This window comes from Ascaphus truei, chromosome 12 (genome assembly GCF_040206685.1).
Source record: "Ascaphus truei isolate aAscTru1 chromosome 12, aAscTru1.hap1, whole genome shotgun sequence".
Lineage (NCBI taxonomy): Eukaryota > Metazoa > Chordata > Amphibia > Anura > Ascaphidae > Ascaphus > Ascaphus truei.
In genome coordinates, this window is record NC_134494.1 from 26,644,730 (window position 1) to 26,708,503 (window position 63,774).

Consider the following 63,774-nt stretch of genomic DNA (forward strand, 5'->3'; position numbering starts at 1 on the left):
ACAAAGAACTATGGATATATGTATGCTGGGTATTACCCTAAGAGACAGGGAAAAGAACGAATCGGTTCGAAACCACTAGCTTCACTGGGGTTATAGAAACAGCTCTCACACTTGTGCTCCCTATACATGGATGCTATGAGTAATACTTCAAAGTATTATGAAAGAATTGTGCTGGGCTGTAAACTGGGTTTAAACATCCTGAGCTCTGGCTGATTCACAGGTTATTATTATTGCAGCACTTCATTTGTGATGAAAAACAAAGAACACAGTCACGAGCCTGTATTGTATGAAATAAACAAATCCATAATTTTCTACGAACAAGAGACAAGAACAAGAAACAAACTCCCACCATGAAATAGCTCTGGCTTTAGACAGCCGAAAAACCCGTTGGCAAATATACCTGTCAGAGACATAAGAAAGTACATGTCTTTACAGTTGAAATGGCCAAAAAAAAAACAGCCGATAAATCAATGGGACATTTTTGTTTTGATAAACTTTCTGCTGTTTATTGTAATTAAGTAAGAGGTTTTGAGAAGTGGCTGTGAAGTATCGAATGTAGTTTAATTTTACAACACAGAACTCATAAATAGATGCTTTTCATCAAAAAATACCTATAATGTCTTCTTGATCACTTATAACATTGACCAACACCGTAAACCTTACAATTAATTTTAACGTGCATGTGATTCTATTATGACACTGATTTTTTTTCTGTGACCTTTATGTATTGCCATATAACTCTCCTCGTGTACCTTTATGTTTTCACTCTCCCTTGTCTATAGATTGTAAGCTCATTGGGGCAGGGCCCTCCTTACCTACTGTACAATGTATGTTAAAGAGGAAATCCTACCGGCACTTAAAAAAAAACAATTAAAGTATATATTTTGTTTTAATATATGCAGCCATTGATTACCTTTATTGAAAACTAATTACCTAAGCTGCCGATCGAAAGGTTCTCCCGTGATCGAGCAGCAAAGATCCTGCTTGCCAGGGTTCGCTAAATGGCTGTCTTTCAGTTTCAATCAATCCTTTAGTTAGTGTAACTCAGCAGCTACAATGTATTCTTCTATTACTAAGGTAAACATTTCCTATTGTTACAGTTTGCAAGTTAAACTGCTGGGAATAATGGCAACAAATGATCACAAACAGGAAAGTGTTGCAAACATCTTGCACTACTGAGGAGGTGGACAAAAAGCTGCTATAGAAATCAAAAGATGCTCAGTATATTAAAACTAATTAAAAATAGCATTGAGTTGAATTTAAAAATAAAGTAGTAAGTATCATCTAATACTACAGAACAGATTTATTTTTTTTAACACGTAGAATATTGCATGGATTTCTCCATTAATGTTTGATATTTGATTGTTATCGTCTTCTGACCCCATCGTACGACTCTATGAAATAAGTTGGCGCGTTATAAATAAATTATAATAATAATAATAAAGCTAAGTGCTGCTAAGCCGTTCATTTGGAACGCTGAGCACGTATGAGCCTTAGGCCACGTCCATAGCAGGGGAAGCCGCGCTGAGCCGTGCGGACGCTCCGCGCTGAGCCCCGGCATCCTCAATGAGGATGTCTTTAGAGGGGGCTCACGCGAGCGTCCGCAGGCGTGCTGAGGAGTTGGATTTTTCAGCCGACAGCCAAGCTGTTTTTCAGAGCGCTCTCGGCTGAAAACATCCAATCAGCGCGGAGCAGCGTCAACGTGACGGCGCTGTGACGTCGGCACCGCTAAGTTGACGTCAGTGCATCGCGGGCGATTGGCCCAGCGACGTCACTGCCCCGCCTCCCTCAGCCTCCCCCCTCCTCCCGATCGCGCCCGCTGGCTCGCCTGCATGTACATGAAATCGCACAGAGCCTCAGCGTCAGCGCGGTTCAGCACTGCTCCCATCTCTATGGACGCAGCCTTAATGAGAACTATATTTGTCTTTGCTTTTGGCAAATGTAACCCTACAGCGCCTCCTAGTGTCTCATTGCGTTCAGTCATAACGAAGACTTTGCCAGCTGCAAAATGAATCAACAATTTGTGCGGAGGAAGCAAACTAGTATGTTCAGTGCTGGAGGCGTGTGTGGTGAAGGATACAGAGTGATGCTGAGCATGTTTAACCTTGAGTCATGTACTTCTGTGATCATTGAAAAGAAAAATAGAGAAACGGCTCAAAATTCACTTAGATCAAGGGTGGCAAACTCCAGTCAGGTATTAGGGAAATCCCTGCTTCAGCACAGGCGGCTCAGGCAACGAGTGAGACACTGATTGAGCCACCTGTGCTGAAGCAGGGATATCCTGAAAACCTGACCTGTTGGTGGCCCTTGAGGACTGCAGTTGGCCACTCCTGATTTAGATTCTACCATGTGGGAAAATCTACATATGTTACCAGGTGTGGTGCAATACCTAATAGGCTCACAGGAGGCCTGAACCTCCGCCACTGGGAGCCTGGGGTGTATCCTGGAACGTACTGCTTACAGCGCCTCCACCTGTGCAGGGATTCTAGTGTGTAGAATAACCCCTTACACAGGAACCACATACAGTAAGTACTTACACCAGGGTATGGATAAAACAGTTTACTATATGCACAATAACCTTATAACAATAACCATATGACATCAATAGCATCACAATATATGTCACCCTGTAACCGGCCTCAAGGGGCCTCATCCCCACCACCATCCACCCAAGTGTCTCAAAAGTCCCACAACCCCACCCAAGTGTGGAACAGCGCTGTCCACTAATATGAGGTGTGTAGTTGGTGCACTTGGTGACTTGATGGTACCTGCCGGGTGTGTCCACACCCGGACGCGCAGATGCTGTACTTGGCTGATGGATCCGAAAGCGTGATCCACGATACTTCCACTCTTGGTGCATGGGGTGGCGTCCTGCCAGACAATCCCACCAGGAAGATAGTCTATCTTGAGCGATGGTCTGCGTCCAGACACGATTATCAGGGCTATACAGCAGGTGAACGGTGTCCCTGAACTCAGCAAATAACTAAAGGGGCAGGGTCCCTACCTAGGGCCTGTCCCTGTCGCAACCACAATCTGGGTTATGTCTTAGGGCCTATCTGGGGCCTAGGGGGTAACTAGGCCTAGTGCCAGGGGCTACTGCTCCCTACACACACCCTTCCCTAACCTGCTCCCAGCTCTGACTCCTCCTGTTTCTCTGCACACAATAATGTATCTAACTTCAGCAGGAGAATCTGTAAGGCTAAGGCCCCGCTGCCTCAGACCACGCGCCCGCACTGCAGACAGGCGGCGCGTGGAGAGGCACTTGACCGCTATCTGTGGTCTGTAGGGAGCGGGAGCGGTGGGCTGGAGGGGCGTGGTTTGAGCGGCGGGCTGCAGCGGTGTTCTCCCGGGCTGCAGGAGGGACCCCCCCACATGCCCTCTGCTGCTCTCCGTGCTACTCCCCCCCTCCACAGCTCCCGTCCGATACACCCCCCTCCACAGCTCCCGTCCGATACACCCCCCTCCACAGCTCCCGTTCAATACACCCCCCTTCCGATACATACCCCCCCCCACCCCATCGGATGGCTGCAGCGGGGGTCGGTCTCCCGGACTGCAGGAGGGTGCTGCTGCTGGCACATGCCCTCATAGCTGATCCCTCCGTCGACACACACACACATTACCTTTTGGAGGCTGACAGCTCCAGCTCCCGCCCCTGCAATTCTCTTGCATCCCCTGGCGGCTGACACGTCACAGCGCGTAGTGAGCCGTGCAGCGAGGGGGGACTGAGACCGGCTCGGGAGGAAACCCCTGCAGGTGAGTAACGCGCGCGCGGTAGCGCGTGCCGCCGGACGCAGCAGGACCAAAGCCTAATCCCTATTAGCTGTCTGGCTGCATGTGATAGGGATCATAGGGCAATCCCCAGAGGCTGCTGGGTGTTGTAGTCCATTGCAGAGCTCATTATCATTGGGGCCGAGTGCGCGATCGTAACTGCACCTGCGCAAGTCTGTAATGTAATGTAGGCTCTGTCTGCGCATGCACCGACTGGGGATGTCCCTTCCCATCTGCAATCGTTAATGGCCACCGCAACACTGCTGCACATGCGCCAACGCTTTAAAGATGGCAGCGCCTGGCTGTAGATGCCGCTGGAGCCCCTGGCAATGTGCTCGCCTACGCAGCTCCCAGGCACAGCGCTGTGTGTAGAAAACAAAAGGGGACAGCGCGGGCTCCATGGTGTAAATAGTAAAAGGTTTATTACCGCAATGCTAAAATCAGGTCACTCACAACAAATCAGTGGAATATGCGCTTTGGACATGAACTCTGGTCTCCTGTAGTTCTTTTGCCGGTGCGGAGCGACAATCTTGCAGCATGTGATAGTCTTCCGCATACACAGCCGGGTAACTTCAATACTGTGCGTCCACACAGCGCCCCCCCAGCACCGCGGTATACGCTCTCTCAGTTCCGCAGCTCACTTCCGTAGTAGCAGACAGAAGGTAGAAACAGGGTCCAGGCTCAGCCAAATAAGCGTTTTAACCCTTACGCGTTTCATCGCTAGGGTAGCGGCGACTTCATCAGAGGATAGGGAATGGGGCAGTACTCATAGCTTACATAGTCCAAATAGATTGATTCATTGGTAATCCTATCTCCACCCATATTAAACAAATGGGAGTGACTGTGAGTAAATAGGCTTTAAAGTGATAGGCTACATGAATAAAAAAAACAACAACAAAAAAACAACTGGCACATAAAATAAGAATGGAATGAGACAGGGGGAACAATGCTCCAATAATGTAATATAAACACAAAGAATATAAATTGACATGTAAGATATACAATTGTTTTCTAGACGTATCGAGGAAGGTGGTTGATCCTGCGGATAGCTGTCTGGGAGTTCCAGTGGTTTTTCTATTTTATTTTTAAAGTTTTATTATCATTTTTGGCTTTCCCTTCCCCTCCCCCTCCTTTTCCATTCCCCATTTTCCTTGTCATATATGTTGTTTGTCTGACCGAATCGTTCAGACAGACAGAAGGGATACAAGCCAAAGACTATTGCCAGAACCATTACATCTGCACTAAAAGCCCCATGAGAACACCTGCTACAATACAGACAGAAAGAACCTAACACATGCATACCACTAGTGGCCACATACAACCCTACCCTAGAGGATATATGAAAAATAATCAAAGATCTGGAACCCATTCTGGCAGAGGATGTGACATTAAAAGAAATCTTCCCCAAACCCCCTATCCTTGCTTTCCGGCAACCACCAAACAGGAATTAGTCAACAGAAAACTCCATAATGATCTTAAGGACATTGATAATGGCACAAAATCGTGCAACAACACACATTGCAAACTCTGCAAACATATGTCAAGATCCCACAGCCAGTCACAACCAGGGAACATTCAATGTTAAAGGTTCATACTGCTGCACATCCAGGAATGTAGTATATATGATTCAATGCAACAAATGTGAGCAAGGATGCTATATTGGGGAAACCAGCCAAAAACTTCACGGTAGAATGAGCATGTACAGGCACTCAATACAACACCATGAAGAAGGAAGATACTGCTCACCTGTGGGACATAATTTCTCACAACCAGATCATTCCATAAATTATTTAAAAATCAAAATCCTCAATGGAATGTTCAAACGCACAACAGAAAACATTTGAGCTCAGAATGATAAGACTCTTTGACACTAAAATAAGAGGACTTAGTATGGATATGGGGGTTCTCACACTATCACAATTGTTTGTAATGATCCTCCCTGCCTCCTAATGTTCCTATCCAAAAACTCCCCTCCCCCCGTGCTGCTGTTAGATGTACAGCCCCCCCCCATCCCTGGTTCTCACATTCCTTGTCACCATTTTATTACCCTTCATGTGTCTTCAAACATCCCTTTCTCACCCCACCTTATCGTCATCTGGTTTATTTATTTATTTTTTGCCTTTTCCAATCTCTGTTTAAGTCATAGAATTCTCTGTATATCAGTATTGCTGACCTGAGGAAGAGAGCAAAACTCTCGAAAGCTTGCCCTATGATATCAATTGTTAGTCCAAATAAAAAATGTATCACCTAATACTGAAGAACTCATTTATTCTGCACTATCGCAACTGGACTAACACGACTATTTCCATTTAATTAAATTTATATATCTGTAATTGATATTTATATCCAGGGCTTGACAAATGCACTCGCCCGCAGCAAGTTGATTTTAGCAGCTGGCGAGGTGGCGGCAGCGGCGGGAGAAGAGAACAGAGGACCACCATGTCAGTGGAGCAGGGCAGCACTGGCTTTTCTGCCGCTGCTACAGCGCAGCTCCTCCCCGGCTGTTCTCCTCTGCTGCTCACATGGTGCCAATACTCTTCCCCTGCTGCTGCTGCCTGCAGTGTAACGCCTCTGCTGCCCTGCTCCGCTGACATGGTGGCTCTCTGGTCCTCTTCTCCCGCCGTCAGCTGTCTTCCTCTGGTGCCGCTCCTGTGGTCTTTAGTCCTCCTACTCTGCCACCCACTGTCTTCCTCCTCTGCTGCGCTGCTCCATCGAAGCCAGGTAAGTGAGAGCAAGGGGGGTGGTGAGAGCAGGAGGGGGGTGAGAGAGGAAGAGAAGGAGGTTTGTGAGAGAGAGGGAGGTGAGAGAGAAAGAGGAGGGGTGGGAGAGAAAGAGGAGAAGGAGGGTGGTGAGAGAGGAAGAGGAGAAGGGTGAGAGGATGAGAAGGAGGGGGATGAGAGAGGCAGTGCACACTCAGTTGTACAGTGCAGTGTGTGTGTGTGTGTGTGTGTGTATGTTTTAAGTTATGGTGGGTTAAAAAGGCAACAAGAAACCTCCACTGTATTGCGTTTAGCAAATAAAAAGATCACTTGTGAGCACATTCACATGTCTTAGGCAGGTCTGCAACCCTGCCTTTCACCAGTATCCCTAGCATACAATGCTTCCACTGCAGCAAGGGATTTTGGGAAATTACATGCAAATGAGCACACAATGTGTCACCTTTTGTCTGAAAAACCATTGTTACATGATGCAGACATCCCAGGGGTGAATAATACCACAATCCCACTGTGATAGTAATAAATGCGTTCTCCTCTGACTGTGGGAAGCTCAGGAGCGGGATAGGATGGTGCAGACCTAGTAATAGAAGTAAAAGAACAGGACCACATGGGAGAGATGAATCCGTGAGCAAGACATAGGGAGATGCAATTCCAAGAAAGATAAAATACCCCCCCCCCCTACCCAGGCGTGTTCCTTATTTGTTATTTGATTGTATTTGTTGTTACCAGAATTATGAGATGTAATGTTATTGGTATACTGTCCCATTTCCAAGTGACAAAGGCGCTTCAGCATTGCATCCAGATGTATATATTCATATATTCATAACACAGGACTGGATAAGGATATAGACAGTGTTCGACAAACCTATACATTTTCTCGCCCCGGGCGAGTGGATTTAACCCCCGGGCGAGTAAATATTGGCCCAAGCAGCACACGTTTGGTACTAGGTGGCGAGTAGATTTTTTTGTGTGGCGAGTAGATTTTTTGGTGATTTGTCAACCACTGGATATAGATAACTGCTTGAAGGTAGTAAAGTCCCCAGATGGGCCAAAATACCCTGAAGGGTAAGGTGTGAGGCTAAAAAACTCCCATCAAACCCTCATTGGGATGGTCCCTGGACTCACATTGAGCAATCATGAATAAGAAAGTATTCACTGAAATCTCTTAATCCTGATGTCCTGGTAGGCGTGCAGCCTGGAGTGAAGAGGTAAACATGAAGAACAAGATGATTCTGGCGCAGAAAAGTGATCCATCTAAAAAAGTGGAGGCACTAACCCTCCTACGTGTTTCGTGTTCCAAAAAAACACTTTATCAAGGAGTATATATTGTACTAATAGTGCTTACTTATATACACATTCAAATGCCCCGTTTTCGCGCCAAAATGACGACGTAGGACCGCCCACAAGGCGTGACGACATCACGCTCTCATCGGAAACGCCCCCCAGCCGCTCCGAGGCTAAACAGAGCACTAAAACCCACTCCCTCACAGAAAACATGCCCGAGAGTACTGCAGAGGTATATTGTTTGAGACCCACTCTTTGTATGCTGCAACAGAATCATCTTGTTCTTATTGGTATACTGTACTGAAACTCAATAAAAGTTAAGTTAAATATAAGTTAAGATAAGTTAAAAAGTTTTTTACCGGCAGCCCTGTCTCAGAGGCAATGATGTCACCAGGGCATTGATGTCACATAGGCAAAAATTTCACACAAGGTCATAATGCCAATGAGTATATAAACCTGGCTGTTGGTGCCCTCAAGTCAGAAGTCACCTGCTTCTTGACTGGTAACATCAAGAAAATGGCCTAAATTAGCAGGAGGCGAGGGCCCACGGCGCAGAAGCAGATCAGCCGCAGGAGCCACAGAAGAAGGATACATGTCGGCAAAATAGGTACCAATCTATTTAATACCATTATCTTTTACTAAAACCAACATAGTTCCCCTGTAAGCTTGGGCGTAAATAGTAGCTATTTTGCCAGTGTTTTGGCCCAAAAGTTTATTTTCCCAAAGCCTTGTTGATTTGTTAGAAGACTCCTCTTTAGGTCTCACTAATTCTCAGTGAGTCTCACTTAGTGAAAGCCAGCCTTCACTCACCGTGCTCTCTTACATCAATGGAGTCTCAATCATTGAAGGCAACACTTTCATTGACATGTCATTTTTAGTGGTCAGAACCCCCAAATATTTATTGCTTGTGATGATTATAACCAAAGAGAATATAAGCTCTGCTCAGCTCCTGCCTATAATAAATCTGTGCTTTTCTTATCTATCTCCCTAGGAAGTGTTGGAATGGACCTTAACAGCTCGTCCCTGCTGCCACGTTGCTTGGTGTCCCGGTCCTGCTGCCACGTTGCTTGGTGTCCCGGTCCTGCTGCCACGTTGCTTGGTGTGCTTTGACACTGCGGCTACGCTGATGGGCATCAGTGGAACACTGAACAGCTAGATAAAGAACTTGGAATGAAACCCAAAAAATCAAAAGGAAGAAGCAAAAATCGTGCTTAGGGGCATCCACGCCCTTGATGCCATTCCTATGGGGCATGCCACCCCCTTGGTGCCATGGGCTTGCCAATGAGTATATAACCTGGCTGTCCGTGCCCTCTAGTCAGAATTTAAACTGTTCCTGCTTCCAGACTGGTAACATGAAGACAAGTGCCGCAGATCAGCTGCTGGAGCCATAGAAGAAGAAGGATACATATCGGCAGAATAGGTACCAATCTATTTAATACCATTATCTCTTACAAATACCAACATAGTTCTCCTGTAAGCTTGGGCGTAAATAGTAGCTATTTTGCCAGCCTTTTGGCCCAAAAGTTTATTTTCCCATAGCCTTGTTGATTTGTTAGAAGACTCCTCTTTAGGTCTCACTAATTCTCAGTGAGTCTCACTTAGTGAAAGCCAGCCTTCACTCAATGTGCTCTCATACTTCAATGGAGTCTCTCAATCATCGAAGGCAAAACTTCCATTGACATATAATTTTCGTGTTCAGAACCCCCAATATTTATTGCTTGTGATGATTATAACCAAAGAGAATATAAGCTCTGCTCAGCTCTTGCCTATAATAAATCGGTGGTTTTCTCATTTATCTCCGTAGGATCTAGGCGCATGCACCATTAATTCAGTGTTGGAATGGACCTTAACAGCCCGTTCCTGCTGCCACGTTGCGGGTGTGTTCCTGCTGCCACGTTGCTGGTGTGTTCCTGCTGCCACGTTGCTGGTGTGCTTTGACACTGCTGCTATGCTGATGGGCCTCAGTGGAAACCTGAACAACTAGATAAAGAACTTGGAATGAAACGCGCAAAAATCAAAAGGAAGAGGAGGCCCAGAGGCATCGTGCCCGAACTTCAGGGAGGCATTGTACCTGAACTTCAGGGAGGCAGGAGGAGGCATCGTGCCTGAACTTCAGGGAGGCAGGAGGAGGCATCGTGTCTGAACTTCAGGGAGGCAGGAGGAGGCATTGTGTCTGAACTTCAGGGAGGCAGGAGGAGGCATTGTGTCTGAACTTCAGGGAGGCAGGAGGAGGCATTGTGTCTGAACTTCAGGGAGGCAGGAGGAGGCATTGTGCCTGAACTTTAGGTGGAACCCAAAAAGCAAGAAAAGCAACCCCCTGAAAGACAGGGTTTCCATTTGGTATGCAGACAGGGCTGGCATAGGGGTCCAGGCGGCTAGTATGTGTGGTCTGTGTGTATATATACATATATATATACATATACATACATATACTTATATATACATTATACATGTATACCACACCACACACACACCACATACAGACACCACACACACCACATATACACCCCACATACAGACACCACACACACTACATATACACCCCACATACAGACACCACATACAGACACCAAACACACACACCACATACACACACACCACATACCACACACACACACCACACACGCACCACACACACACACCACACACGCACCACACACACACACCACACACGAACATCCTGCTCTCTCTTGCGTGCCTGCTCTCTGGCCCTCTCTCCTGCGTGCCTGCTCTCTGGCCCTCTCTCCTGCGTGCCTGCTCTCTCTTGCTCCATCTTACCCTCTCTCCTGCGTGCCTGCTCTCTGGCCCTCTCTCCTGCGTGCCTGCTCTCTCTTGCTCCATCTTACCCTCTCTCCTGCGTGCCTGCTCTCTGGCCCTCTCTCCTGTGTGCCTGCTCTCTGGCCCTCTCTCCTGCGTGCCTGCTCTCTGGCCCTCTCTCCTGCGTGCCTGCTCTCTGGCCCTCTCTCCTGCGTGCCTGCTCTCTGGCCCTCTCTCCTGCCTGCCTGCTCTCTGACCCTCTCTCCTGCGTGCCTGCTCTCTGGCCCTCTCTCCTGCGTGCCTGCTGTCTGACCCTCTCTCCTGCGTGCCTGCTCTCTGGCCCTCTCTCCTGCCTGCCTGCTCTCTGGCCCTCTCTCCTGCCTGCCTGCTCTCTGACCCTCTCTCTTGCGTGCCTGCTCTCTGGCCCTCTCTCTTGCGTGCCTGCTCTCTGGCCCTCTCTCGTGCCTGCTCTCTGGCCCTCTCTCTTGCGTGCCTGCTCTCTGGCCCTCTCTCTTGCCTGCTCTCTGGCCCTCTCTCTTGCCTGCTCTCTGGCCCTCTCTCCTGCCTGCTCTCTGGCCCTCTCTCCTGCGTGCCTGCTCTCTGGCCCTCTCTCCTGCGTGCCTGCTCTCAGGCCCTCTCTCCTGCGTGCCTGCTCTCTGGCCCTCTCTCCTGCGTGCCTGCTCTCTGGCCCTCTCTCCTGCGTGCCTGCTCTCAGGCCCTCTCTCCTGCGTGCCTACTCTCAGGCCCTCTCTCCTGCGTGCCTGCTCTCAGGCCCTCTCCCTTGCCCGCTCTCACTTGCCCCCTTTCTCTCTTGTGATCTATATATATATATCTATATATTTATATGTATATCTATCTATATGCATATATATTTATATATATGTGTATATACGCACAACCCACCACATATACTTGCCCCCTTGCAGGGGGGGGGGGGTTTGCTTTCTCATCTTATTACCTCAAATTAAACTGAAAATAAACGATCCATGTTTGAAAATACAGATTCTTTGTACTGAATGTAGTTTACAATTCATTATTTATTCTAATACTATGCTTCAGGTATTACAGCCTGTCACGGGAGACCAAAAAGAAGGGTATAATTATGCCATTCACACCTTCAGGGTGTTATAGAGCCCTAAAATAGGTCTAAGGACTGTTATTGTTATCACTGGCTTATGGATCATTGTCCCCATTTATTGTCATCCTTTTGATTATTGAGAATTGTTATTCGTGTGGGACCAAGCACTTGAGCATCAACCCATTTCCCACATGCATTCCTTGTCACGGGAGACCAGTACTTTTAACACCTTTACCTTCACTAGGCAGGACAAGGTAGTGGAATCAAATGAGGTTTATTCTGCTAAAACCAGCAGGCATACAATGTAATACAAAACTGGGAAATACACACCTAACTGGGGCCTAGGGGAGTGTGACAGGGTGAAGTCAACCCCTATCAGTTATGCCTGGGAAACATATGTCTGAGTGCTTCATCCAGCACTCATAAGGGTTAACTCAGGTGGAAGCTAGCTAATCAGGATGTAAGCTGACACCTGAGAGCCAGCAAGGTAGATAAGGATCTTGTTACCAGCAGTAGCTGGCTGTCTGAGATGAGAGCACATGGATAGATGTGCTGCTAGACAGAAGGATACAGCACACTACTTACTGCAGCCAAAGTAAGATTTCTTTCATTTGTTTGCATGACTGCTTAAAAAGACTCTTACGGTTTGGGTATGGTTTAGCCAGCCAGCCTGCTAGCTAGGACTGCTGTGTTAGTCAGTTTTCTCCCAACGTGGAGCAGGATTTATTTGTTTAAAGGGACAGTGTACCTGCATGTTATGTTGCTGTGGAGAAATAAAGCCACTGAACGTTTTCATTTATCCTGAAACTACACGTGTGGACTGTTCCCTGACCTCGGCTACAGGCCGTCCTGCCACAGGGAGACATTACCCTCAACTAGCTACAGGGCGCTGGCTTCAGGAAGGCTGGCCGGTTACCTGCCTTTCCCCGCTGGTCCGGTCTTCGTTTGTTTGTAGAACTTGGCCACATTGTCATGGCAACAGGCGTCAAGTGACGCCACCTTGCGTTCTCGTTGGCATGGCAACGCAACACCATTTGACAACGCGCGGCCATATTGAGTAGAGTTGCAGGGGGAAGATGCCCGGAGCATGCCGTCCACCCACCTGGGGTTGCCGCCACCCGGAGGTTTACCAGGTACACCTATAGCCCGGAGATATGAGGCCAAAACTTGTAGTCTCTGGAGGTGGCAACCCTGCGTATAATGTCAGTATCTCACTCCATGAGCATGTCTTTAAAAACAGGATACAGGCAGTCCTCGGTTATCCAACGGAATCCGTTCTGGAAGTAGCGTTGGATAGTGACACCGTTGTAAAGTGAGTCCCATGTTAATCGGTGGCGGTGAGTGTTGGATAACGCATTCAGGCATCGAATAAATGGCCCATTGGGTTGCATTGTAAAGCGTTGGATATGCCATTTTTGTAAAGTGAAACGTTGGATAGCGAGGACTACCTGTATTGTTCATCTCTAGCTTGGTAACCTTCAGACTCCAATTGGCTCCATTTTTGCTCCTGAATACTTAATATTTCAAATGTTTCTATCTCCTCAACGGGGCGATAGATTTATACAAATAAATATAGCTCTCGATTACCACATAGTTACATAGTTACATAGTAGATGAGGTTGAAAAAAGACATGCGTCCATCAAGTTCAAACTATGCTAAATTTAGACGACAGATACTTTATCCTATATCTATACTTCCTTATTGATCCAGAGGAAGGCAAACAAAAAACCCTGGTGTTATATCCGATGAAATCACATAAGGGGAAAAATAAATTTTTTCCTGACTCCAAGAATTGGCAATCAGATTACAGATTACTCCCTGGATCAGCATCCTTCCCATGTTTACTTATTTGGTATATACCGACTGCTGCTTCAATAAGTACAGGATATATTTATATTTTTATCACACATGCTAAAAAGGTACAGTTGGGGGGAATGCTATTGCAACCCTTATACAATGACGTAGTAATCCTTCCAAATTAAAATGTGAAACTAAAAGCTTAGTCCTGTGTATTGCATCATTAATATGCAAAGGGACTTTTCCCTGCTAACAACACAGCGGATTCTCCGGGAAATTCTCCGTCTGTATATTGCGACTCGCTGCGGGTTTCCGTGACAATGTTCCATCTTCTGGTTTCGATATCTTTACCCAATAGTGTTTCCTGCACATTCAATTCCTGCGCATTGTTTACTGAATGCAGTTGCCCTTCACTTCTCTGCCTGCGTTGTGTTTTCACACGCGCCGCGCCGAAGCTTTTTTAAAGAACGGCCGCGCTCTTGACAAGATCCTGCACTGGAAGATTTCCATATTAGGCGTCAGTGTTTGTGACGCTATTTAAAATGTTACGTGCTTCAAATGAAAGAACACAACCTTTTATTACCACCCTTTTTTTTATTTTTTAGGATATTATATTCTTTTGTGGGTTAATTAGCAAATAAAAATCCCCCGTGTGAGCACATTCACGCCTGAGACAGGTCTGCGGCCTGCCCTTCCCCGTTATCTCTTTGCATACAGTGCTTCCACTGCAGCGAGGGATTCTGGGAAATGATATGCAAATCACTGAGCTTGCGTGTACTGATTGATCTGTGTGGTTGATTGAAGTGCTGGTTGGTTAAAGTGTATGCAGTCAGAAGCAGTTTGAACAAGGAAGCGGTTAAACAAGGTATAGTTAATTGAAGTACAGTTTACTGTTAGTACTTCTAAACTTCATAGTTGCTAGAATGAGCAGGATTGAAAATGCGACTCAATGCACATCTTGCCACATGTATGTGCACTTGGAGCAGCTGTTCCAAGGAGCATACCGCTGTGAAAAGTGTGAGCAGGTGGTCTCTTTAGAGTCAGAGATTGCTGATCTTAAGAGGCAACTTGCAATATTGAGGGACATTGGCAATCTTGAAAGGGAATTAGAGCTCACTGAGCAGGCCCTTGCTTCGACTAGTGGTGCAGATGGTGGCGCTGTTAGTGAGGAGCAGGTAGGTAGCTTAGTTGCTGTTAGTGAAGAGCAAGTAGGTAGCTGGGTGACAGTTAGCAGGGGAAGCAGGGGCAATAGGGAGAGAGGCAGGTCGTTTCTGAGCTGACACATCCCAATAGATTTGCCATGTTGAGTGAAGATATTGGGAATGTTGGGGCAGAAATGGCAAGGCTGGGGGAGACTAATTCCTCTAGCAGCCAGGGGAATAGTTCCTCCAGCACAGTGGGGACTCAGGATGCTCAGATGCAAAGGAAGATTGTGGTGGTAGGGGACTCCATTATTAGGAAGGTAGATATGGCAATCTGTTGCCGGGACCGCATGAACCGAACAGTTTGTTGTCTCCCGGGTTCTCGGGTTTGGCACATTGCGGATCAGGTAGACAGATTGTTGGGGGGGGGGGGGGCTGGGATTGACCCGGCGGTCTTGGTACATGTTGGCATCCAAGGACAAAGTTAGAGAAAGATGGAGGGTCCTAAAAAATGATTACAGGGATCTAGGCCAAAAGCTTAAGGCAAGGACCTCCAAGGTAGTATTTTCTGAAATACTACCAGTGTCATGCGCTACCGCACGGAGACAGAGATCAGGGAGGTTAATGCATGGCTAAGAAAGTGGTGTAGGAAGGAGGGGTTTGGGTTTTTAGAGCACTGGGACTCCTTTTCTGAGAGGTGCCATCTATATTCTAGGGACGGATTGCACCTCAATGAAGAGGGATCTTCTGTGCTAGGGGGGAGAATGCTAAAAAGGTTGGAGGAGAATTTAAACTAGGATGGAGGGGGAGGGGAATGAAACAGATAATTAACTAAATGGAATAGATGAGGATACAAGGTGGTATGGAGGTAGAATGGGGGCAAGTGCAAGTTTGACAAGCAGTGAGATACCCATAGTAAATAGAGATAATACTAGAAAACTTCTAAAGACTAAACCAAGTGGGATCAGAAAGGAAGGAGCAGATAAGATAATAGTACAGGCTGTAAAAAAAACTTAAATGCATGCTTGCTAATGCAAGAAGCCTGACAGATAAAATGGGGGAGCTTGAATTAATAGCTGCAAGCGAGCAGTATTATATCATAGGCATTACTGAAACATGGTGGGATGAAACTCATGACTGGACAGTTAATTTAGAGGGTTATTCTCTTTTTCGGAAGGATCGAACAAATAGAAGGGGAGGTGGAGTATGTCTATATGTTAAACCAGATCTAAAACCTATTATAAGGGATGATGTCTATGAAGGGAATGATGAAAATGTAGAGACCTTGTGGATAGAAATTAGCAGTGGAGGTAAAAGTATAAAGAAAATGTTTGTGGGAATATGCTATAAACCACCAAATATCTGTGAGATTGAGGAAGCTAAAATACTTTTGCAAATGGAGAAGGCATCAAAACTGGGTCATGTTTGCATAATGGGGGATTTTAATTATCCAGACATAAACTGGGGCAATGAGATTAGCGTTACAACAAAAGGAAACAGGTTTTTGGGGGTGCTTAAAGATAATTATATGACCCAAATTATTGAGGAATCAACCAGGAGAGGGGCAGTTCTGGATTTGGTCATATCAAACAATGTAGAAGTAATAACAAATATTCAAGTCCTGGAACATTTGGGTAACAGTGATCATAACATGGTCTCATTTGAAATAAATTATCAAAAAACAGATTACTTGGGTTCAACAAAGACTTTAAACTTTAGAAAGGCAGATTTTAATAAACTGAGGTCTAATCTAGTAGTAATACACTGGGATGATGTTTTTGCAGGGAAAATGTAGAAGATAAATGGGCAGTCTTTAAAACATTGTTAGAAAAGCACACTTATCAGTGTATACCCTTGGGTAATAAGTATAAAAGAAATAAGTCAAAACCAATGTGGCTAAATAAACAGGTAGGGGAGGAAATGGACAAGAAGAGGAAGGCGTTTAGATTCTTTAAGTCAGAAGGGACAGAGACATCGTATCAGAATTATAAGAAATGTAACAAAAATTGCAAAAGGGCAATTAAATTAGCAAAAATGGATAATGAAAAAAGGATTGCAATAGAAAGTAAGGTCAACCCTAAAAAGTTCTTTAAGTACCTTAATAACAAAAAAATGAGAAAAGAAAATATAGGACCCTTTCAGTGTGAGATGGGTAGGCAGATTATTGGAGATAAGGATAAAGCAGAGGTATTAAACAAATTCTTTGCCTCTGTGTTTACCAGGGAAGAATCAAGTTCAATAGTAGCGCCACAGGTGGAAGCCACAACCTCCATATTAATGACCAATTGGTTAACTGAGGAAGAAGTTCATAATTTGAAAAAATTAAAGTAAATAAGGCACCTGGCCCCGATGGCATACATCCAAGAGTTCTCAAGGAGTTAAGCTCAGTAATAGCAAAACCATTATATTCAATATTCAAGGACTCCATTTCCACAGGCTCAGTACCACAAGATTGGCGTAAAGCAGATGTGGTGCCTATATTTAAAAAGGGAGCTAGATCACAAGCGGGGAATTACAGACCTGTAAGCCTGACTTCAATAGTAGGGAAACTACTTGAAGGTTTAATACGGGATAATATTCAGGAATACCTAATGGAAAATAAAATTATTAGTAATAGTCAGCATGGATTTATGAAGGATAGATCTTGCCAAACTAACCTTATTTGTTTCTTTGAGGAGGTAAGTAGGAATTTAGACCAGGGTAATGCAGTTGAAGTGGTCTACTTAGATTTTGCAAAGGCTTTAGATACGGTTTCACACAAGAGGTTGGTGTACAAAATAAAGAAAATTGGACTCAGTAATAATATATGCACCTGGATTGAAAACTGGTTAAAGGACAGACAACAGAGGGTTGTCATAAATGGAACTTTTTCAGGTTGGGCTAAAGTCGTGAGTGGAGTACCTCAAGGATCGGTACTGGGACCCCTGCTTTTTAACTTGTTTATTAATGACCTTGAGGTTGGGAACGAGAGCAAAGTCTCCATCTTTGCTGATGATACTAAATTGTGTAAGGTAATAGAATCAGAGCAGGATGTAATTTCTCTTCAGAAGGACTTGGAGAGACTGGAAACATGGGCAGGTAAATGGCAAATGAGGTTTAATACAGATAAATGTAAGGTTATGCATTTGCAATGCAAGAATAAAAAGGTGACTTACAAATTAAATGGAGATATATTGGGGGAATCCTTGATGGAGAAGGATTTAGGAGTGCTTGTAGACAGTAGCTGCAAAGGCAAACAAGATCTTATCTTGCATCAAACGGGCAATGGATGGAAGGGAAGTAAACATAATTATGCCCCTTTACAAAGCATTAGTAAGACCACACCTTGAATATGGAGTACAATTTCGGGCACCAATCCTAAGAAAACACATTATGGAACTAGAGAGAGTGCAGAGAAGAGCCACCAAATTAATAAAGAGGATGGACATTCTAACTTATGAGGAGAGGCTAGCTAAATTAGATTTATTTACATTAGAAAAGAGGCGTCTAAGAGGGGATATGATAACTATATACAAATATATTCAGGGACAATACAAGGAGCTTTCAAAATAACTATTCATCCCACAGGCAGTACAAAGGACTCGGGGCCATCCCTTAAGGTTGGAGGAAAGGAAATTTCACCAGCAACAAAGGAAAGGGTTCTTTACAGTAAGGGCAGTTAAAATGTGGAATTCATTACCCATGGAGATTGCAGATACAATAGATTTGTTCAAAAAAAGGTTGGACATCTTTTTAGATGGGAAAGTTATACAGGGATATACCAAATAAGTATACATGGGAAGGATGTTGATCCAGGGATTAATCCGATTGCCAATTCTTGGAGTCAGGAAGGAATTAATTTTTCCCCTTAATGGGGTTTTTTGTTTGCCTTCCTCTGGATCAATAAGTATAGATATAGGATAAAGTATCTGTTGTCTAAATTTAGCATAGGTTGAACTTGATGGACGTACGTCTTTTTTCAACCTCATCTACTATGTAACTATGTAACTGTGTCACCTTTTACTTCTTATCCATTGTAACATGGATCCCCATAAGGGTACGCCTGCCGCATACACAGCGTTTCAGCACTGCCTGAGTTACAGAAGTGTAGAGCCAGTAACCTGCTCACAGACAGCTTTTTCAACCTTTTTGGGTCTCATCAGTGTGTGTGTGTATGTGTGTGTGTGTCTGTATGTATGTGTCTGTCTGTATGTGTGTGTATGTTGTAATGTATGTGTGTGTGTGTGTGTGTGTGTGTGTGTGTGTGTATATTTATATATATATATATATAAAAATACTTGTGTAATGTATTTACATATATTTGTACCTGTGTGCGTATATGTAGCGATATATATATATATTTTTTTTCTTCCTGTACAGTATACACACACAACACTACACATTCATAGCACTGCATTCTGCTTCCTGCTCTGGAGCTTTGTGTTCTGCGCTCTGAGTCGGCGTGCACGTGACGTCACTAGGTCACTTCCGCCTGGGATTGTCCCTCCAGGCCTGCCGTACCGCTCGGTTTCCTCCGCTGTGTGGGCCAGGCAGACGCGGCCGGTGCCCGGTGTCAGACGGTCATCATGTCGCGCGGCTCCATAGAGATCCCGCTCCGGGACACTGACGAGGTGAGCGGGCTGTGATCCGGGTGATGGGGTGTGAGCCGACGGGGGGGGGGTCTCTGTCCGGGATGTGCTGAGTGAGCAGCACTGCGGTGCCCGCCTGATCTGCTTCTGTGTGAGAGATCTGTGCAAAGATCCGACCTGAAATCAACTGATCTCTGACCCCACCGCTAAGCAATCCCTAAACCAACTTCACTCGGACCCTAATCTAACCCCTAAACCAACTTAACTCTGGTCCTGATCCAACCCCTATTCCAATTTAACTCTGATCCAACCCCAAAAGCAACTGACCTCTCTGACCCTGATCCAACCCCAAAAGCAACTCTGGTCCTGATCCAATCCCTAAACCAACTTAACTCTGGGCCCCAAAACAATTTGCCTCTCACTCCCATCTAAACCCTAAACTAACTCATACAACTGGTGGAATAATTGGGAATGTGCACAAATTACATGTATGTTAAGCCCCAGGGGGGCCCCCCGCAAACACATTGGTTAAAGCACCAGTCCCTCCCAATGTTTTGACCAAACATGTAGTGTGTATGTTGGTGTTGTGATGAATTCTAGTGTCGAAGTGACGCAGGATCTGAATTCTCCAATGCAATAATAATAATGCAGCATTGACATTTGAACTAATCTTTCCTTTTGCAGGTCATCGAGCTTGACTTTGATCAGTTACCGGAGGGGGATGAAGTGATAAGTATTCTCAAACAGGAACACACTCAACTGCACATATGGATTGCTTTGGCGGTTAGTATTCCTGATATATTAATGTTGTCTAACCCAGCGGTGCGCAAAAACTGGGGGGCGCGAGAATTTCTAGGGGGGGCGGCGGCGCGGGCGGTTACAGAGGCCCCGTGCTCATCCCCACGGCATTTAAATTAAATGCCGGGGGAGGTGTGAGGCCTCTGTAACTCACTTACCTGCTCTCTGCCGGGTCTTCGGCATGACGCGGGGGGGTCACGTGTCGTCACATGACCCGCGATGTCATTTGACACCGAGTCATTTGGGGGGGCGCGAACGCTGTGGGTCCCGGGCAGGGGGGCACAGCTCAAGAAGTTTGCGCACCCCTGGAATGTACTGCATTCCCCCAGTTCCCTGTTTTACTTGTGTAGCTGGCAATGCTTTGATATGCAATTCTGTTAATGTTATTTTTGAATGGGTATTTAGTAACATATCATATAACGTCGGCTGTGAAAACGCTACGGTCACAGTTATCTACAGTATCTTTTTTGTAAAGTTTATTTGTCTTGTATGTAGTTTTTTTTTCCTAGTCAGTGTTAAATGTGACAGATGTCACATCTTTTAGGCTTACTCTCTTATGTACTGGCTTCGTTAATTCATGAACTTTGGCAATATGATTCAAGAAGCTTCTTTTGTCCACAGCTGCTGGCAGAGTTAGCATCCTATGTTGAACAATATTCTAATATTGAATGGAAAGTTGTTCCTCTGTTATTTCGCCCTCTTTATCACTGGAGTCCTGTGTGTCTGACATGAGCATTGTTTGGCTGGCTCAGCCTTCTAGCCTCTGCTGGTCACTTGTTTGGTAACCTAAGGCTGTGCTTATAGTGCCTGGCGACGTCGCGCCAAAACAAATGCATTGAATCCGTCGCATGCGCTTATAGTAGGCGCGACATGGCGACCAAAAATTTTGTTGTCGGTGTTATTTGATTTTTTTTGGAGAGACAGTCGCCACATGTGACTGCCTCTAAACCAATCCCAGAGCGCCTGTTGCACTCTGCCCTCCCCCTTGGTGACGTCACTGGCCTTGTCTCCAGCGACGTCGCTCAAACTTTAAATATAACTTTTGGCGACAGGTGACGTCATCGGTCGCGTCGCCGGCACTATAAACGCGGCCTAAAGGTTCCAGAATCTATTGCTAATGAGCACATGGAAAGAGTCTACTGTGAACTTAAACATGAACACACCATTATACAGTCTTTCAAGGTGCTACAATATATTTTCATGTCAGAATGGGTGCCTCCTGGCAGTGGGGATTATGGCCACGAAATGCTTTTATTTGTCTTATTTTACAGATTCTCTTAAGAATGACATCAAATAATTTACTGTTTTGACCAAGATCTCATATTGGTTAGAAACTCCAGCTACATTTTACCTTACAGCTGGTGACATGTGAACCAATATTAATTAATGCTGGACATCCATTCATAAGTACGTTTCATGAACAGGACCTGAGCGAATTTGTCTTCCGGTATATTCTATGTAGCATGTGTAAATATTTTCTTTTGAATTTTGGTTCTGACACGAATGTGCAGTTTGAGGTTTCCTTTTGTGCGCGTGTTGCCAACTGTTGCAATCGCACATGTCGCCCCTTTCCAGCTGGAGTATTACAAGCAGGGCAAGACGGAGGATTTCGTGAAGCTGCTGGAGGCGGCGCGCGTCGACGGCAACTTAGACTACCGGGACCACGAGAAAGACCAAATGACATGTCTGGATACGCTGGCCGCCTACTACGTGCAGCAGGCTCGCAAGGAGAAGAACAAGGACAACAAGAAGGAACTCATCACCCAGGCCACCCTGCTCTATACCATGGCGGATAAAATCATCATGTATGATCAGGTAAAGGGCGCTTTCTCTACCTTTTGTGTCTTGGTTCCTCCAAGCAAGCGTTTCTCTTCTTGATCTTCTGGCATTTAATGGTTTATTGCAATGTGCAGCATGCTGAGTTGATGATGCTGCTGCTGCTCTTTCCAAAATAAGTTTACTTGAAAGGAATCATGGTTCATTTAGTAACCAACTGTGCCTTCAGCTCAGATTGGGTTAGTCTATTTTTTTTAGCAATCCAAGCGGCCTTTTTTTTTTTTTTAAGCAGGGGGACTCCGTAGCTGAAACCCATTAATTTCCGCTCCGAGACCGCCGGCTTCCAGAGATAATAATAACTTTATTTCATTTAGCACTTTTCTTCCATTGGGTGCATCACAATTGCACTAGAGTGCACAGTATGTAGCACATAGGATTATTACCGACACAGCCCCTTTACAGTCTGATTGTTGGTGCCGTGAGGTACAGGGAGATAGTGACTTGCCCACGGTCACAAGGAGCTGACACCGGGAATTGAACCAGGTTCCCCTGCTTCACGCTCAGTGTCATTGTTGTCAGAGTCGGTGTCTTCACTCTCTGAGCCACTTCTAAGATGCTTACCTCCGCAAGGGTATCTCTGCAAAGTTTAAAGCTCCCTCGTCACGTGGGCCAATAGGAAGCCAAACCAGATGATGTCACGGCTTCCTATTGGCCCGCAGGAGCTTAGATAAGCGGCCATTGTGAACCCCAGCGAGCGAACCAGAGCGGCTACCGGCACCCCCCTACGGAGATAAGTATCTCGGGAAGCAGGGGGTTTCCAGGAGCTGAAATGAATGGGGGTCAGCTCCGGAGACCCCCTGCTTCAATCCTAGGTAAAGTTGCCGCTTTAAAATGACCCAACCTAATGGTAAGATACTCTGTGGGCTGTGAAACTTTTTATTGGCCCATCATATCTATCGTACAAGGTTGACGTGTGCATAAGATTTTGAGCCTGCGGAGATCCCTTCATCACGGTGACAACCTAATAGTCCAATAATTTGATCTGTCCAGAACCACTTGTTGGGGAGAGCCTGTTTCTGTCTGCTGGAGGGTGACAAAATGGACCAGGCGGACGCTCAGTTCCACTTCGTGCTGAACCAGTCTCCAAATAATATCCCAGCTCTTCTTGGTAAGATGTGTGTGCAGATTAAAGAGAGAGATTCATCCCTGGTAAAGGGACTGGCTGTGCGGTGAAGTTGTCAAATGTCTTGTCAACTTTTCTGTACTGTATAGGGATTGACGTCCTGTGCGCGTCGTTGCCTCGGCTTGAACATTACTATTTATATTTTCATAGGCAAAGCCTGCATCTCCTTTAACAAGAAGGATTACAGAGGTGCTCTCGCCTACTATAAGAAAGCCTTGCGAACTAACCCAGGCTGCCCTGGTAAGTCTCATCACTTCTACTTGTGACAATGTGGAGAGGATGTGTGACCAGGTCAAGGCATTGGGTTGACTGAAGCTCACTCTTGCTTACTTTAGAGCCGCTGACAAATTAACAGGTCTCGCTTTGCAGTAACATAATTGGGTTGCGAGTCAGGGTCATTTTGATCTTGTATTGTTCTATACAGTAAGTGTGTATGGCTTTATATACCAAAGGATATGGTTCTCCACTTGTGTTTGGTGAGTCATCTACAGAAGAGCAGGGAGTCCTGATATGAGTTGGACTAGAGGGCAGTTCATGTTGCCTTTTTCGTAGTTATGGATCATACTTTGGGCAGCTTAGGCAACAGCTTTCCATCAGCATTATTGTAATTACATAATGGTAATAACTATTTGCTTTCCAGCGTTTGTTTTTGTAATTTAGATGTCTGATTGGCCCCTGAAGCTTTACGTTGGTTTGTAATAGTTTTCTAGTCAGCCTAGAGAACAACCATGGTTGCCCCATGTACAAGCTTTGATTGGACAACATATTCTTGAGAACAATGTAAAGGATAACATCGCCCTGCTGTTGATATTCGTGTCTTGCAGCTGGTGTGCGGTTGGGTATGGGTCATTGCTTCGTAAAGCTGAACAAGCTCGATAAAGCCCGTCTGGCATTTGGCCGGGCACTTGAGTTGAACCCGATGTGCGTTGGTGCCTTGGTTGGTTTGGCTGTCCTGGAACTCAACAACAAAGAGGTTGGTGGCAACTTACAGTAATAAACACATTTATTTTTATATATTTATTATTTATAACATAACACAGATAATTGACATCTTGCCCTTACAAAAAGTCTCTTGCTTTACCTGCTCTGCACCACTTTCAGTGAATTACTCCAAGCCGGTTTCCAGGGCTGTTTGTTATAAGATGAGTTTTTCTGCTTCTAGGCCAACCTTCTCTATCCCACCCAGCTCATACTTTGTGGGTAACCAACCACTCGCATGTAAGTGCACACGTGTGCTTAATAACTGGTTATTTCTAAAATCTGGTCTGTCTGGGGTTTCCCAAGGAGATGGATGGCAAACGCTCTTCCAGTTATGACACATTATTGCTACCCTATCTATCCACCTTTTAAGACCCATCTTAAAACACACCTCCTTAATGAAACGTATGAGTAGCTCCGTGACTGATACTATACACCTCATACAGCGACCTTGGCCCCTTGCAGACGCACTTACCAGAACGCCCTCCTGCTGTCTCTGTACGTTCTTCCTACCTACCAATTACATTGTAAGCTCTTCGGGGCAGGGACTCCTTTTCCTAATTATCACTTATGTCTGAAGCACTTCTTCCCATTATTATTGTTATTCGTATTATTTGTTATTTATATTATGTCACATGTATTACTACTGTGAAGCGCTATGTACATTAATGGTGCTTAATAAAGACATGCATACATACATACTCGTTAGCCACCTCTAACCTCCATTCACTTGGATATTACCATCATTGATGACTGCTGCAGTTCTGTAAATATTTCCATATATCGTGTCTACACTGTTCTGCTATAGTTTAAGCTCATTGAAGTACGGATCCTGTTATCTCGTGTATCTCTGCTAAATCTTGTGCGGTTGTGTTCCATGGTACGTGCCACGCAATGCGTCCGCACTGTATAAATGATGGTGACAACTAACTAAATTGTTTCCACAGGCGGACTCCATTAAAAACGGCGTACAACTCCTCTCCAAAGCTTACACAATTGATCCCAGTAACCCTATGGTGCTGAATCACTTGGCCAACCACTTCTTCTTCAAAAAGGTGAGATAAGATGGACCGGTTATTATCTTCATTATGTTTCTTTTAAATCATCCCTCTTCAATGTAATTCTAGGCTGTGACGTTAGATCTGACTTTCAGAACCTCTTGCAGGCGATTGCCAATGTAAAAGCTATGTGAATTAGCTTTGCATTTGTTCCATGTTCACTTTGGTAGCTGTTGAAATAAAGTTGTAAACGAGCGTCTCCAATTTTCATTGATTTAGTCTTAGATTCCAATCTGTCGTTGGTGAAGGGAAGGATCACCGCTTGCCAAAAATCCTGCTGTTTTTATCTTGCATTGGCCGGGAGTCACCCAACGCGTTCTGCGCCCGAATCAGCGATATCTGCCATTGACTTGAATGGCAGGTATCGCCGTTTCAGCCACGATAAAGCGCGAACCGCGCTGGCTCCTGACCATTTTAACCCAGGTAATTGCACTGTTATAAATACTTTTTGCAAATGGAGAAGTCATCAAAAGTAGGTCATGTTTGCATAATGGGTGATTTTAATTATCCAGCCATAGACTGGGGCAATGAGATTAGCATTACAACCAAAGGAAACAGGTTTTTGGGGGTGCTTAAAGACAATTACATGACTCAAATTATTGAGGAACCAACAAGGAGAGGGGCAATACTGGATTTGGTAATAGCAAACAATGTAGAAGTAATAACAAATATTCAAGTCCGGAAACATTTGGGTAACAGTGATCATAACATGGTCTCATTTGAAAGAAATTGTCAAAAACCATATGACTTGGGTTCAACAAAGACTTTAAAGTTTAGGAAGGCAGATTTTAATAAACTGAGGTCTAATCTAATAGTAATACATTGGGATGATGTTTTTGCAGGGAAAATGTGGAAGATAAATGGGCAGTCTTTAAAACATTGTTAGAAAAGCACACTTATCAGTGTATACCCTTGGGTAATAAGTACAAAAGAAATAAGTCTAAACCAATGTGGCTAAATAAACAGGTAGGGGAGGAAATGGACACGAAGAGGAAGGCGTTTAGATTCTTAAAATGAGAAGGGACAGAGACATCGTATCAGAATTCTAAGGAATGTTACAAAAGTTGCAAAAGGGCAATCAAATTAGCAAAAATGGATAATGAGAAAAGGATTGCAATAAAAAGTAAGATCAACACTAAAAAGTTCTTTAAATATCTTTTGATTAACAAAAAATAGAAAAGAAAATATAGGACCCTTTCAGTGTGAGATGGGCAGGCAGATTATTGGAGATAAGGAAAAAGCAGAGGTATTAAACAAATTATTTGCCTTTGTGTTTATTAGGGAACAATCAAGTGCAATAGTAGTGCCGCAGGAGGGAGCCACAACCGCTATATTAACGAATAATTGGTTGACTGAGGAAGAAGTTCATAGGCGGCTTGACGAAATTAAAGTAAATAAGGCACATGGACCTGATGGCATACATCCAAGAGTTCTTAAGGAGTTGAGTTCAGCCAAACATTACATTTGATATTCAAGAACTCAATTTCCACAGGCTCAGTACCACAAGATTGGTGTAAAGTAGACCTAGTGCCTATATTTAAAAAGGGAGCTAGATCACAGCCATGGAATTACAGACCTGTAAGCCTGACATCAATACTGGGGAAGCTACAGTACTTGAAGGTTTAGTACAGGATAATATTCAAGAATCCCTAATGGAAAACAAAATTAACAGTAATAGTCAGCATGGATTTATGAAGGTTAGGTTATGCGAAACTAACCGTATTAGTTTCTTTGAGGGGGTAAGTAGGAATTTAGACCAAGATAAGGCAGTTGATGTGGTCTACTTAGATTTTGCAAAGGCTTTTGATACGGTTCCACACGAGGTTAGTGCAGGGGTGCACAAACTGGGGGGCGCGAGATTTTTCTGGGGGGGGCGCAGGCGGTTGCAGAGGCCCCTGTAAGCTCAACTTACCTTGCTTCAGACAGCGTCTGGAAGCGTCTCCATGGCAAGGCGGCGTCACAAATGATGCTGAGGGGTCATGTGGCGTGATGTCACGCGTGCGTTGCCATAGCAAGGTGGCATAATTTGCCGTGGCGTCACATGACCCCGCACGTCATTTGACGCCGCACTGAGCGAAGAGGGGGGCGCGAGCACCGGGGGACAAGAGGCAGGGGGGCACAGGAGTAAAAGTTTGCGCAACCCTGGGTTAATGTACAAAATAAAGCAAATTGGACTCCGTAAAAGTATTTGCACCTGGATTGAAAATTAGTTGAAGGATGGACAACAGAAAGTTGCAATAAATGGAACCTTTTCAGGTTGGGCTAAAGTTGTGAGTGGAGTACCTCACGGATCGGTACTGGGACCCTTGCTTTATCTTGTTTATTAATGACCTTGAGGTTGGCATAGAGAGCAAAGTCTCCATCTTTGCTGATGACACTAAATTGTGTAAGGTAGTCGAATCAGAGCCGGATGTAATTTCTCTCCAGAAGGATTTGGAGAGGCTGGACACTTGGGCAGGTAAATGGCAGTTAAAACAGATTAATGCCTTTTGGGCAACAAGAATAAACAGGCTACATTAAATGAGGGTCAATGAGGAGAATCCTTAATGGAGAAGTATTAATTGCTTGTAGCAGCAGGCTTTGCAATAGTACCGAATGCCATGCAGTAGCTGCAAAGGGAAACAAGCTCTTATCTTGCATTTAAACGGCGATGGATGTAAGGAAGGTGAACATAATTAAGCCCCTTTACAAAGCATTAGTAAGACCACACCTTGAATATGGAGTACAGTTTTGGGCACCAATCCTAAGAAAGGACATTATGGAATTAGAGAGAGTGCAGAGAAGAGCCACCAAATTAATAAAGGGGATGGACATTCTAACTTATGAGGAGAGGCTAGCTAAATTAGATTTATTTACATTAGAAAAGAGGCGTCTAAGAGGGGATATGATAACTATATACAAATATATTCGGGGACAATACAAGGAGCTTTCAAAAGAACTATTCATCCCACGGGCCTTAAGGTTGGAGGAAAGGAAATTTCACCAGCAACAAAGGAAAGGGTTCTTTACAGTAAGGGCAGTTAAAATGTGGAATGGGGACTGTGATGGCAGATACAATAGATATCGTTAAAAAAAAATTGTTGGGCATCTTTTTGGGAAGGTATACAGGGATATACCAAATAAGTAAACATGGGAAGGATGTTGATCCAGGCAGTAATCTGATTGCCAATTTTTGGAGTCAGGAAGGCATTTATTTTCTTTTTTTTCAACCTCATCTACTATGTAACGTGTGTGTGTGTGTGTGTGTGTGTGTGTGTGTGTGTGTGTGTGTGTGTGTGTGTGTGTGTGTGTGTGTGTGTGTGTGTGTGTGTGTGTGTGTGTGTGTGTGTGTGTGTGTGTGTGTGTGTGTGTGTGTGTGTGTGTGTGTGTGTGTGTGTGTAAGTAAATGATCGTTTGTCCACTGAAACCTTTGTATGACCTTGATTCCTCTCCCGGGGTTAAGCTTGCATATGTATGTCGTCTGAACATGGTTGGTGCTGCTAAAAGAACTCTTTCACAATTCCTCTTCTTTTGCAGGATTACAGCAAAGTGCAGCACTTGGCCCTTCACGCTTTCCATAACACAGAGGTAGAAGCCATGCAGGCAGAGAGCTGCTACCAGCTGGCCAGATCTTTCCACGTACAGGTAAAACATGACAGTCTAACAGCTGCCGGGTTGTTGCGAATCCCATGTGCTGTTCAAGGCCTGTTCCTGAGTTTCAGAGCCTTGGAGACGCCTGGGTCCGGGATTAAGTAGACTCTTGCATACCATCATTCTGCTAATGGTAATAAATAATAGAATCAGAGTAGGCTGTTGTACCAGATACGCGTTAAATACTACACCAGCAGACTGGTCTGCAGTGTCTTCCCAATCTGTCCTTTGAAAGCCCCCATGCCATAGAAGAAGTTGGACACTGGACCATCACAAAGTTTCCAGAACATAGACATAACCTCAAGGTCAGTTATTTTTTTATATATTTTGCCCTATAATTGGAGTTCTTTGTTCTTACTCTTTTTGCCGCGCGTGTGCTCTGGCGTGCGTGTGCTCTGGCGTGCATTTCAGGTTATTCTTGCACCAAAGGGCTGATATATAACATAGTGATCTGTTGCATACAGATTTAGAAATCTCTGCTGGTTTGTGTCCTTGGGATGTGTTGCAGGTCCTGTTTTTTGGAGTGAAAGGGTTAAGGTATATTGGGCTGCAGAGTGAGCAGGCAGACCCTAGCCCCATGTAGTTGGAATGGTACGTTTGGCTGCGACCAAAACGCCGCCACCTTGGGCCTAACTGTTAATGTTAGGGGGCCTTCAGGTGTGCACGGGCCAGGTACCATGGAGAAACAATGGGCCTGGTACCATGGAGAAACACTGGCCCTGGAACCATGGAGAACACTGGGCCTGTTACCATGGAGAAACACTGGGCCTAATCGTGTTTGTTTCTCAATCCCAGGAGGATTACGACCAGGCCTTCCAGTACTACTACCAAGCCACCCAGTTTGCTTCTGCATCGTTCGTGTTGCCCTTTTTTGGCTTGGGCCAGATGTACATTTACCGAGGGGACAAGGAGAACGCAGCACAGTGCTTCGAAAAGGTGCTCAAGGCCTATCCCAACAACTACGAGACCATGAAAATCCTCGGATCGCTTTACGCCGCTTCTGATGATCAAGAGAAACGGGACATCGCAAAGGTAACAAAGCGGTGTTTTTACTTGGAACGACAACTTGCAAAGTATGCGTGAGTTTCTATTGGCTTTAAAGCAGTGTGTCGCCATCCCGATGGCGCTACGGAAGAAGTGACTGTTGCTGTTATAGGACAGACAACTGTTAAGCAGCAGTACAAATTTAATTTTTGTATTATTATTACAGGATTGAAGCAGGGGGTCTCTGGAGCTGAACCCACCTTAATTTCAGCTCCGAGGACCCCCTGCTTCCTGAGATACTTACCTCTGTAGGAGGTGCAGTTTAAATATCCCAGTCACGAGGCCCAATAGGAAGCCGCACCGGATGACGTCACGGTTTCCAATTGGCCAGCGTGACGCAGGACATTTAAACGCCGCCATTTTGTTGGGCCCATAGTTCCCTGCCTGCATAGATACCGGCACTGCTCCGGAGGCAAGTATCTCTGGAATTAGGGGGGCCCCGGAGCTGAAATGAACGCAGTTCATCTCCGGAGACCCCCTGCTTCAATCCTGTAATAAAAAAAAACAAATAAATGAAACCTGTGTTGCCGCTTTAAGCACTTGAAAAACTGTAGTTGACAACCGTAATAATTTAAATGTTAAAAAATATATAGATCGTTTTCTAAAAATTGCCCTTTAGTGAGGGATACACTCTTTTTTATATAATCTCCATCTATCTCGTTTCATTCAAGTACAGTTTTTTCCTGGCATGGGGTGAGTTCCTAACTAGGGCTCTTGTTGCATTCCTCAGAGCCACCTGAAGAAGGTGACGGAGCAGTATCCAGATGACGTGGAGGCCTGGATTGAATTGGCACAAATCTTGGAACAGACGGACATTCAGGTACTTGCCCTGTCGGTGACGCATGGCGCGATTTTGACCTTTTGCCTCTTTGGCGCCATGTTTTCTGTACAAACGTCACTGTATATAACGTTGTGTTCCGCTTGTAGAACGCCCTCTCCGCCTATGGCACCGCCACGCGCATCCTGCAGGAGAAGGTCCAAGCCGACGTCCCGCCCGAGATCCTTAATAATGTGGGCGCCCTTCATTTCCGACTGGGAAACCTGGGAGAAGCAAAGGTGCGGGGGGGGCTTGGTGTATTCACATCCTGTGTAGTAACCGTAAGCGGAGACGCGCGTGGCAGAATTTACAGGCGCACAGTCCTGAGTGGGAGAGCTTTTCATGTCGGAGCCTCTGATCGGGATCTGGTCCATAGTGATTGGAAGGTGTCCCTTCCTCTCTCTCTTCCCCCCCCCCAGTATCTCTAAAACCCCTTCCTCTCCCCCAGTGTCGGTTTTAACCCCTTTCTCCCCCAAATGTCACTTAACCCTTTCCTCCCCCTCCCAAATGTCTCTCTTAACCTCCTTCCTCTGCCATAATGTCTCTTGGGGGAGAGGAAGGGGTTAAGAGACATTTTGATAACTTGATTTTTTTTTTTTAAACTGGTAGTTTATCGCGATAAGTATTGTAACCGTGGGCATTCTTTTATTATCGCCCAACCCTAGTACAGAGCGGCCTGTGAGCTATGATAAAGATGCCTCTGGCATTGACTGTTGATCTAGTGCTGTGCCAAAGGCTGCTAATAGCATTGTCTCCATAATAATAGATCCCATCACGGGCTTACGAGTAACAAGGCCTTTTATTTGCCTGCGTGGGCTTGACTGTCCCAAGGATGCTTATTATGGAAACATTCTGTTCTTCAGTAGCTTACATGACGTTGTATTGTATCATTTTTCTACTGAAACATTGACGTGGTGTAAATGTCTGATTCACCCGTTGCTGCCAGAAAGAACCTTTTGATAACACATTTAACAGGGTAATTGGCTTCCCTAAACTGCTCTCGCCGTGCTAATGGCAAACATGTTTTTGCTTTGGAGGGGGGGGTTAAATAGAAATTGCATTTCTTGGGGGGAAGCCTCCGAATGGGGAAGTGTTTCAGTCAAGGGTTTTCTTTCCCCTTATTGCACCCTCCCTTACCCCACCCTGTTCTTATCAGAGAGACAATAAAATAAAGTGGGGGTGGGGGAGAGCCTGTTCACCACGTTTACAAATTATGCCTGATTTTGGTTTAAAAAAAATATAAAAAAGGCCTCAATCACCCAGATGTCACCTCCACTAGGCGGAGTCCGTAGAAGGACAGTCCGCGCTGAGCAGTGCGGACGCTCCGCGATGAGCCCCGTCATCCTCTGAGGATTTTCAGCCGACAGCAGAACCTGTTTCTGAGCGCGCTGTCGGCTGAAAACCTCCAATCAGAGCGAAGCAACGTCAACGTCACGGCGCCATGACGTCGGCGCTTCTCGGGCTATTGGCCCAGTGACGTCGGTGCCCCGCCTCCCGATCGCGCACGCTGGCTCGTCTGCTAGTTCATGCAATCGCTCTTGATTGCGCAGACGACCTCAGCGTGGAGGAGCGCGGCCCCCCCCTCTGTGGACGCAGCCTTAGTCATTTTTTGGTCCTAGGGAGGGATAACTAGAACCCTGGGAATAATGTCTGTAGCTTTTCAGAAATCCATGAACGATCACTTTCGGATCAGAGGGGCTGCAATGCATTGTATGTATAGCGTTATATAGCGCTCGCAGTGTACTCTGTGCTTTACAACAGAGACAATGCATTACAGGTAATTATAATGCAATAAGCGCAACAAGCAAAATCAGACAATAGGAAAGGAAATCTCTGCCCCGGAGAGCTGGCAATCTATTGGGCTGGGCCATTTGCCAATGGTGACAGTTCTGTGGTGCTCTGCAATACATTGCAGGCCTCTCTTTCACCGTCTACATTCAATGCCTACATTTGAGGTCTATGTTTTGTTAAAGGCAGGGGCTTTGATGCCTTGAGGTTTGGTGAGGTACCCCGGATCACTATATAGTGTCGCATGTACCATATATTCCCCCCCCCCCCCCCGGCTTCTTTCAATACCTGAAACTTGATTGCATGTTTGAGTGAGACACTCCGGTTCTGTTGTTGATTTTTTGTAGAAGTATTTCTTGGCTTCGCTGGACCGGGCCAAGGCAGAAGCTGAACACGATGAGCATTACTACAACGCCATCTCGGTCACCACTACCTATAACCTGGCCAGGCTGTACGAGGCTCTGTGTGATTTCCACGAGTCCGAGAAGCTCTACAAGAACATTTTGCGAGAGCATCCCAACTACGTTGATTGTGAGTCCCTCTGGCGTCGCTCCGCGTTCTGCTCTTGTGAACTGGATCCTTCGCGTTCGTTCAGATTAACAGCACAGGTGCAGGGGCGGCCCTCTTACTGACATCACATACACCGCGTACTCCAGCCTTTTACTCAGCCTATTATTAAAAGCAGCAGTACTCCGAGGCACCTTTTGTTATATGCAGCCTTTGATTACCTTTTAATGAAAAACTAATTACCTATGCTGCCGATAGATCCGTTCTCCTGTGATCGGTCAGCGAAATAGCCTGCTCCCTGGGTTCATGTAATGGCCGACACTGAATCAATCCTTCGGTCTGCGCAATGCCTCAAATACAATGTAACCTTATTTTACCCAAGGTAACAATTGTCTATTGTTGCAGCTTGCAACTCGGACGAAGTGTGCCTCTGGGAACACTGCAACACTTGCTTCTTTAATACTTTATATCATGCAAAGATGTGAGGGGCGATAATAACGATGTGACCCACTTTCCTGTGTCCTTATTTCTATGCTTTTAAAAGACCTTTTCGGATATGTCTGAGAGTAACTACACGTAGGAATTAGAGGAGAGGTATCTTCAAGTATGTATGGAGGAAATTGAGCTGGAAAAGTCATAATTGCAGATTCTTGTCACAGGCTCTTGGTACTTTTTAACACATGTCTATTAGTGTTGGACCGGGGTCCTCAATTTAAAAAAACACGGGTAACGGGTACCCGGCCAAAATTAAAGGTTCTACCCGGTCGGGTACCTGGTTACCTGGTTTGGCACTTACCTGCAGGGTGGCGACGACATCTAGGATCAGCAGTCCTGTGACGGTGGCAGCATCGGAGGTGTCTTCAGCCGGCGGGGGAGCTGCAGGAATCACATGGACAGCCGCCTGTCCAATAGGAACGCTCCGTCTCCTGCTCCCGTCACGTGGTTCCCCGGCGGCTCACACAGACACTGCTTACCTGCTCCGGTGCTGTGGAAGTGATTGCTGCAGCTCCCCCGCCGGCTGAAGACACCTCCGATGCTGCCACCGTCACAGGACTGCTGCTGCTGATCCTAGATGCCTTTGGAAAGGTAAGTATTAAAGATTATTTCCAGCTGCCCTGACATTACCCGACGCCGGTTCCGGGTAATGTCCAGGTAGCTGGAAATGTGCCGGGTAATGCCGGGATCCGGGTATTCGGTACACCACTAATTTCTATAGAAGCAGCAATATCCCCTCTTCTCTCCCTCCACTCCCCAGAAGCCTGTATGATTTTAGTTCTCATAGTGTTAGTACAGTGGTGGCCAACTCTAGTCCTCAAGGGCCGCCAACATCACTCTTCCATTGAGCCCCCTGTGCTGAAGCAGGGATAGCCTTAAACCCTGACCTGTTGGTGGCCTCTTGAGGACTGGAGTTGGCCACTCCTGGTGTAAGCCATTGAACCAATGACTGTCGTCGTTGTACTATTCTGCAGAATACATTGGCGCCATACAAATACTAATCATTTAATGTGGAGGGGCGTTCAGGGATCTAAGGATACTCGGCATTGATTTTCAGGACAGCGGCAGCGACATGTCCCAGAGAGTTTGCCTCTTTATGTTTTTCGTGTCGGGTCCTTTTTCAGGCTATTTGCGTCTAGGAGCCATGGCAAGAGACAAAGGGAATTTCTACGAGGCCTCCGATTGGTTTAAAGAAGCTCTTCAGATTAATCAGGTGAGAGATAATCGTGGATATCTCAAAATGTGTCTTTCTTTAGCGCAGTGGTTCTCATCTTCAGTCCCTAAAGCGGCATCAGGAGCCGTGGCTGGCGCGCCAGCAGCAGGACACGGAGACCACACACGCACCGACACTGGCGCGCACACTGGCGCGCATGCTCACGCTGGCACACACACGCACGCGCGCACACGGAATTCACAGTTACTATAAATATAGAAGTGCAAATAGCTAAAATGCGTTATAAGTCCAACTTCTTTGTGTTTTGGCACTGAAATTGTGTTTTTGGTTTTTAATTAAAAACATCACCATCACAAATACAATTTCTGTGGCAAAACAGTGACAAAGGACAAAGAAGCTTCACTTAAAATGCGCGTGACCGGCGCACACGCACACACGTTATTATTTTTACACCGGATTGAAGCAGGGTGGTCTCCATAGCCGAACCCTGTTAATTTCAGCTCCAGGGACCCCCTGCGCTTCCAGAGACACAAACCTATCTGTGGTGCTGCTAGCCACTCTGGTTGGGTAGGTTTGTTCACAATGTGGCCGATTTTTCAAAGCTCCACGCCTTGAGGGCCAATAGGAGGCTGTGATGTCATTCGGTGCGGCTTCCTATTGGCCCGTGTGATGCGGGGCTTTAAAAAGCCGAGAGATACCGTCACCCCCTTTGGCGGTAAGTGTGTCTTGAAGCAGCGGGTCCCTGGAGCTGATATTAATGGGGTTCAGCTTCAATCCGGTGTTAAAAATGTTAAATGTAAAAAAAATTTAAAAAAAAAAGCTCCCTGATTGCGCCTTAGGAACCCCAAAACAGGTCAGGTTTTAAAGCTATGCCTGGCATTGGCACAGGTGGTTCAGTCAATATAAGTGAGCCAGCTGTGCTGAAGCAGGGATATCCTTAAAACCTAACCTGTTGGGGGTACTTGAGGACTGGTGTTGGGAACCATTAATTTAGAGGGTTGTGATCACTGCCATCAGGCTATCGAAACGCCGCCCCGCAGTTGAAAGCTGGCATTGTGCTGTGTTTCAGGATCACCCCGATGCCTGGTCCTTGATTGGTAACCTTCATTTGGCAAAACAAGAATGGGGACCCGGGCAGAAGAAGTTTGAGCGCATTTTGAAGCAGCCGTCCACCCAAAACGACACCTATTCTATGCTGGCGCTGGGCAACGTGTGGCTGCAAACTCTCCACCAGCCCACCCGGGACAGGGAGAAGGTACCTTTCACTTGGCAATAGTTTCCTCTTCTATGTTCATAGGAGGCTCCAGGGATCAACAAACGGAGAACATGCTTCAGCTCTAAATTTCCCGACTGACCCCAGTGAGCATGGAGTTTTACTATAGCGTTCATTCAAGTGGATTTAATATGTTCAAAAGAAACCTTCAGAATACTTTGTTAGCCCTCTCGGGGGGAAGGGGAGGAAGAGGGGGGTGAGGCTTTCCCAAGTGTTGTTGTGCAGTGTACCATAGAAAACTATGTACCATAGAAAACATGCTAAGGAGCAAGTCATTGGGTTTAGATTAATACATGAATCAGTAGAGAAAGATCCTGTTTTTCTCCAATTTGTGCTGTTAAACTCTTATTTACGACGCAACGACATGGGCTGAGCGAGGGGATGTCATTATTTCTGATTTAAAGGAATAGTTCTGGACCAGTTGAAATTTCAAGGTGCTTATTTAGGGTAAACTGGTCAACCCTGTGTTTCCATCTAGGTTTATTTTCCATTTACTGACAGCACTGCTAGTGAGGAATCTTTAGCAACGTAGTATTTTCACACCCTAATAACCACTCGGGGTTAAAGATTGTGTGAAGGTTGTTGGTATCACGCTTATTTCTGAATCCAGCTTACAGTCGGCGTGCACCACTTCTAAATATTTTGCATCTGACTAATCGGACATTAAACAAGTTATGGTGGGTAAAAAAAGAAAGTGACAAACCCTCCAGCGTACAGTACATACAAATACCCCCGGCGGTGCATTTGCATGTCTCAGACAGGTCTGCATCCCTGTCTTTCTCCATTATCTCTTCGCATACGGTGCTTCCACTGCAGCCAGGGATTCTGGGTAATGACATGCAACTGAGCAGGCACAGTGAGTCACTCTTTACTTCGCATCCATTTTAACATGGAGCCCTGTAGCTTATGCCTGCCCTATTACACATCTCACTGATGTAACGCACACGAAGCAATGTGGATCCATCAGGTATGCTAAGGCGCTTTGTTTCCCTGCAGGAAAAGCGTCACCAAGACAGAGCCCTGGCCATCTACAAGCAAGTACTGAGGAACGACTCTAAGAACCTGTATGCCGCAAATGGCATAGGTAATGACATTGCTAACGCCCTGTGTCTATGTATTGCATGAAGAGAAAGATTTGCTTAGCACTCCTAGTACTCGCTGTACCGGAACGAATAACGGCGGTGCGCCAAATACTGTCGGAGGTCGAATCCTGCAGTAGATCCCGTATTGTAACAGATTCAAACGTAGAATTGAATAGAAATGCCTTTATTGAGGTTATATATTTCTCCTACGCGTTTCGAGCCCTGTCGTCAGGGCTTGAAGCTGGGAACGAAACGCATAGGAGAAATGTGAAACCTCAATAAAAGCACCTCTGTTCTTCAATTCCCGAGCGGCCGCAGGCCTTTCTACTTTTGGATCTATTAAATAGCATTTAACATGCACAAATTCTGTATGTTTATCCTTCTTTTAAAAGCAAGCTGTTGCCAGGCTGATTGCAGTCTAGTGACTTGAAGCACAATTAAAGTTGCATTAGGTCTTCGTGCTAAATCAGTTTTGATAACTATTACATATGAAGATGGCTAGCTCACGGCGTTGGGGAAAGCAGGACAAAGGCGTGGGGTTGTTAACTGTTCATTGCCAAGTGCCCGTTTGCTTAAAGGAGCAGTCAAGCGACATGTATTTATTAAAAAAAAAAAAAAAAAAAAATAGGCTTGAAGCAGGGGGTCTCTGGAGCTGATACTTACCTTTATTGGGGATGCCGGTATCTCTGCATTTTAAAGGTCCTGGTTACACCCGGGCAATAGGAAGACACACGGGATGACATCACGGCTATATATATATATATATATATATATATATATATATATATATATATATATATATATAAATAACCAAAAAATCTACTCGCCACACAAAAAAAATCTACTCGCCACCTAGTACCAAACGTGTGCTGCTTGGGCCAATATTTACTCGCCCGGGGGTTAAATCCACTCGGCCCGGGGCGAGCAAATGTATAGGTTTGTCGAACACTGTATATATATATATATATATATATCTGGTGTTAGAGCTTGCTGGGATTGTGTTCATTTCTATACGCAACATCTGGTCCCTCATCTGGAAAAATTCCATCGTACAAGACCGCGCTAGATGTGATTTCCGCATTTGTAACAGACTATATCATTTATTCGAGTGCAGGCCTGCTCTTCTGTCCTTCCTCATCAGGCCGTTAACACACCGGGTGCAGCCAGTCAGGCACATGTGCAAGTAAAGAAATCCTGAACCGCTTATCGTTATTCTTTTCTTTTTTTTTTTACTTCATGTAAAGGGGCGGTGTTGGCGCACAAAGGGTACGTCAGAGAAGCACGTGACGTGTTTGCCCAAGTCCGAGAAGCAACTGCTGATATCAGTGACGTTTGGTTGAACCTGGCCCATATCTACGTGGAGCAGAAACAGTACATCAGCGCTGTTCAGATGGTAATGTTATTATTGGGCGGAGAGGGTGGGGGTTCTTAACCGGACAAAATTCATCCTATACTAATCAACACAATAATTGTGTTATACAAACCTTGTATTAAGAAAATTGCGTTCTGCAATGTGTATTGACACTTTTTTCATACCATGCTATAATATTAAGCATACATGGCAAGTTATCACTGCTTCGGCTCGTGTTAGTTGCCATCTAATACATGAAAGCTCGATTTGATTGACTTATGGTTAATCAGGTTGAGTTCTTTGGAAAAAGCTGGGAACGCACCCTGAGAGAAGCAGCCTTCATAGTCTTCAACTTTTTATAGTGGTTCCAGCAATTAAGCCGTGAAGTGGAGGAAAAAACTATAAACATTATATCGGAGGGGTCTATAAGGTTTTTAAAAGGTTCTCTTTTAATCCAGGGCCAGTTGGAGGCATTTGGAAACAACGAAAAAAACGACTGATGCCGATTTTTATAAACCTAGAGTCAGAAACCTTAGGCATTGCTGTCTCTCTCTCACACACACACACACACACACACACACATACATACACACACACACACACACACCTTATTCTCTATTGGCCATTCAAGCATGGATAACAATTCATAACATCAGTTCAGCAATCTTACATATTGACAAACAACATAGCTAACTATACATATATTGTTTTCCTGGACGTTGTCAAAGGATTAGGAAGAGATGCTGGTGATGATATAGTATAGATTCACATCAAGTTTAAGTCTGCTTTGTTCACGTATTATACAAGCCTCATTTATAAATTGTTCCTTGAGCACCGAGGCCATTATTTACAGCAGAACAAATACATTTGCTACCTGTGTTGAACCAGGGCATTGGTACTATTTTCTCTATGATTGCATTTTTGTTTTTGTGCTGTGCCGGCGTTTATTTACCTTATATGCAATAGTTCTGAAAATAATAAGGCAGATACTCCCAAGTGCATACAAGTCCACAAAATGCTGATGAAATAGCTATAAAGTAGTCAGTCTCTGGATGGATTCTACCTCCTGTTGGAAGTTGGCACATGGCGACTGTCCCAAGACTGGCAATTCCTTGACGTGACTGATACACGATAACTTTCCTTTCTGTACAGTATGAAAACTGCCTCCGAAAGTTCTACAAGTACCAGAACACTGAGGTTCTCCTGTACTTGGCACGTGCTCTCTTCAAATGTGGGAAGCTGCAGGAGTGTAAGCAGATTTTGCTTAAGGTAATAACCAATCTCTGCTTTGTCTCAAGATATATTTAACATGTAGGCATGCACAATTAAACAAATGTGTATCACCCTGTGAATAATACAATAATTAAATCGGGTGACAGGGAAAATAACAAGTTATCACAATTGCAAATATAATTTGTGCCCTGATAACCCGAGAAATTTCTCAAGGGTATATATTCCACGTGTTGGTCAACACGGTGAAATTGGAGAGCCAATTTTGTTGCGTTTATGTCTCAAGAGACTTACTTGTCTTTCATGTTCATATAGAAAGGATGACTTCAGATGGGTACATGCATAATATGCACATTCACATGCAAGCAGACAGAGTGGAAATGCTTGGATACGTTTCGTACACGATGTATATAAGGCGTCGACCACTATATGCAATAAATGTATGACGTGAGAATATTTTCCCTCGCAGGCCAGGCACGTAGCACCCAATGATACTGTCCTTATGTTCAACGTGGCTTTAGTGCTTCAGCGTCTCGCGACCTCTGTCTTGAAAGAGGAAAAGAGCAACCTGAAGGAAGTACTGAATGCTGTGAAAGAGCTGGAACTGGCCCACAGGTGAAACATTTTCTCCTGGTCGCCACATAAATGGGATCATTAGAGCAACTTTTGCAATGGGACATGTGCAGCTGTAATTGTGCTGTTAACCAGGGGGCTCAACTCCAGTCCTCAAGCCCCCAAACAGGTCTGGTTTTCAGGATATCCCAGCTTCAGCACAGGTGGCTCAATCAGAGGCCTGATTGAGCCACCTGTGCTGAAGCTGGGACTAATTGTCACCTGTTCTGAAGCTGGGATATCCTGAAAACCTGACCTGCTTGGGGGAGGGAGGGGCATGCGGACTAGAGCTGACCAAACCTGCTGTACCCCACGGAGCACATTGAATGAGAGTTGTAATAGATGCACGCTTGTTTGGGGCGAATAGTTTCCCAAAAGTAACAGAGTATAAATGCATAAGGACCTAAAAAGATACCTGGAGCTGTTCCTCTCTGTGCCCGGCACTGTATACTAACCTCTCCAAAAATCTAAGGGGATATGTGTCCGTCTCCTGACGGCACAAAAATGGAACCTAAAAAACTGCACCCAGTTTTATCAAAGCAAAAAATCCTATTGATTTTAATGGGATTCCTTTTTTTATTGTTAATCTGGTGTAGGTTTCTGCTCCACGTTTAAAGGGGGGTGGACGGGGGGAGGGCAGTAAATGCATCAAATCAGGGTACGTGATGCTGTGCAGATTTTTACAGACATTGCACCATGTTAATTTTTCCTAAAGTACCTATAACACTCCTAAAGCGTAAAAGTTATTGTAATGAAAACATCAGGTAGGCGACGTATTTTTGTTTTGGATAAACGTAGTGGGGGTTTTATTTCTTTTTTTCCCCATTTAATTTTTCACATTGTGAATTCAGCATAAAAGGAGCACTCGTTGACCTTGAAACACACATTACCCATCTCATTTGTAGGTATTTCAGTTACTTGAGCAAAGTAGGAGACAAGATGAGGTTCGACTTGGCTTTGGCTGCTACAGAAGCCAGGTGAGTTCTCCCTGTGTGCGTTCTCGTTCTGCTTCTCGTGCTCCGCTTGTGTCTCCCCTGCTTCTCTGTTGTAGTTTTTTTTGTTCTTCCTTTCCATGGAATCTCTACATTTCTTGTACCGTTCCAGGCAATGCTCGGATCTGCTGAGTCAGGCTCAGTACCACGTGGCACGGGCACGCAAGCAGGACGAGGAGGAGAAGGAAATCCGGACAAAGCAAGAACAGGAGAAGGAGCTGTTACGCCAGAAACTCCTCAAGGAACAGGTTTGTGTGAATGACCCCATCATTATTATATTACAAGGAGCTATTAAAAGAACTTCATCCCAAGGGCAGTACAAAGAACACAGGGTCATCTCTTAAGGTTGGAGGAAAGGAGACTTCACCAGCAACAAAGGAAAGGGTTCTTTACAGTAAGGGCAGTTACAATGTGGAATTCATTACCCATGGAGACTGTGATGGCAGATACAGTAGATATGTTCCAAAAAAAGGTTGGACATCCTTTTAGAAAGGAAAGGTATACAGGGATATACCAAATAAGTAAACATGGGAAGGATGTTGACCCAGGGAGTAATCTGATTGCCAATTATTGAAGTCAGGAGGGAATTTATTTTTCCCCTTATGAGATATCATTGGAAGATATTTCACTGGGGTTTTTGTTTGCCTTCCTCTAGATAAATATACTGTAAGTACGGATATAGGATAAAGTATCTGTCGTCTAAATTTGGCATAGGGTGAACTTGACGGACGCATGTCTATCTACTATGTAACTATACATGAAGTGTACTCTGATGACCTTGCCATGTCATTTACATGAGAAGCAAAAGGCACATATACGTCGTTGATGCAATAAAATGAAGGCACACCGCTATGCGACACGTTCTCTATAATTAAATGATATAATGGCGGTTAAAGATTTGTTTAATGCCTCCTGAAACGGTGTCCACAAGCCAACAGCAAAAACACAAACTCCAGACTTGCAGTTAATTGGCCTGAGTTACTAAGTCTTCCTTGGTAATTTCCATGTCGGCCATTTTCAATGGGGCGCAGAAAATATTATTTTCATTGAGAATTCTCCAAAAGGGTAAAATACTGAAGTGTCCGCCATAAAAGTGGTCCTCACGAACAAAGGCAGATTGTACTGAAGGAATATAGGATATGCACCTGGGGCGATATCACAAATGCACAGAGAGAGAGAACCTTTTCCATGGTCTGTCCGGCATCTAGAACTGGAAAGACGTAATTTTTTTTTCTTTTAGGAAGTGAAACGTCTCCGAGAAATCGAAGGGCAGAAGAAACTTCTGGAACAGAGAGCTCAATATGTGGAGAAAACAAAGGGCCTCCTGTCGTTCACCGGAGGAATGGACGGACCAAAGGAGAAGAGGCGAGGAGGCGGTGGAAGGGTATGCATTTCCTGGAAGCGTTTGGATGATGATAAGCAAATTGATGTTGTGTATGACTAGAAAGTATGATAGGCTATTGTTCACTGCCCATGGTGGCTTGTTCTTTAAACTCCAATAATGCTTCAAATGCTAGTTCAAGACTGCCATTCGCTGCTAGGTTGCTGTAGGAAGGGATAATCCCAAAGGTATGTATGTTTGTATGTATGTCAAACAAATGTATGTATGTCTTATATATATATATATATATATATCTGTAACGCGCTAGGTACATGGATGGTGATATATATATATATATATATATATAGATATATATATATATATATATATATCACCATCCATGTACCTAGCGCGTTACAATACACGTGACATAATATTATAACGCATAGTGGGAATAAGCGCTTCTGGCATAAAACAATAGGAAAAGGAGTCCCTGCCCTGAAGAGCTTACAATCTAAGTATCTCTAAAATATTCCTTACTAGTGTGTGCACACTAGTCATAATCGTTTATTCAGTAATAAAAAGTGTTCATGGCCATAGTTAAAACCATAACATTTAATAGATAATATCCTAAAATATATATTAACGCTAATAACTCAAACCAAATAAAACTGGAGGGGGGAGGTGAGTATCTTTGGGACTATTCCTTCTGTGTTGTATTTAATATTGTGTAGCACAGGGTTGGGCAACTCCCAGTCCTCCAGGGCCACCAACAGGTCAGGCTTTTGGGATATCCCTGCCTCAGCACCGGTGGTTCAATCAGTGGCTCAGTTGAAGACTGAGCCACCTGTGCTGAAGCAGGGATATCCTGAAAACCTGACCTGTTGGGTGTCCATTGAGGACTGGAGTTGCCCACCCCGGGTGTAGCTCCGACTCGCTTACACTTCACTATTGGTCTTGAGCAGTCTATTCCTAAAGTTTCATTTAGCTGTAAGCAGAGCATGCACAGAATAATCTCCACATTGGCTCCATGGTCGCTCTCCATCTCCCATTGCTTGGCGCGAGTGAGTGATTAGAATGTTGACGCCATTAGCTTCTTTGCCGTCTATGAATTCCAACCCCCCTCCCCGCTCACTGGAATGCACCGGTAAAAAGCATCTCTGGTAATTCTCTCATTGTTCTGTAAATGAGACATGCGCCACAGCCGTTTAGATTTCCACACCGTGTATCATTCTGTATCTGTGCTCCTTAGTCTGGTTCCAATACACCCACAGTCCTTTTTGCCAAACTGGGCTTTTGCATGTTAAATATATATATATATTATATTATATATATTATATATTATATATAAAATCTATCTATCCAAGAGGTCTTTGAGAAGAACTTGGACTGGCTTCAGACTTTTCAGGAGCCCGTCGGTGGACGCCTCGGTACTGGTCCACGGCGCTGTTGGAAATTCTATCTTTTTTTGTGTTGTTTTTTTAGAGATCCAAAAAATCAGGGGAATTTGAGGAGTTTGTAAATGACGATTCTGATATGGACCTGGCTCCCAGAAAGAGAAGGAGGAAGAAGGCTAGTAGCAGCGAAGAAGGCGGAGATGACGCCGATGGCGACAAGAGAAAGAAAAAGAGGAGGAGGTAACACTTGGGTTATGTTCAGTACTTCCTGACCGCCCCGTTATTTAGCATAGTGAGCCTGATTTCTCTATTCTTTATGGGCATGGCACAGTAAGGTGGGGAAGTTCTTTTATTTGCCAATATGTTACTGGATTCAAACGAGACCAGTTATTCAGCTGTGTATTTGCGATCACTCGGCGGCTGGAATTCATCGTTCTGACGCGTGGTATCATGCCCTGATCTGGCAGCAATTGCCATTCAAGTCAATGGCCGTTACCGCCACATCCCGGCCAGTGAGAGTTCCAGCGCTTTAGTGGATGACCCCCAGAATTGCACTGAGGCTATGTGTTACTAAAACACATCTCATATACTGTGTGTGATGCGAACAAACGCTATCTTTCTTTGGTAGATTTATTCTTCCTTTTCTGGTGATAAACGGTTACAATTCGGTGCAGTGTAGAGTAACAGACGAGTTCTGGGAATGTTCTGTATGCGGCACGTATACAGCAGTTAATACGGGCTTCTTGGATGTGTTTCAGCAGCACAGCGCTGCCATGCGATAATGTGACCTTATCCACTGCTCACGTGTATCCCTGGGGCTGTAAAGCAGAGTGCTGCAAATGACACTTCCATTGTAGATACTAAGCTGCTGCAAGTTTTCAAATTGTCTTTCTGTATGCGTGTAGACCACAAAAAGGCGGAGGGTCGGACGATGATGATCCCCGAGCTAAGAAGCGTCTGCCTAACAAGAGAGCGAAGGTGCTGTTTTTTTCTTTATCCGTTGAAGTTTGTTACTTACAAGAAATGTAGCCTATTACTGTTGCTTTCAAATGTCCAGCGATCCTGGGGTTCCGTGCTGGGTATCAATTGCTTTTCACAAACATTTGGATAATCGGTGACGTTAACTATTTAAAAGTTGGTCTGGTGCAGCAAATGGCTTCACGATATTTGCAGAGACACTATACAGAGCAATAATATAGTAATAATACCTGTTAGGAGGGTGAGGCAAGAGGGAGAACAGTGTTTTAAAGCAGGTGTGCATTCAAACGTATTTTTCGGTTCAAAACAGATGTTGTGCCCACCTGCATGCTGCCACTCGCGCCCCACACCCCCCACCCCCCTCACCTTGGCTCCAGTGTCAAATGACGGCACGTGACCCTACACCGTCATTTGATGCTGCGTTGCCATGACGACATGTCGCTGGAAGCCACGGTGAGTTACAGAGGCCTTGCGCGGTCCCCCGGCACATGACCATACAGTATCCAGCCCATCTTAAAGAATTAACATTAATTTATTTCATAGAGCACTTTTCTCCCAATGGGACTCAAAGCGTGTCACAATTACAGTATAGTGTGCGGTACGCAGCATGGTACATTGGATTTTGCCGCACAGGGAGATAAAGTGACTTGCCCAAGGAGCTGACATCGGGATGGGAACCAGACTCCCCTGCTTCAAACTCAGTGTATCATTATCAGTCGACGCTTTTACTCACTGAGCTGCTCCTTCGGCCCTTTAGCAACTTTACTGTGGTGTCAATTTAACCAGATCGGTGTGAATCATTTGCTGTCCATTTTATTTTTTTTAGCCGGCCAGAAATGAGCATATTCCACCTTCCATGAGGGGAAAAATCAAATCTAAAGCCATTATTTCCTCCAGCGATGATTCCTCCGATGAAGATAAGCTCAAAATTGCCGATGAAGGGTAAGGCTAAAGATTCAGCTATTTATACTGTGGCAATATATATAATGTCTTCTTGTTCTCTGCTTTACGTTGACTGACCCTATACTGGTCATTAATGATTCCTCCTAAAAGCGTTAAAAAGCTTTTCTCATTGGTGATGAGATGATGGTTCAAAACTTCTAAGGCTGGGCCATGGTACCGCAGACCGTGACGAACAGACTGCCTTAAGGCAGTGTTTGCGTCCGTGTGGGCGCGGGAGGGGGCGCGCATTGCGCAAGTAATCAGTTCAAACTGATTTCTTGGCGCGACAGGCTGGTCACGTGAGCGGTTCGTCCAATGAGGGCGAACCAGCTCCGTTACGTCACAGGCGCGCGCCCTAGACACGCCCACCGACGGCGCGCGTACCATTGCCAAAAAAAGCACCCGCTTCAAGCGGGGACGTCATGGCCGCGCACACCTCCGCACGGGCGAAGGCACTATGGATCTGGCCTAAAGCATATCCAACGCTTTAATCTCCCAAAGAGGCTTCACTTTGGGGCAGGAGATTCTTACATTCTCCTTTCTATTGTGGACTTGCACATCCACACATTTGTTGTTGATAGGATAACTATCTACCCTTCAGCAACTTATCACTTACGATCCTAAACATTTAATATAGTGTTTTTATATAGGATCAAGTTTGCGTTTAATTCTCATTTTAACCACCATTATTTTATCTCTAATTGGATATCAAATAAAGTTTATTTTAATTATCTTCATCAATCATCCAGTTCTTTGGCTGCGTGCCCAAACCAGGTTACATTTTCTTTTGTGTTGTTGTCTATATGCCTACCTAGAGAGCACCACCGATACTAATATATCTTAGCTGATGCGGGGGTATCTTGCAAGTATTCATTGCCGTTTGTGACCAGCTTTTTCTAAATTTTGCGCAAAATGTGACACGATTTATAATCTCACTTCCAATGTTATCCAAAAATGATGGTGAAAATCAGAGCACTAACAAAAGCAAACATCACGAGGTGGTACCATTAAAAAAGTTTTTATTGACGTCTCATAGACTAAAGGACAAACAAATGAGCACCACCTACGCGTTTCGCGTTACAGGAGCGGTTTATCAAGGTGTATGACTTTTACACTTCCAATATTTTCAGCACATCACGTTTTCTGAATAGAAATATCCTTTGTACACTAGGGATTTCCTCATCTTCGCTTCTGCATGTAACAATGTTTTATACTCCAAAGTAAAAATAATGTGACAGGAGTGTAAGACGTAAGTATCTATTCTAATAGTGGTCCCTCCTATCCTCAGAAACGTCCGGCACAGCGATTCCGATAACAATGCAAAGAAACCCCAGAAGCAAATCGTGTCTGAAAGCGATTCTGACAAAGTCAACAAATCGGACAGCGAGGGCGGAAGCCCCAGGAGATCCAGACAGTCCGATGGTGATTCTGATAACAACACCACCTGGCCAAGGAAGAGGCAGAGGTCCTATTCCGGTTCCGACAACGGTTCCGTGCAGTCCAGAAGAAGCCGTTCCGGCGGTTCAGACAATGAGTCCCGAGCTGCCTCGCGCAGCGCAGAGTCAGATAGAGAATCAGAGAGGGGTTCTGGGAACGAGGGGTCGCCCAGGGGCTCTGGGAACGAGGGGTCGCCCAGGGGCTCTGGGAACGAGGGGTCGCGCAGGGGCTCTGGGAACGAATCGGAGCAAGAAGCATCTAATAACGAGAGGTCGGACCGCGGCTCCGACGATAGTGATTAAATGTGAAATACCTGTTACATCTTTACTTATTGTAAATATTTATTTTTCACCCATATACAGAAGTGCAGAATTTTATAAGACTTAATGCTGTGACACAGCCTCGTGTAAGACACCCACATTTTTCTAGCAGTACCCTTTATTTCCTAGTAAAAAAAAAAAGAAAAGCTTAAATACCTTGTTGCAGCTTCATCTATCGAGCTCCAAACAGAACATGGCGATGAGGGTGTACTTCAATTCAAAGCTGAACGTTTCTATTTTCCCTTATAAATTTTTTTTTTGTGTCTGCGTTTAAAATAAGCTGTACTAAAGTCAAAAAGAGGAGTGCTTAATGTTTAGTACTATACAAAATGGATTAATTTACATACATGATTTAGAAATGCATGGGCCCCTTCCTCTGATTTTTATGTTCTTGTATGAAAATAAATGCATACAAAACAGCTGCTGTATGTGTAAGTCAGAAGTATGCGACTGTAAAAAGATCTGCCTATCATTTAATAAATGCTGCATTACAATTTGTTGTCTATTATTTAAGTTACTGGCACAAAAGGCAGTTTTGAATTTAAAGGTGCAATTCAAGCTGTCATTTAAAAAAAGAAAGGAATTCAATATGTGAATCAATACAATCTGCACACTGCCAAGTGATTAGCCAAGTTGCTGATCGATCCGTTCTCCTGTAATCGATCGCTGAAGATTTGGCTGGGGGTTCACTAAATGTCTCCTGGGTCCTCTTCTGCTGCACTGACAGCCAAAGTTCTGTGGGGAAGATCATGTGACCAGGCAGGCACTAGATTCAATTGGTTCACTGCTAGAGAGAGGGCAGGGCTCAAAAAGGTGATGCTGTTTCAGAAGGGGAAGGGAATGTGACTTTGTAAATGGTTGCTATAGGAACAAAAATGCCTGTTACATTAGAATGCATTAAACATGTCTTTAAAAAGGGGTTTTTTTATTTTTTTTTCAAATGCTACAAGTATTTTCTCATAGTACAGAACTGATTTATTAAAAAAAAAAAAAAAACATGTAGGATATTGCTTGAACTGCAGCTTTAAGATCCAATGGCAATTGGAATGTTACCATAGCGACATATGACACAACCTGTGAGGTTTCAATAGCTCTGTACGCCAATGTTCTCTTCTGCAAGGGCAGTGATTCTTCGGACCTGGATGTGCAAGTATTTTGCTTTTCATTGTTTCCGTGGTAACATGCTTTGCAGACTCGGCCATTTTGAATCTCCTTTGTGATTATGATCTGTAGTGGTTACGGTCTAGGAAAGGTGTCAATACCGGTGAGGAATTCTTTTAACAGACCGTGGCACTACAAATATAATTTAAAAAGCCTTATTTATTTTTTTTACAGGGAACTATATTTAATTGTTTTTTGTTTTACTTGCAATGTAGACTTCTACTTTAAAGTGGCCGTCCCTTCTAGAACCGAAGTGAAATCATGGCATGAAAGAGATTTGACTTTTAAAATCAAATCAGTGTTTTAAATATTTTAAACTTCATTTCCATAATAACCAAATGCTTTGAAGGGTTTTCACCTCATTTGTGACGTGTTGGGACTTTAATCACTTGTATGTACAGGCACATTTTAATCCACCTTTTTTTTTTGTTTGTTTTTATCTAAACTAGTTATTGGTCTCACTTGTCAGACAATGGGGAAGAGAGGACATAAGTCTAGGAGAAAATAGAAATAATATACATTTTCTGGGGGGGAAACAATCTACATTTCAATTTAAGGGTAATGGATTTTTTTTTTTAATTGGCCATTCAATACTTTTGGGGGGGTTGCTATATGGGACTGTCCTTATAAAAGTTATGTTGGCCCAAGATTTTAAGCATTCAGGTTTGTTTGACCAGATCAGCTTGTTAATCAACTATTCTGAATGGCAATAATAGAGGAGGGGTTACACTAGACACATGCTTTAATTGGTCAAACTGGAACACGTTCTCCATCGATGTGGCCACATCAGTCTCGGCCACAAATTGTCACGCAGATGCAATGGAGGTCTATTCTAAAGTCTCCCAGCTTCAAAACTATGGTCAAAAAGTTCAAGAAACAGAATCTTATTTCAGGGGCGCGCAAACTTTTTTTTGCTGCGCCTCCTCTGCCTCTTCACCTCTGGTGGTTTGCCACCCCCTTACCTCGCGTGACCCACGATGTCATTTGACGCGTGTGACGTCACGTGATGCCGCGTTGCCATGGACACGAGTCCTGACGCCGGCAGAGACGAGGTAAGTTTAGAGTTGCAGGGGCCTCGCGCGATCCCCCGGCATTTAATTTAAATGCCTTGGGGGAAGAGCGCGGGGTCCCTGCAGCACAGCGCTCCCCCAGCAACCTCTCACGCCCCCCACTTTGCGCACCGCTGTCTTATTTATCAGAGTAACAATCCCATTGAAAGAGATCAGGTTTTATTTTGCTGTTACATAGCAGATATGGTTAAATCATGTTCATCGAGTTCAACCTATGTAAAATTTAGATGACAGATACTTATCCTACTGTATATTTGTATTTACAGTTTATTGATCCAGATGAAGGAAAAAAAAAAAAACCCCTAGTGAAACATGATCCAATGATGTCTCACATGGGGAATAAATACATTACTTCCTGACTCCAATAAAGGCGATCAGATTTATCCCTGGATCAACATCCTTCCTTATTTGGTATATCCCTGTATTGCAAAGTGACAAAAGGAGCACAATTTCTCTTGAGATAGAAATAACATTTAAAAAAAAAAAAAAGGGAAACAGAATAATGGTGCAGTGTTTAAATCGCAAAGTGCCCACAGTGTACTCGGCACTTTACAAAGACAATACAGGGAATTATAATACAATAAGCGCAACAAAGTCAGACAATAGGAAAGGAAATCCCTGCCCTGGAGAGCTTACAATCTAAGTGGTATGTTGGGAGATTTACAGAGACAGCAGGTGAGGGAATAAGTGCAGTGGATGGCAGTGCTTGGCCGGAGTGACTGTGGGACAATAGCCATGAGTCCAAGTTATTGGGCTGCTTTATTTAAGAGGTGGGTTTTAAAGTTTTTTTCTTAAAGGTGGGGAGAGAAGGTGCTTGGCGTATACTTATTGTGATTGAGTTCCACAGGTAAGAGGCAGCGAGGGAATAGGGTTTAAGGTGAGAGCGCTGTAGAGGTGAAGAGTGGAAAGGAGACAGTTATGTGCAGAGTGCTGGAGATGAGCAGGGGCATAGCGAGAGATCGAAGCTGATATGTAGGAAGAAGCAGATGAGTGGAGAGCCTTGAAGGTGAGGAGAACTTTATAGGTAATTTGATGGGAAGCCAGGAGAGGGATTTAAGGAGATGAGTGGATACGGTTATGGGAGAAAGTGAAATTATTCTAGCAGCCGAATTTTGGATTAACTGCTGTGATGGTGCTCGTCTCAAATCAGGAGGTGGACCCGCAGGGCTGAGGTAGGCATACAAATAAACCGACCACAACCCATGGACATAGTCCTGTAAGAGTATCCGTAGTTGGTATGGAAGCAGGGGTCAGGACTGGCGACAGAGGTGCAAAGTCAAGGAGGCAAGCGGTGGTCAGGCCAGGCGAAAGGTAGCGAGGTCACGGTCCAGGGTCAGCAACAGGAATTCAAAACAAGGAGGATACGGCGTAACTGCAAAGACCGACAGGAGCTGCAAACACACAGAACTTTGCTTGGCGACTCCCTATGGTAACTGCAGCCTTATAAAAGCAGGCTGCCAGAACCCAAAATGGTCACAGAGCAGAAAGGGCAGGAGAGACAAAAAACCTGAACCGAAGTTAAAACCCGGCACGGATCAAGCAGAATCCTTACAGTACCCACCTCTTGAAGAGAGACCTCCGGGCGATCTAAGACGGTTTGGCAGGAAATTTTCGATGAAACACCTGGACCAGGTTGGAGGTATGGACATCCCTGGACCTGATCCATGAATTTTCCTCGGGTCCATAACCCTTCCAATGGACCAAGTACTGTAGCCCGCCACAGGATCTACGGGAATCCAATATCTGGCTTACTTCAAAATCTTCCTGACCATCCACCAAGAACAGTTTAGGAGGGAGGAGGGAAGGTGCTCTGGACGAATGGCTTGAGGAGGGAGACATGGAACATGGGAGGGGTATTCTTAAGGTATCCGGAAGTTGAATCATGCTTCATGGAATTACGGGAAAACTCGGACCACAGGAGCAGATCAGCCCAGTCGTCCTTTAGTTCAGAAACAAAACATCGGAGGAATTGCTCTAAGGACTAATTGGTCCTTTCTGTGAGACCATTGGACTGGGAATGGTAATTCTTTGGTAAAAGGCCTTCCAAAATCTAGAGACGAATTGGGATCCGCGATCCGAGACTATATCCATCAGGACTCCATGGAGGCGGAATATCTCTTTAATAAAGATCTCTGATAGTTCAAATGCTGTGGGTAGCTTACTGAGAGGAACAAAATGGGCTTGTCGTGTGAATCGGTCTACCACTACCAGTATGGTAGTCATACCCCTGGAGGGAGGCAGCTCCACATTAAAATCCATGGAGAGGTGGGTCCATGGGCGGGTGGGGACAGGTAAGGGTTGGAGCAATCCACATGGTAACTGTAGCGCTTGCGCTGCCCACGAGCAAGACAGGACCCTGGTACTGAGGTGGGGAAGTAGTAAACCACGCACCCACAGCAGCGGAAGCATGCCTGGCAGGCAGATTGTCAAACGTAGCCTGGTCTGGGTTGGAAAGAGTGGGTTAGTCAATACTTGCCGAAGTCTTGGAGTATAGAGTTCAGAATAGTCAAAGTCCATTAGCCGTGGTCTGGGTTTGGAGAGATCAGAATTGTGGAAGTCCGTATAGTCGTGGTCTGGGGTTGGAGAGGTCAGAATAGTAGATGTCCGTAGAGCCGTGGTCTGGGTTGGAGAGATCCGCAGAGTCAAGGGTAAGCCGGGGTCAATAGCCAGAGAGATTCCAAGGACAAGCCGGGTCGGTACACGAAGGGTTAACTGCAAGAAAGCACAGGGCATGGAGCAAGGCACAATGGATGTGGAAGCTCAAGGCTACAAGAGGTTATGCTCAGCAATGACTGGGAGTGAGAGCAGGGTATTTATTGGAAACAGGAACCAATAGCAAGTGAGGCAGAGCAGAGACGCAGCTGGGGAGCGTGCATGTTGTCACGTGTGCGAGCCGCTCGTGAGAGAAGTGCGGTGCGTCCGAGGGGGCGGAGCTAAGCTCCGTGGCACACTAGAAGAGCTGCGCACGCGCTGTTGCCAGAGCGGAGGTCTGAAATAAGACAGGTAAGGAGGGAACACGTCGCAAAGGACGTGTTCCCTGATTCCTTACAGTAACGTCCTTGGCACCTTCGTCTGAGCGCATATAACTCAGGCTGCCACAAACTCCTGTACGGAGCTCAGGCCACCAAAAGATTCGTTCGAGGAAATCGCAAGTCTTCCTAACCCCCGGGTGACCAGCCGTCTTGGAGTTATGACCCCATTGCAACACCTCACTTCGGAATTGGGGAGGAACAAATAATTTAGACGAACGTGTGGACGTTGATCTAGGATCCTCTGCCTGAGCTTGCAAAATCTGTTGCAGAAGTGATGAAGATACGGCAGTGATGATCTGGCAGGTGGAATGATGGATCCCTGCTTTATCTCCTCTGAGCCGTCAGGAGAGAATTGTTGAGATAGAGCGTCTGCTTTGGTATTTTTGGATCCAGGATGATAAGAGATGACAAAGTTGAACCGAGTGAAGAAGAGAGCCCACCTTACCTGACGCGTCCCGAGTCTCCTTGCCCCTTCAATGTATTTGAGGGTCTTGTGGTCTGTATGGATTGAAATCAGAGAAGTTGTCCCCTCAAGCAAATGTCTCCATTGTTCATGAGCCATTTTCATAGCCAGAAGTTCCCGATTTCCAACATCATAGTTCCTTTCCGCCGTAGAATTTTTTTTAGAAAAGAGTTTCCCATGAAAATCCTTCCTTTGAGAAAGAACGGCTCCGGCTGCCAGATCGAATGCGTCCACTTCAAAACACAAAGGGTTTCGTAGAATCTGGATGGATAAGCACAGGTGCGGAAGAAATGGCAGGCCATATCTTAGGATTTGCCCCTTTCTTAGTAAGAGCCATAATGGGTGCAACCACCTTAGAAAAATTCCAAGAAATCGTTGTATCGGTTTGAGACCTAACATTAAGGGCCAGTCCAGCACTGCCGATACTTTCGATCGATCCAACTCGAACCCATGGGAAGAGATGAAGTACCCAAGGAAAGAAATCTTCTTCTGTTCGAATTGACACTTCTTGAGCTTAGTGTAGAGGGAGTTGTCCCGAAGTCTTTGGAGAACCAATTTAACCTGTGACCGATGTTTGGTCAAAGAACTGGAAAAGATAAGGCTATCATCCAGATATACCATGAGAAATTGGTCCAAAAGATCCCGGAAAATATTGTGGATGAAGTTTTGAAATACGGCCAGTGCGTTGCATAAGCCAAATGGCATAACTAGATACTCGTAGTGCCTGTCACGGGTATTAAAGGCTGTTTTCCACTCATCACCCTCTCTGATCCGGATCAAATTGTAGGCTCCTCGAAGATCCAGTTTGGTGAAGATGGTAGCCTTGCGTAAGCGGTCGAAGAGTTCAGGAATGAGAGGTAGCGGATATCGGTTCTTTACTGTGATTTTATTTAGGCCTCTGTAGCCTGAGAGAACCGTTCGCTTGATATTCTTGAGTTGAGAATTGCCTGCACCTCGAACTCCTGTTGGCCATCTACCATGAAGGGACGAGGTGGTAGGTCCTGAATAGGAGATTGGGGATCTTGTCTGAAGGGTTTTAAGAGTGAACTGTGAAACACAGATGGAGTTTTCATGGTTGTAGGTAGTTTCAGCCGATAAGCGTCTGGGTTGACGAAAGGGCCAATATGGGAGAGGTGCTAATATGGGAGAGGTCACTTTCAGGTGAATGTTCTTTGTTGACAACCATACCTTTTGTCCTGGTGCGTAATTGGGAGAGTCACGACGATGACGATCGGCTTGTTTTTTCTGCATAAAGATGGCATGTCTAAGGTTTTCTTGAATTCTCTCCCAGGAATCCTGCAGGTATTGAATCCTATCTTCGGCAGCGGGGACCCCCGTACTGGGAAGTGTGGTGGTAAGAGCAGAGGGATGAAAAACATAATTGGTGAAGAAGGGGGACTGTTGAGTGGATTCGTTCCGCAAATTGTTGTGTGCGAATTCTGCCCATGGAAGAAGGTCCGTCCAATGTCCTGAGTGTGAGAAGTGAAACAGTGAATAAATTGCTCAAGGGATTGGTTGGTCCGTTCCGTTTGGCCATTGGTTTGTGGGTGATATCCAGAGGAAATGCGTAGAGAAATGCCAGGTTTTAGGCAGAAGGCCCTCCAGAATATAGAAATAAACTGGGAATCTCGGTCAGAGACGATGGCTTGGGGCGTTCCGTGAAGTCTGAAGATCTCCTTAATGAACACCTCGTAGAGTCTGGGGGTGCTGGGTAAGCCCCTGAGTGGAATAAAGTGTGCCTGTTTCGAAAAGCAGTCAACCACTACTAGGATAGTATCTATCCCTTTAGATTTCGGCAGCTCCACGATGAAGTCCATCGAGAGGTGTGTCCATGGACGATCTGGGATTGGAAGGGGTTGAAGGAGGCCCGGGGTTCTATTGCGAGGCGTCTTGTTCTGCACGCAAGTGGCACATGCCGAAACATAGTTTTCAATGTTTTTGCGCATACCTGGCCACTAGTTCGATCGTCCTCCTTGTACCTGGATGGCCAGCTGTCTTGGAGCGTGACCCCATTCCATTACTCTCCTGTGGAAGATGGGTGGTGTGAATAGGCATCCCTATGGGACATTAAGGCTCTCTGGGATATGGTCTTGCGCCTTTGTGTTGTCTGGTAAGGCGTCAAAGGTGTTAGCCGAAAGTATACAAGTCAGAGGAAGTATGGTCTCTAAATGATCCTCTGACATATCTTCAACCAGGAATTGCCGCGAAAGTGCATCCGCCTTCATATTTTTTGAACCAGGAAGGTAAAATATGACAAAGTTAAAACGGGCGAAGAACAAGGACCACCGTGCCTGTCGTGGCCCCAAGCGACGGGCACCCTCAATGTATAGCAAGTTCTTATGATCGGTCAGGATGGTGACGGGACTCTCTGTACCTTCGAGTAGGTGTCTCCACTCTTCTAAAGCCATTTTAATGGCGAGAAGTTCGCGATTTCCTACGTCATAGTTCTGTTCGGTGGTAGAGAATTTCCTTGAAAAGAAAGCGCAAGGATGCAATCTGGCTTACAATACAATACCGCCCCCGCTCCCACATCAGAAACGTCTACCTCGAGTGTGAAGGGCAGTCCGGGGCCCGGGTGTACAAGGATAGGTGCTGAAACAAAGGCTTTCTTTAATATTTCAAATGCCCTGGTAGCTTCGGGTGGCCAGTATACTGGGTTGGCCCCTTTTTGGGTTAAGGCCGTGATAGGAGCAACCACAGAGATGCTTTTGATGAACCTGCGATAATAGTTTGCGAATCCGAGAAACCTTTGTACAGCCTTGAGAGATAGGGAACAAGGCCAGTCTATCACTGATTTGACCTTGGCAGGATCCATGGCGAGTCCTGTGTCGGAAATGATGCATCCCAAAAAGGAAGTTGACGTCTGGTGAAATTGGCACTGACTGGCACTAAATTTGAAGCTAGTGGAGCGTGGTTCAATGCCCAGTGTCGGCTCTTTGTGACCTTGGGCAAGTCACTTTATCTCCCTGTGCCTCAGGCACCAAAAACATAGATTGTAAGCTCCACGGGGCAGGCAGCTGTGCCTGCAAAATGTCACTGTAAAGTGCTACGTAAAACTAGCAGCGCTATACAAGAACATGCTATTATTATTATTTGTTGAACCCACATATGGTTTTTGATCATTTATTTAAAATGAGACCATGTTATGATCACTGTTTCCCAAATATTGCCGGACATGAATATTTTGTTATTACTTCTACATTGTTTGAGATGACCAAATCCGTAATGCCCCTCTCCTGGTTGGTTCCTCTATAGTTTGGGTCATGTAATGGTCTTTTAGCACCCCCAAAAAACGGTTTGCTTTAGTCGTAATGCTAATATCATTGCTCATCTATGTGCGGATAATTAAAATCACCCATTAAAACATGACCTAATTTGCTGCTTTCTCCATTTGCAAAAGTATTTTGGCTTACTCAGTCACAGATAGTTGCTGGTTTATAGCATATCTGTATATATACTTTGAAGAAAAGAAATCCCTATATTATGGCACTTAACTCCCTTGTACAGGATTAGTATTGTGAGTCACTTAGAACGTAACTTTTAATACATTCATATAAAATAACGTTTCTATTACAGAATATGGCGAGTAAATTAAGTAAAAGGTGTCGCAGTACTAGGGTTTGCAATTTCATTAATAGCAGGCTATTTGAATAGTTGTTTCAATATTTTTTTTATTATTTTACATAAAGTAACATCTCACTTATATGTACAATTTTGATAAAGAAACGATATTTATACTTCTATCTTAGTAAAAAAACAATTATCTTCATAACAATTGTTCTTTACTATTTTCTGTATGTTGCATATCAATTTAATTTTTATATATAAATCTCTTTGGATTCTTTTAATTTCAAATTATTCTTATTTTTTTTATTTTATAACATAGAAAAGATAAAGAAAAAGGATAGATAAAGATGGGGCCAGAGAGGAAAGGAATGGGGAGGGAATGCTTAAGGGCTAAAAGGTAAAAGAGATAAGGGATAATGATCAACTATGATCAGGATTCTACCAAAAAAACGGAGGCCACAGTTTCCATACCTTATAGAATTTATCTAATTTTTGATTCAGTTGAGCTGAAAGCTTTTCCATTCATTTAACTTCATTAACTCTTTTAATTATTGTATGTCTAGATGGTACATTTATAATCTTCCACGCCGCTGCTATAGAGCAACGGGCTGCTGTAAGAAAAATAGAGATCATTTTTCTCTTCGTATTAGATACCTCTTCAACAGGCTTTGCTAATAAATACGTTAGTGGGTCTAGAGGGATTCTCGTATCTGTCATTTCCAGTAGCATATTTTGGATCTTTGTCCAAAACTTTTGGATCTGTGGACATGACCACCATATATGTACCATATCTCCTCTCAGGCCACATCCTCTCCAGCATAAATCTGATGTGCCTAGGGAGATCTGGCTCAGCCTACCTTGATAAAGAGCGTATCGCTCGAAACGCGTTGGCGGGGGCCTGTGGGCTTGTTTTTTGTGGCTGACGCTCTGATTCATTAAATGTTTTTATTTATGGGACACACTCTCTTGCAGTTTTTCCTTTTTTCACTGTTCATAGTGGTGCTCCAACTTTCCTTTGCCTGTCTACTCGGGATTAGGTACCATTGAAATAAAATTTTGTATATATTTTCTTTCGTTATCGTGCAAATTGAAGTTTTAGCTGCCGATGCCAGATATCCTCCCAGGTTTCCCTATTTCTACATTGAGATCTTCAGCCCATTTTAACATATAATTATGATTCTGAGGAGTTGTTGCTAGAATTAATTCCCCATATATTCTCGAGCTCAATCCCTTTTGATACACACCTTTTTTTTTTTTTTTTTTTTTTTTACAAAGTCTTTCAAATTTAGTTAAATTAGGAAATTTCTCTTTCTGTGATAATTTAAACAAGTAATGTCTAATTTGAAGAAAACTAAAAATTGGAATATCAAGTGTTTGATATTTTATTTGTATTTCCTTAAATGTCATTGGTTTCCCTTCTACTACCAAGTCATTTGCCATTGTAATATTTAGCTCTCTGAATTGTTTGAATGTATTTTTTTCACATCCTGATTTAAATTCAGGAATATTAAATAGGGGCATTAATAACGATGGAGTTGAATTTAGCGAATATTTTTTTTTGGTTTTTAGTCCAAGTTTCCTATGTACATCTCATCGATCCTAATTTAAACTTCTCCACGTCTTTCCTCTAACTCAGTCCATAGGACTGACGTCAGGGAAAGTGGATTCAAATAAGATGACTCAATCCCCAGCCAGCATGAAGTTGCCAGATCGTTGTTCCACATTACCACTTGTTTCAATTGGGCCGCCTGATAGTATTTGATGTCTGGGACTCCCATACCCACCTCCCTTGTGAGCTAACGTTACCGACCTTTCCCCGTTGGGCTTTTTTGTTTCCAAGTAACTTGGAAAAATTCTATTTTGGATATTTTTAAGTTCAATTAATGGGAATTTTATTGGGATTGTCTGAAAAAAAATATATAATAGTTTTGGCAAAATATTCATTTTTACTGAGGCAATTCTGCCTATCCAAGATATCTGGAAGCTATTCCATCTTTGGAGATCTGCTTTATTTTTTCCAAATAGGGATGGATAGTTGCTTTTGTATAAATCTTGGTATGATTTTACTATATTCATTCCTAAATATTTAATGTTTGGAATTCCATTTATATTTAAAAATTTCTTTGTAAATGGGACATCTCGGGTATTGCCAAATTTAAATGTAAAGCTTCTGACTTGTCATTATTAATTTTATATCCAGAAACTTTTCCAAATTAGTTTGTTGATATTGAAGATTAGGTATGGAGATTAATGGATTAGATAAAGACAATATTATATCTGCAAAAAGATATAAATGATAAAATATCTCCTATTTGAATTCCCTGAATATTTATATCCTCTCTAATTGTAGACGCTAGGGCTCAATTGATAATGCAAAGAGAAGCGGGGATAGGGGGCAACACTGTCTGGTCCCATTTTTTATTTCAATGGGGACCGAGTCTCCTCCTGGAAGTTTAACATAGGCAGTGGGTGATCTATAAGAGCTCTAACACCCTACAGAAATGGGCCTGAAAATCCAAATTTTAACATTGTTTGATCAAGAAATGTCCATTTTATTCTATCAAATGCTTTTTCTGCATCTAAACTTGATAGTATAGCTTTTGTATTAGTCAGATGTACATGGTCAATTATATTTATAACTTTTCTAGTGTTATCTGAGGCCTGTATCTTTAATGAAGCCTACTTAGTCTATACAGATTAGACCTGGGAGTATCAAAGACAATCTATTTGCTAGAATTTTACTATAAAATGTTTAAAAAAAAAAAAAATCGGAGTTTAGTAAAGAAATAGGTCTGTAACTTCCACATTGGAGCGGGTCTCTTCCCTAAATGTACGATAGCCAAATTAGATGTAGACATCGAGATGGGGGCCCCCTCCATGAATGAGTTGAATGTCTCAAGAACATATGGGGACAACACTGTTATACATTTTTTATAGTATAAATTTGAAAAACCGCCTGGGCCTGGAGTTTTATTTGTTTTTAGTAATTTTATAGCGTCAGAGTTCCCGAGAAATTCTCGTTTAGAATTTGAGATTCTTCCCGTTAATAGCAGAAGTTTACATTTACTTAAATATTTAGTTATTACCTCAGAACCTGTATGGACCTTTTGATTAGAATTTAATTATAAAGTTAATTATTAAAGTTTGAAGATTCTTGAACCATTTCTTTGTCAATATATACTGTTGATCCTACTTTCGTGCGAATTACTGGGATTTGAGATTTAACCCTCAGACCTCTTAGTTAAAGGAAATAAAGCAGATTGTTGGCCAGTTATCATATCTTTGATTTGCCCGTTTTAGTGCTCTCTCTACTTCATCAATTTGGATGTGTTTTAGGTCCTTTCTGTTTTTTTCTAATATTTGGAATATTTTTTTTTGTAGGTTTATTTTTATGTTGTTGCTCTAATAAAACTAAATTTGTCAGATATTTCTTTATATAATTTGATTCTCCTTTTTTTATATGTTGCTATAGATATAAAATCTCACCTAATTGATGCCTTGTGTGCTTCCCATAAAATTGCCGGTGTAGTCACAGAACCTTTGTTTAATTCAAACTATTCCAACAACTTGTGTTTGATTGTACTCTATTTCTTTAGAATTTAGTAGAATTATTCAATTTCCAAGAATACCTATTTTTTTTCCATATGGTAGAGAAAGCACCAATTCAATAGGAGCATGTCAGACCAAGATATAGATCCTATATTTGTCTGAGGGTGCCTGAAGAATATTTTTGGTACCCAGAAAATAAACAATCCTCGAGTAAATCTAATGTGGAGCTGAGAAATAAAGTGTAATCCCTTTGAACTTGATGTAGGGCTCTTCAAATATCTGTAAGGTCAAAGCTTTTGATTGTTTTTCTCTGAATTTTTGGGGGGTTTGTTTAGAGTGATTAGCTCCAAGTGTCATGGATTTATCCAAGTCTGGGTTGTAGACTACGTTCATATCTCCTGCTACAATTATGGAAGATAAAGTCTGTTGGTCAAGTGTATCCAATACGTCTTTCAAGAATTCTGTTTGGGCATCATTAGGCATATTACAGGCATACCCCGCATTAACGTACGCAATGGGACCGGAGCATGTATGTAAAGCGAAAATGTACTTAAAGTGAAGCACTACCTTTTTCCCACTTATCGATGCATGTACTGTACTGCAATAGTCATATATAACTGATGTAATTAACGCATTTGTAACAGGCTCTATAGTCTCCACGCTTGCGCACAGCTTCGGTACAGGTAGGGAGCCGGTATTGCTGTTCAGGACGTGCTGACAGGTGCATGCACGAGCTGTCGTTTGTCTATTGGGCGATATGTCCTTACAAGCGAGTGTACTTAAAGTGAGTGTCCTTAAACTGGGGAATGCCTGTATATATTGAGGAGAGATAGTTGAATTCCTGAGAGATCCTTGCACTAATAAGCATCTTCCTTTTGGGTCTGTAGTAACCTTACCAACTGCCAATGGGGTATTTTAAAATAAAATAGCTACTCTTTTTTTGTAGTATATGACGCATAGTATGCCTGAGGAAATATTTGGTGGGGTATTATTATTAAAATGAGTCTTGTATAAACAGGATGTCTCCTTTAGTCTTTAAGTTCTTGTAATGCTAATCTCCTTTTTTGTTTGAATTTAATTTAAAACCAGAGACAGAACATGAAACACAGACAGAGCTCAGTGCACATCCAGTGAAACTTATACACGGTACAGTGCCTAAATATATATGTATAGATATCTATTAAATAAAATGGTCTTTTAGTTTAACATTTTGGCCAATGTGTTGTAAGCCCCTGAGCCACTACACGGCAGACCACATCTCAAGGGTCCCAAACACTAATAAAAATTGTTAACCTGTGCATTACCAGGAAGGGACCCTTGAGATGTGGTCTGCCGTGTAGTGGCTCAGGGGTTTACAACACTTTGGCCAAAATGTTAAACTAAAATACCATTGTAGAGGGAGAAAGGGGGTGGCCCGGTATTAAAGGGGTTGCACCCCATTTGGCCATCCCCTGACCTCACCAGGGAGACAAGGGGTTAACTGGGCCGTGTTCCAGAAATGTGGTTTAACTCTTGTTATATCATGAAAATGTATATTCCCCTGTCCCCATGCTTTATTGTTATATCTTGTTATATCAGTGTCTGCATCACACACACTGGGATCCATCCGGGAGGGCAAGGGTTAATAGTTCTTTTGTGATTATAGCCCTTTGTGTAATTTTCCCGCCTTTTCAGGCACCATTTTGCAGAGTCCCATAGGCCACCATTAGGGCTCAATGCATTTCAATGGCGGATCTTGCTGTTTTGGACCTGTTTCCCTCGAAAACTAGCAGGGGGGCATGGATTAAAATGTGTTCCCACGTTAAAGATTGGATACAGCTAATTGTTATCCAATAGTCTGTACTTAATGTTAAGGATAGGGTTACAAAAGATATATAAACTGTGGTCAACCCTATATCCTTTGTCTTCTAATACCATCTTGATTGTGACCTGATTGCTGGAGAATTGCTATTTGATACCTCTCATTCCCCACCCCCAAGTAAGTGTTACTTCTTGCCTGTTACTGTACTATATTGCTGTGTTCACCTATTTAAGGAATAAATATACTTTATTATATCTAAGCCTCGTTCAGTTCAACCCAGTTATTTGGTGTATTATTATAGCCTGTCACAAAGCTCCCGTCACAGGCTTATAATAAAACTGGCGGCAGCGGCGGGGTTGAACTGGACCTGTATTACAGTGTACTGCGGGATACTGTAATATAGTGGGAACTCGATGGTAATTGCAAGTTCCTGGGACTAAAGATATTGAACACACGGTAGTGCAACAGTTAACACAAGTTGTAACACCACCTCACTGCTGCGACCCAGAACCATGAGTGAAGCGGAAGGCTCATTCAACCTGAGGACTAGAACTCAGCTGAAAGACAAGTGCCGTGAATATGGACTGGAGTATGAGAACCAGGCGGTCGCAGACATGATAGCAGCAATCAGTGACTATGAAGCCCGGCTTGCAGAGCCTCAGGATACGGCTCAGCTTGCCCTTGTACAGCCGCCCGGAGATCAGGTAAGGAACCCAGTGCCGGGGCGGCAGAATCCCGGGGAGGGAACAAGTGCACCTCCCGGGACCAGTGCAACTGGAGGGGCACTGGTGGCTGCGGCTACCAGTCCGTTCACCCCTGAAATGTTGGCACTGATTACAGTGTGGAGTGACCGAGGGACACCGGAGGAGCGGCTACAGTTCATCTCAATGGCAGTGAACCGACCCGCTTATTGTCCCCCTGTCCAAGCCAGCAAAGATGAACTCTGACTGGACAAGCACAGTCTCACCAAGTTCGTGGAAGGCACTGACCAGATTGACAGTTTCTTAAAGAACTTTGAAACGCAGTGCCGGCGGTACAACGTGCTTCCCCAGCATAGGGTTGCACGTTTGGACCCCTTACTGTCCGGCTTGGCTAAGCAGACAATGATGGCGCTTCCAGAGGAGTATGCTGATGATTATGACCACCTGAAAGAGCTGTTGTTATTTCAGTACGGTTTTACCCCTGACGCCTACCAGGGTAAATTCCGGCTGGAAGAGAGACAGTCACTGGAGACCTATGTCACCTATGCAACCCGCATGGCTTTGCACAGGATACGCTGGGTGGAGGGCTATGAGGCCAGGACTTACCAACGCCTGCTGGACCTCATCTTTCAGGAGCAGCTCATGCAGCAGTGCCCGCTGGCGGTGAGGGCTTGGGTATATGACAAAAAGCCCAAGACTTACCAGGAGGCGGCAAGGCTAGCAGATGACTATGTGGCCAGCCGAGCCCTGATGCCCGCCAAGGTACCAGCCAAAGCGGCGGCGGCCAAAAAGTCTGATAATATCCCCCAATTGGCTCAGAGGCCGCCTGCGGGCAGCAGTCCACCAAAGGCGGGGGAGCTCCGGCACGAGCGCCGGTGCTACAACTGTAACAGCACTGGTCACATCAGACCAGATTGCCCGGAACCCCTGCGTTCCAGTGGACCCCATCGGGGGCAACGCACCCCAGCTGCGAAGCCGGTAGCCCGCGTGCGGGTGGCTTCCACCAAAGAATCCGGACCGGTCATGGAAACAACTCCCAGCGAGACGTCCCATGTCACCCCTATCCCGGTTTCATCGGTGCCTACAGCCAGGAGCGGAGGACAGATCAGCGCAGCCCTGCAGCAGACGGACGGCC

At 44.4% G+C, this 63,774-nt stretch overlaps 1 protein-coding gene across 1 annotated transcript; it reads left to right on the top strand.

Annotated features, from left to right (window-relative positions):
- Window positions 1-18,997: 18,997 nt before the first annotated feature.
- On the top strand, window positions 18,998-47,789 carry CTR9 (CTR9 component of Paf1/RNA polymerase II complex). Its single transcript, XM_075567103.1, has 25 exons — window positions 18,998-19,154; window positions 19,797-19,895; window positions 21,486-21,725; window positions 22,737-22,854; window positions 23,020-23,109; window positions 23,694-23,842; window positions 24,795-24,902; window positions 28,422-28,529; window positions 29,331-29,567; window positions 30,310-30,399; window positions 30,507-30,635; window positions 32,532-32,715; window positions 34,311-34,399; window positions 35,430-35,615; window positions 36,630-36,717; window positions 37,960-38,108; window positions 39,219-39,335; window positions 39,766-39,911; window positions 40,814-40,885; window positions 41,013-41,148; window positions 42,141-42,284; window positions 43,707-43,858; window positions 44,524-44,596; window positions 45,423-45,538; window positions 46,827-47,789. Exons 1-25 carry the CDS (start codon window positions 19,110-19,112, stop codon window positions 47,275-47,277), a joined length of 3,516 nt encoding a protein of 1,171 aa, XP_075423218.1. The 5' UTR covers window positions 18,998-19,109; the 3' UTR covers window positions 47,278-47,789.
- Window positions 47,790-63,774: the final 15,985 nt, after the last annotated feature.

Coding starts and splice junctions, on each gene's coding strand:
- CTR9 (XM_075567103.1), top strand. CDS start 19,110: ATGTCGCGCGGCTCCATAGAGATCCCGCTCCGGGACACTGACGAG. Junction 44,597..45,422: donor TGCCTAACAAGAGAGCGAAG/GTGCTGTTTTTT, acceptor TATTTTTTTTAG/CCGGCCAGAAATGAGCATAT. Junction 45,539..46,826: donor CTCAAAATTGCCGATGAAGG/GTAAGGCTAAAG, acceptor TCCTATCCTCAG/AAACGTCCGGCACAGCGATT.